We start from the raw sequence: 72,089 nt of genomic DNA, 5'->3' as shown, positions 1-72,089 counted from the left end.
GATTGGAATAGTGAAATTTCTATTCACTTAACCATGAAACGATTCGTATCCAATTAACTAAAAGCTTGGCTTGTTTACGCTTTTCCCTCCGGTTTTTTGTTCTATGTGTGCCATAAATATCGCCATCCACTTTAGAGAAAATTTGTAGTTTGGAATCAGTAGTTCTTTGACTGCTATTTCTAAATTTTCAGTATGTTGGAGAAGCAACTCAATTGCTAATCCCTGTATATTTATAATGATATATATATATATATATATATATATATATATATATATATATATATCCGTATGCGTGTGTCTATATGTATAATATATATAGTATGTGTGCGGTTATTTTAGCATCGTAATTATGGGAGAGAATGCGGATGCTAATTCATTTTGGTGTGCCTTTTTGTTTGCCGATGGGTGCATCGTGGAGATGGGATTGTAGAAGAAAGGGGCCGGTGAATTCATATTGTAAACTTTCTTTGCTTGTCTCTTGTCGTTGCCATAAAAATCATTAAACGGCTGGTCGTAGTTTTATTGTTAATGCTTTGATATAAGATAAACTTAACTGACTTTATTTTGAACTACTCCTATGCCTTTGTATTAACATTAATTGTCTCAAAACTTAGATGAGATATCAAGTGAAAGCTTTTTGAGTTCCCCCGATTTACATATTGTGACACGCTGAAATTAAATGATCCCAAAATATTCACTTCGTAGGCCGGACCTTCAAATCATGACATCTGAGGAAGCGATGGACAATAGGATTATTATTGCATATTTCCATGTATTATGAAATATGGCATGTATTTTATAACACTATGATTTTCATAAAATTGTATGAGAAATGGAATAAAAATATCACCTACTTAAGGAAACAATTGTAATGTCAATTTGACTTCTGTTTCTTCATTTAAATTATTAGTTTTATTAGTCACTCTGTGGGGCTTATTTAAAGCCTTCTGAATGTTGCTTTAGATTTGTATAGTTCTCACTTTTATTTTAATCGAAGTTTTACGGATCTCTTCTTGATTTCAGAACACTACGCTAGCCAGGATTATAATTATCGCCTTTATCTATCTATCTATCTTTTAGTGGGGGAATGCTACTTTGGACACATATGTAGACTACGTGGGCAGAGATAGGAATAGACTGAGATGCAAATGCCTCAGAGACCTGTTCAGACGCTTTCAACTGTCTAACAGGCACCAACTCGACCACCTGAACGCACCAACGTGGACATGGAGCAACCGCATCGGGTCTTGGAGATCGTATCTAGATAGGATACTGTGTAGGACAGTAGATAGAGATAGTATAGAGTGTTCACAGTTCCACATAGTCAGCTACACGGATCCCAAACCTGTGACGTGTACGCTAGACTTAGATAAAACACATGGCAGGGTCCCGGGTATTGGAAACTAAACGTGTCTTTCCCATCGAGACAGGTTTTCAGAGACCGGATTAGCACGCTAGTAAAGAGGGCTTTGACTGGAGCCATCATCAACAACAAATGGTGGTTTGCCCTCAAGAGAGCAATAAAAGCAGAAGCGATTAGGTATAGCAAAGCACTAGCCATAGATAGAAACAGAGTAGAGGGTGACCTAGTTAAGAAGCTAGAAGAGGCGATTAGATATGGCATCGTATCCGACGTTTTGGCGGCGAGTTTGGCCCTCGATCCAACACTTCAACGCCAAACACGAAGGGTGTGTTGTCAGAGCTAGGATGTGTGCTCTAAGGAACGAAGGTGTTGGAGCTGCGCGAGAGGCTCGGGTGGCGGAGGCACAACAAGGCAACAAAGCCACCATTCGGTCTCTGGTAGATGAACAGAGGCGCGAATTACTCGTGCCAAGTAAAATGTGTGAGGCCTTTCAACAGCATTTTGCCCGACTGTTCGGGACAAGTGGCGAGCTAGAACGCAGGGTGGACTTCAGTGCCTACCTGCACAGCCTGCCACGACTCTCGACAAGAGAGGCAGGGTGCTGCGAAGGTGCCATCACGGTGGCAGAAGTGCGGGACGCGATGGCAGAATGTTCGAAGGACAAATCGCCGGGTTTGGATGGTATACCCTACAAGCTTTACAGTATGCCAGACTTGTTTGGAGACGTCTTGGCAGCAAAACGGGAGCATCCCCGGTTTTGTGACGCTGCTGAAGAAAGATCCAAACAAGGGGGACGTAATAGATAACTTTAGGCCCATCACTCTGCTCAGTGCAGACTTGAACATTTTAACCAAGGTGTTAGCCAAGAGGTTGGCGCTTGTCATCGAGAAACTGGTCAACAAGGCGCAAACGTGCGCTGTGCCGGGCCGGAGCATCCATGAGAACCTCCATCTGATGCGCTACATTATAGACAGGGTAGTTAAGGAACCTGGCATGGGAGGGACCCTGATCAACTTGGATCAATCCAAAGCTTTCGATAGGGTAGACCATCGATACTTGGAGGCTGTCCTCATAGAGGCTGGTTTCAGTTCCGTCTTCCGCGCCTGGATAGCTGCTTTATACAGAGCCATCCGTTCGGTAATTCGCGTAAATGGACATCTATCGAGACCTTTCGACATTGCACGTTCGGTCCGTCAGGGATGTCCCCTCTCGTCGCTTCTATACATATTGACTCTCGAGCCACTACTGTGGAAGCGGGCGAGGCTGAGGGGCATCCCGCGAGAATTGGGATGCGGGACGAGCGTGTCTGCATACGCAGACGACATCACCATCATAGTGTTTAGCCAAGGAGCACATCGTGCTGGTCGGCAAGACACTGAAAGACTACGAAGCGGTAACAGAATCGAAAATCAACCGGGAAAAGTCAGTGGGCTTGCGGCTTGGCACCTGGAGAAGCAAGCCCATGCCATCCACCAGCGCCTCCGTCGTGGGACGCTGGACCGACGGTCTGGTCGAGTTGCTCGGGGTCTGCTTTGGTCCGAACCTCCAAACTGAGAAGAACTGGAACGAGACAACGAGTAGGGTGGTCACTCTCGCCTGGCAATAGGCCGAGAGGAAGCTGTCCCTAAAAGGTCGGGCGGAGGTGGCGAACACGTACATCGCGTCCGTCATCTACTACCGCCTGACCGTCGTGCCCTGTCCCGACCCTACCATCACCAAACTAGAACGCATTCTCTTCTGCTTCTTGTGGAAAGGATGCGTTCTGATGGTCAGGCGATCCGTTTGCTGCCAACACCCGTTAAAAGGAGGGCTGGGCATGCCGTGGTTGATGATGTGTAGACACGCGCTGAGACTGCGACATCTCCAGCTCTACGTAGACAACGGTGAACAAGTGTGCTCACCGTTTGTGAGGCGCGCTTTCCCGCAGCTCGTCTCCATGACCGAACTGCAGTCGTGGATCAAAAAGAGGCTGAGGAAGCGCGAATGTCGTGTTGCTCTCAAGCAACTATGCCGTCCCGGGTCGACCTTGAGCGACTTCAACACAACCAAAGCATTCTATAGGGGATTCGTGGAGGGGAAGTATGACGACGATCTCGGGGCGAACCTGGGCGTCGACGAGGAATACCTGTTCAAGACGACTTTCGGGCTGGGACTAAAGATCCATGGCCTGGCAGTGCTATCGAGATAAGCTCTACAGGCATGGCTCGAGAAACACGGGTCCGACCTGCCCGAGATGCGGTCAGAGCGACGAAACCGTTCTGCACGCACTCGTACAGTGTCCAACCATTTCCGACCTGCGGGCATATGTCGAACGACCTCTATCGCATGTGGGACGAGTCAGTTTATCAACCGAGTCTATCGTGACGATTGTCGTGCCTCCTTCCTTGAAACGGGAAGGAAGAGCCATTTTCATCGTACTTATGGCGAAAGAATGTTTATGGTGGACGCGTCTGAAAGGTCTAGAGATAAACACTTTCCTCTCTGGTGAATCTCTCATCAACTTCTTCAAGTATCACTTCAAGAGGAAGGTGAGAGTAGAGAGGGAAGTTTTGTCTAGGGAATGTTTAAAAAAAAGATGGGTGAATGTAGCAAGGATGGCACGTGTGAATGACGGAGCCAGCTTGAGCATAATCCTATGAACCAAAAAAAAAAAAAAGAGAGCCACTTATTGTAATGTGTTTTTTTGCATGACACTATTGCCCAAGGATCCCGTAGTCTTTTGCGTAGGCTTTTCTTTCCAAGGATAAACCTAATCTGTTTTCCTTTCTACATTGATATTTCTGTGATACACAATCCCTATTTATCGGCCCCCGCCCCCTTTTTTTTCCACGATCCTTTTGATTGGAATTCGACCCACTTTTTTTTCTTCTTTCTTCTCTTTTTTCCCCCAAAATAAAAGCTCTACTTTGTATTTTGTCCCCTCTGTGTTCAGCCCTGTGTGGCCAATAAAGAAACATATCTATCTATCTATCTATCTTTATATATATGTGTGTGTGTGTGATAGTAACAGAAGCATTATTAATACAAAAAGTAATCTTGATGGCGTTATTTTGTAATTTTCACATTACCATTTTGCTGAATCATCCACTGATTCAAATGGTAAATTCTATATACTGAGTGTTGGCATTTAGCCAAACAATCCAGCAATGAAGTAGTCACCACTGAGGAGCTTTAATTCGAAGTGAAACGAGACTAGTATGGTGATCTCGCTCGCTGTAGGGCGGTTATCTCCCCTGTCAGTGCATAGACATGTTTCCTGCAGGTAAAAGGGCTTTTTAGTTCTTATTTCTAGCAATGTAGATGCTAACCTGCACCGTCAGTCACAATTAGTGACAACTGAATTTCCATATCATATATAAAGTGCCAACACAGGAAAATCTCTGCTCTTGAGTCACTCTGTTACTTCTGCTAAATATTAATAAAAATATACATATACTCATATTTTGAGTTCTATTTTTCCTGTTTGCATCAACGCGTGTATCTCTACCAATGCTTGACAACTGGTTTAGTGTGTTTACATCCAAATAACTTAGTGGTTCAGCAAAAGAGACCAACAGAATAAGTATCAGGCTTTAAAAAATAAGTCTTGGAGCTGACTCCTCTGACTAACAATTTTTCAAGGCTGTGTCCCAGCATGACCTCTGTCTAATGACTGAAGCAAGGAAAAAAAACCGGAAAGATAAAAGATATTATTTCATCATTGGTACTTGACAAAGATTTTCCCCTCAAAAGACATAACATAGCATCTAAAATTGAGGTTAGCAAACTGTTATATAATGGTAATTGTCCTGGATGAGGCAGAAGCTTGGAGGACAATATGCAGAGCAATGGAAAAGAAGTTAGAAGTCATTGAGATGTGAATCTTTCGTTTATTGGGCAGAATAAACTGGAAAGACAACGTAACAAATGCCACCGTACTAGTAAAGCTGAAAGTCCAAAAACAATTATTGTCAATCTGTTATATTTTGGACGTATAATGCACAAATTATTGGTATTCTTTCATATGAAGCAATTACTGACTTTGCTTACCAGCTCAGACTATTTTAAAATAGTAAAACAGATATATATATATATATCTAATCAATCCCAGTAGCATCATTGATAAACTTTTGGTGTGTACACCATAAGTAGATTACTTGTAGTTCGATGACACCAACTACTGATGGTAAATCAGTAAAGTCATTGTCAATATAATTAACATCAAATTTTTCACTTGCAGTGAGTTCCCACCCCTTTCCCCCAGTTAATATTCCATTTGTTTTATATTCTTATACATCTTAAAAGTCTGTATATATATATATATATATGTACACACATTCTCTCACACACTATATAAATATTTATGTATTTATATATATATATATATATATATGTACACACATTCTCTCACACACTATATAAATATTTATGTATTTATATATATATATATATATATATATATATATATATATGTACACACATTCTCTCACACACTATATAAATATTTATGTATTTATATATATATATATATATATATATATATATATATATATATATATATATATAAATACATAAATATTTATATAGTGTGTGAGAGAATGTGTGTACATATATATATATACAGACTTTTAAGATGTATAAGAATATAAAACAAATGGAATATTAACTGGGGGAAAGGAGTGGGAACTCACTGCAAGTGAAAAATTTGATGTTAATTATATATATATATACACACAAGCACACACAAATATCTATGTGTGACTATAGCTATGTGTAACCTGTTCTCATCCTGGTTAGTATACTTTCTGAACCACCATCACCTTCACTGAATTGTCACTCAGGCAACTTCAAGTTAGCCAGATGGCCATTTAGAAATCTATCCCTGGTGTACACTTAGTGTATATTGCTCCAGTGCATCTGCCACATTCAAAGCTTACTTTCACTGTTAGCCTACGTCATTCCATTACACCTCTTGCAAACACATAGCTTACACAAGGTACAGCGTATGGAGTTCCTACTTGCTTCTTTTTTTTGTATACCAAGCATGGCAATTTCTCTGACAATACTAAGGTCCTGTCTTATTTCATCGTTTTAGGTTTACATCAAGGTCTCTTGCTTCAAGGTTTTACTTCATGCCTGTAACTTCTTTAAATTCAGGTATAGATCCAAATCATCATAATATAGAAGTTCCCATGGATAACTGGTTTTTAACTCCTGTGATGAAAAGGGTCTGAGGACTGAGTCTTGATAGACCCGTACCTTACACTGAACTCATTGGTGACTTTACTTCCTGGCTTGTACAGACCTCACAGGTCATTCATTTACGTTTAGTTTCCACAGGGTTCACCAGATTACAAAGCATGGCAATCGGTCAATCCTGCAGCTGTCTGACTAGGAAGATTGCATCTGTGGTACCTCTTCCAAGCACTAAACCTAACTGCATTTAATCAAGGTTGACACTTATCTCGGGGTGTGTGTATGTGTTCATCCCCCTACCACTGCCTTTGTACAAATCCAGACACTGGTGTTTGCCAGTGTTCACCAATCGTGCTGTCTGTGAAATACATTTCTCACCATGTAAATGACTTGTGGTGCATATGTCCATCAATTGTGTTATGATCCTTTCTGTGACCCTCATAACCTGATCCAATAATTTAATCCTTTAGCATTTAAACTGGTCATATTCGGCCCAAATATTCTACCTGTTTTATGTTCAAATTGTTCATAACATAACATATAGGTGCAGGAGCGGCTGTGTGGCAAGTAGCTTGCTTACCAACCACATGGTTCCGGGTTCAGTCCCACTGTATAGCACCTTGGGCATGTGTCTTTTACTATAGCCTCAGGCCGACCAAAGCCTTGTGAGTGGATTTGGTAGACGGAAACTGAAAGAAGCCCATCATATATATGTATATGTGTGTGTTTGTGTTTGTCCCCCCAACATCACTTGACAACCAATGCTGGTGTGTTTACGTCCCCATAACTTCACAGTTCAGCAAAAGAGACTGATAGAATAAGTACTAGGCTTACAAAGAATAAGTCTTGGGTTCGATTTGCTCGACTAAAGGCAGTGCTCCATCATGGCTGCAGTCAAATGACTGAAACAAGTAAAAGAGAGAAAGAGAGAAACTGCTCTACAATATCATTCTAAAAATATACAACCACATCATTGAAATCTGGAAGCTATGAGGTAATACAGAATTAATTCAAAGCAATGTAAATAAAGATTACATTTACTAAAGTAATTTGAATGCCAAAGGGTTACTATATCTATATTTCCTTCTCTCATGTACATCCACTGGATATGACATCTTCCTGTATTGATTAGCTACTGAGGTGACCACCACCATTTAATGTCCATTTTTCATGCTGGCAAGCTAAAGAACACCTAACTCCTGGTTCTACACCAGAGTGTACTGAGTGCTTTTTACGAGGCATCAGTACCAGCAAGGTCACCAAGTAACATGCTTGTACACACATAAATCACCACCACCAGATGTTTTGGGCATCTCTGCAACTATGTCAGATGGACCTGCAGCATTCTCTACACCCATTTCTTAATCTTGCAATCCATCAAACTGCTGTCAACTTAAATGATTGACTGATTCTGCTGTCAGGTCAACGTCATCTTCATCCCATGTTTCTTTCAAGTCTTCAGCATTTTGGATGCATTTCTCCCTGATTTATATTTTATATGTATATTCATATAAAGACTTTCCTATACAGGTATATGTATAGATTCGTATATAGATGCCTTTTACCAATACTGTGCGTGTATGTATACATACACAAACAGAGTACTGTGCAAAAGTCTTTGGCCACTTTAAACTATTGTAAATTTCTCCTAATTGCCAACTTATAAGTGAACGTTTTGCATTGCGCTTTTTACAGATGAAACATTGGCCCTGCTGGAGTCATTTCCATACCTAATCATTATATTTTGTAGTAGAGGTTCAGAATGAGAGAGGAAGATGCAAGATGAGTACCAAAAATGGCTGTGCAAAAGTTTTCAGGCACCTCACATAAACCAATAAAAATAGTGTTTTAAAACAGAATAATGTCTATAATGAAAATTTATTGCATAATGTTCATTTCAAGAAGTTTCTGTACATTGTTAATATTTTGTGTGGCTTCCCTTATCTTGAATAATTGCTTCAATGCACCTGGGAAGAGATGTGTACAAATCTTTCACCACCTTAACACATATGAGATTGCATTTTTTCTTCTGAAGAAAACTCTTAGTTCTGTCCACATTGCTTGATGATATTTAAATAGGGGCTCTGAGCTGGCCAATCTTTCAATACAGTAACACCTTTATCAGCCAGACTCTGTTGTGTTGCATGCAATCTGTGGCATGGAGTTCCATTATGCTGAAAAATCTCACCTTCATCCAAGTCTGGTGTCAAACTGTCCTTCAGCAACTGGATATATTTGGCACTATTCAAGTTACTGTCAATTTTTAACCAACTTTTTATGTATCTCCAAAACATCAGACACTTCAGTTTTCGTCATGTAACATGGATTGTTTTGCTTTCCTGGAGGCCTTCTGACGAATTCTCACTTACTAGAAAGTCAGGAGAGTAGGAAGCCTGTCAAACAAGTTCTTGACCAGGAAAGCTTGAATTGTGAGGGACATCCAAAAAGTAGTTGATATTATTTTTTTGCCAATACTCTGCATGCACAAATTCTCTGTTAAAATGGAATGCACTGATCCTATGTTTAATCCCATTTCATGAGTAATTTCCTGGATTGTCACATGACGTTCTTATGACTATTCACCAAACCTTCTCAATTGGTTCCTTGTCTCAGTTTGTGGATGGCCTGCCTGACAGAGCTTTGCTCTCCACTGAAGAAGTCGTACCACTCCTTTTTACTCATGGAATCATTGCCAAATACCTGCTTAGACCTTTGGATGATTTGAACTCGAGTAGCATGAAGCTTTTGGGAAAACTTAATGCAATATCTCTGCTTGATGCATTTGGTCACCTTGCATGAAAACAAAAATCCCACAATCGTGCACTACGCCTGTACTCTAGGCATAACATCAAGGAACTGACATGGCCTACCAGTGTGAAAAATTTTCCTGTATGCACAGGAAGGATGGCATCACCTCCCACCCTGCCCATGCACCATTAGTTTTGGCAAGAAAAAATAGTCGGATACTTTTTTAACGCACCTTGTTTACACCTGTGATGACGGCTTCATCTTGACAGATGATAGCTGTCCCATCAACACAGCACAATCCCTCTGGTAATGAAACCTCAGATGACTTTTAAGACCAGCCACTGACAGGGTTTAAAATACAAGTAACAGATATTATTCAAGTTTCTTCTATATCTTTGCCCTTTGGAATCTAATTCTGAAGGACTGTTTTTGTGAACTAGCATATGTCTTTTAAGTCCAGATATTGTCTTACAAGTTTTGTGACATATGACACAAGTCGTAAGAGGCAGTTGGTGTTCAAGATTATTACCTACCTTTGTATATGTACATATGTAATAAATGTGTGATATATATATATATATATATATCTTATTGTAGTGATGATTACGTGCCAATATGTTGGCACCCAAAGTCACAATACAAGAATATTGATTATAAGGTCAAAACAGAACCAGGGCCTTTTGCTCTTCAGCTCAACAGTATCTCAATTTAGTTGTAGAGGCTAACTACAGATGACTTCAGAAATAAATTTAGCGTCATTATGAATTTCATGTGAAGGTACGTGGCCTAGTGGTTAGGCTGTTTCACTCATGATCGCTAGATCATGGGTTCAATTCTCTGATTGGATGGCACAGCATGTTCTTGAGCAAAACACTTCATCTCATGTTGCTCCAGTCACCTTTTTGATCAGGGGAAATGTTGGCTTGCTTGCCTAACCAGTGGGGTGGTGTCATTTGAAGGCTAAAACAATGCAAAACGCATTGTGATCAGCGATGTGTAACATCTGTCAGCCTGGTCGGTCACATGATGAAATACATAAAATGTTTCCTTTGTCTTTTGTTTCAGTCATTGGACTGTGGTCATGCTGGGGCACTACCTTGACAGGTTTAGTTAAACAAAATCAACTGCAATACTTATTCTACTGGCTTCATTTGCTGAACCGCTAAGTTAGAGGGGATGTAAACAAACCAATATCGGTTGTCGGGTGGTGCTGGTGGGACAAACACATCATGTCAACTGTCCTCTTATCACCAGATAACAAATCTGCCCTTTCCTTAAGGGGATGTCAGCTTTGGAGATTATCTCCCCTTCTCAAGTTGAGCTAATCTTAATTGTTATTTGGCAATTATGAGAACGTCTTCTGGAGGAGGAGAGAATTTTGATAAATCAAGTTATGTTGTCTGTGATTCAAATACATGCCACTGAGTTAGTTCTCTCAGTTCATTTTCCTTTGTTATGTGTTGGGTTTTTTTGTATAAGTCCAACTTCTTTGGCTACTGGTGATAAGGTCAGACAATTGTTGCATTGATAAAGACTATTGAGCTGGAAACATGTATCCACTACTGTCCTCTTACTTCCAGACTATAAGCCTGTCCTTTTCCTAATGACATGTTGGTTTTGGAGAATTCTTCATTCTTGCGATTACTCCCCTTCACAAGTGGAGCTGGTTTTATGATACATCCTCGAGAGGTGGAGAGAATTTTAATAAATCACAAATTTATGTTGTATATTTGACAAAACTGTGTTTGTCTTGTTATATACAATGGACATTCACACATTTTCTGTCTACCAAATCTTTGGAGGGAACTTGTGGAAGAGGTAGAGTCAGGAAGACATGGGACGAGGTGGTGACATGATCTTTGAATGTTGATTCTCATGGAAACTGACAAGTGACTGAGACCTTTGGTGATATGCTGTGCTTGAGAAGACCCATCAAGCCAAGTGAAACCGTAGTCATGGCTGATGCTAGTGTCATGCAACAGGCACCTGTGCCAATGGCACATCAAAAGCACCCTTTGAACATTGGGCCTCATGGAGGTGACAAGTGACCAAAACCATTGGCAATATGCCATACTTGAGAAGACTCGGCAAGTCAAGTGAAATAACAGTTGTGGCTGATACCAGTGCCATGTAAAAAGCATCCATTACACTCTTGGAGTGGTAGGCATTAGGAAGGGCACTGAGCTGTAGAAACCATGCCAAATCAGACTGGAACCTGGTGCAGCTCCCCAGCTTACCAGTTTCAATAAAACCATCTAACCCATGCCAGCATGGAAAGCAGACACTAAATGATGATGACAAAATCCATTCACAAGGTATTGAGCTACAATAGAAGACTCTTGTCCATGGTTCCATGCAGTAGGACTGAACCCAAAAGTGTAGTTGGGAAGTAAACTTCTTGACCACACAGCCACCCGTGCTGAGGATTGTGAATAAATTCACATCAATTCAAACTATAAGAGCTTGGACTTGTTTATATACAATTTTACATCTTTGTTTTACATAATAGGTGAGGTTAAGAAGCTTGCTTCCCAACCATCTGGTCTCAGGTTCAGTCCCACTGCACAGCTCATATATATCATAGGCACAGGCATGGCTGTGTGATAAGAATTTTGTTTCACAACAATATGGCTCTGGGTTTGTCCCATTGCATGACACCTTCGTCAAGTGTTCTCTCCTATAGCTCAACAGACAAAAAGCTTTGCAAGTGGATTTAGTAGATGAAAACTGAAAGAAGCTTATTGTATGTGGATGTCTGTCTTTGCATTTGGTCCCCACTATCACTGCTTGACAACCGATGTTAGTTTATATTTTTGTAATTTAATGGATCAGCAAAAGAGATCGATAGAATTAAGTTCCAGACTTACAAATAAAAGTCCCGAGATTGATTTGTTTGACTAAACCCTTTAAGGAGGTGCCCCCAAAACGGCTGCAGTTCAATGATTAAAACAAGATAAAAGACATATTTCATATATACACATTGGCTTTCTTACAGTTTCCGTCTACCAAATCCACTCACAAAGACTCAGATAATCTAGAGCTACAGTGGAAGACACTTACATCTGCCACACACTGGGCTTAAACCAGAGATATGGTTAGGAAGCTCCTTAATCATGTGAGTGTGTGTTATTTCAATGTATTTAGATGCAAATGTTGAAGCATTGAAGAATGTGTAAATAAGTCTATCAATGTCTCACAATGAATCCAACTATACATAGGACATAGGCTCAGCTGTTGGGTAAGAAGCTTGCTTCCCAATCACTTGGTTCTCAGTTCAACCCCACTTCAGCAAGTATCTTCTACTATAAGCCTTGTAAATGGATTTGGTAGACAGAAACTGAAAGAAGCCCCTTGTTTTGGTTCATCTTGGTTATTTTTATACATATAAAGGCATGGCTGGGTGGTAAGATGCTTTTTAACCACATGGTTCTGGATTCAGGCCCACTGCATAGCACCTTGGGCAAGTGTCTTCAGCAGTCGTGCACTGTTCCTCTGCTGCCGCCACTGTTACTTGGTTTCCCAGATAGACCTGCTACCAATTGTACTAAAGCAGACTCCTGTCTTCCAACAAATTGTAAAATCTTAAATTTTACCGGTGAGGAAGTTGGTTTACATCTAGAACAATTCATATAATGGTTTTATTTCTCAAGAGTTAATACTCCTGGCTTCATTTATTTTTGCCTGAACTTCCATAAATATATCGTACTGAAGGCTTATCTCAAAATGCTGAATCTTACAAAGGAGATTGATAGAGGACCGAGATATGTGGTGCATTGCAGTACTCGAGAAGACCTGCTTACCACAACAGTACTGAGATCTTAAAACCAAGGCGCCACTTAAAAAGCACTGGTGATGGGGCCACATGACCAAGCCAAAACAGACAATGGAACCTGGTGTGACCCCTGGCCTTACCAGTTCCTGTCAAGCCATCCAACCCATGCCAGCATGGAAAACGGGTGCTAAATGATGCTATAAATATATAATTCACTTAAATGAACAATTCAAACTATGATCTTTATTGCCATTAGTCTCACATAGCTTCTACCTTCTCAGCCAAAACACTCCTACAATAGCAGTCACCACCTTATGCTTTCTGTCTCCCTCTCCTTTTTACCTTGTTTCAGTCACGGGACTGTGGCCAGGATTGAAGGGTTTTAGTCAAATAGATTGATCCCAGTACTTATTTTGTGAAGTTGTGCTTGTTCTATCAGTCTCTTGCTAAACTGCTAAATTACAAGAATGTAAACAAACCAACACCAGTTGTTGAACAAGGGTGGGAGACACACACATATTTATTGGGCTTCCATAACATTTCTGTCTTCCAAATCTGCTCAGAAAGAATTGGTCAGCTTGGGGTTATAGTAGAAGAGACTTGCCCAAGATTCCACATAGTGAGACTGAACCCCAAATGATGTTGCAAACAAAGCAAGCTCCTTAATCCCACAGCTATGCTCATAATTTATGAAAGGTCCCCTTTCCAAAACATCAGAGCCCTCTCTCCCCCCTCTTCTTTGCAACAAGCTTACATAACCTTGCTTTATGTAAATGTTCATTTATTTTGTATTTGCCAACAGAGACAAGTTTCTTCAAGATCTTGCAACATATAATTGTAAAACATTCAAAATGTCAGTTTAAATTTTCCCTTCTAATGACAACTGCTTTACACAAACAAATGTACCAGATTCATGGCTGTGTAGAGAAAAGTTTCTTTCCCAACCACATGGTTTCGGGTTCAGTCCCACTACAAGGCACCTTGGGCAAGTGTCTTCTACTTAGACCTCCCAGGACAGCCAAAGCCTTACGAGTAGATTTGGTAAATGGAAACTGAAAGAAGCCTATTGAGCATACGTCTTTGTGTTTGTCTCCCACCACTGCTTGACAACCAATGTTTTTTTATGTCATAGTAAACATTAGCAGTTTGGCAAAAAGAGACCCAGAGAATGAGTACCAGGCTTACAGAAAGAAAGAAAAAGGGGACTGAGGCCAATTTGTTGGACTAAAACCCTTCAAGGCATTGGACCCCCAGTAGCACTCTAATAACTCTAATGAGTAAGTGATAAGATGCAATGCACATGTATAGTGTGTATCACAGATTATAAATCTTAAAATTCCCAACCAAAATCTTTTTTGCATATAATTCTTTCATTTTAGTCATTGGATTACAGCCATGCACTGACAGGATCAAATTTCCCGATTCTCTTTTGCATTGATTCCCTTTTGTTACAGGGACATCAATAATTGTGATGAGACACACATACATACAAACAAATGTCTACACACAGCTTGTCTATAAAATTCACTCACAAGGCATTAGTCAGCATGAGGCTATAGTCCAAGGTGCCGCACAGAGGGACTGAACTGAAGACCACATAGTTGGGTAGCAGACTTCTGTATTCATGCCAGCATCTATAAACAAAATTTGTTTTTGGAGCACTTTTATTAATTGCTGTCTGAAAGCACGTCTGTGGTTAGGGCTATTCAGCACATGATCGTAAGGTCGGGAGTTCAACCCCAGGCGGCACATTGTGTCCTAGAGCAAGACGCTTTATTTCACATTGCTCCAGTCCACTCAGCTGACAAAAATGAGTAGTACATGTATTTTCAAAGGGCCAACCTTATCACACTGAATCTCCTTGTGAACTACGTTCAGAGAACACATCTGTGGGGTGCTCAGCCACTTGCACATTAATTTCACAAGCAGACTGTTCCATTGATTGGATTAACTGGAACCTCCATTGCTGTAATTGATGGAGTGCCAGTTATTATAATTGTTACCTAAAATACATTGGGAAAGGGACCATGGATCCTCAAAACAGCAAGCCAAATCTAAAGTGACTTTTGAACTTTACCAGTGTCATTTGTAAAGTCATCAACATGAACAAGTATGAAGGGTAAAAAAAAAAAACAATGCAGAGTAGAACTTCTTCCATGATTGTTGACGAGAGTAAAATCCCATGAATTATCAAAGGATTTCACCTAGAAAGTTCCACTCTGAGTAAGGTTGTATTAGATCAGCAACCATCCATGCATACTATTTTCCCCTCTCCATGCCAGCAATGTTGTCCAAGGGACAGATAAAGGCTGATACACCTTGGCACCAGTGATGCTGCAACTCATTTCTACAGTTGAATGAACTGGAGCAAAGGGAAATAAAGTGTCTTGCTCAAGGACACAATAGACAGCCCAGTCCAGAAATTGAACCCACAACCTTACGATTGTAAGCCTGATGTTCTAACCACTGAACTATGCCCCTTCACTTGATGAGAGTAATTCCACACTAAACACTTACCACAAAATAATGTGACATTAATATGGTGATCTTAATTCCTTGTTCCACATTAGTTAAGCTGGGCAATAGCAACAACTAACTCCTGGGTCAGCCATCCTGAACATGACAGGTGAGAGAGACATTTAGTCCTTGTGTATAATGCAGACTGCTAATATTTAGATTTCACAATTTGGGAGAAAAAACCCCAAAAAAACATATATTATACTTGTATAAATACGGAAAACTTGACTATGCCTTTTAACCCTCATATATAATTACTAATAATTTTGAATAATTATTTAATTGATACTTTGCTCATTTCTATGCAGATTTTCCCAAGCCAGTATGCACTCCCCTCCCCCCACAATATATACATACAGTCAATAGGTGAGAGCTGGAAATGCTCAAATGATTTGAACTTAAATTCTGAAATTTTTATCAAGGACTAGGCCCATGGGGTGAAGAGTGGCTATAAGAAAAATCCAGGTGAGCTGATATGGAGAGAGTGAGGTAGATAAACATGATTAAGCTTGATATATGAAACATAATTATATATACAGATAGGAGCACTCAGTCAGTTACGACGAGGGTCCCAGCTGATACAATCAACGTGAAATTAACATACAAGTGGCTGAGCACTCCACACATGTGTACCCTTGACGTAGTTCTCAGGGAGATTCAACATGACACAGAGTGTGACAAGGCTGGCCCTTTGAATTACAGGAACTACTCATTTTTGCCAACTGAGTGGACTGGAGCAACGTGAAATAAAGTGTCTTGCTCAAGGACACAACGCATCGCCAGGGATTGAACTCATAATTGTGAGCCGAATGCCCTAGCCACGTGCCTTCACGGATACACACACAAGTATATATATATATATATATAATGATTAATAATATAGCCTGTTCAGGCTAAATTATTAACATTATCCTGCGTTTGAGAATTTAAAATCACTTCTTTAACTTTCTAAGACATCTCAACGCTTCTAAAAGCAAACTTCATTTGTTTACGTTTATCATAATTTGAATTTAACACACACACACACACACATATATATATATATATATATATATATATATATATATATAATAAACATATTGGGTCATCCCATAAATAATGCAGTTTTTTCAATTGCATAACCTAAAAGTCGGAGGGGGACAGGATAAACTACCTGCATCAACTTGCTATAAAAGCTGGTAGTAAGTTTACCTTGTCCTTATTCTTGGTACAAGTTTTGAAGAGTGCAGTTCGATTTTAGCAGTTATTTTTTCAAAGTTATAATGGAAGTGAGAAAGGAGCATATTTGGCATATTTCGCTTTATAAGTTCAATAAAGGAAACAATGCAATGGAAGGTGCGAGGAGTATTAATGCAGTATATGGGGACTGGGCAATAAGCATAAGCCAGTGTCAACAGTGGTTCCAGAAATTCCGAGCTGGAAACTACAGCCTAGAAGACAAGCCTTGTCCTGGAAGATCTGTAGAGCTCAACGAGGACATGCTGCAAAGCCTGGTGGAACAAAATTCCATCATAAGTGTTGAGGAACCAGCAGAGAAGCTTGGATTTGGTCATTCAACCATTCAATGACACCTGGTAGCCATTGGAAAAGCCAGAAAATTGTGGCAACAGGTTCCGCACAAACTTTCTGAGTCTAATCATGCACAGAGAGTGAATATGTGCTCTTCTTTGATGTCACGTCTCACGAATGAACCTTTTCTAGACTGAATATTGATGAGAAATGGGTTCTCTATAAAAATGTCAAGTGCTGAAGACAGTGCGTAAGGAAAGGAGAAACACTGGAACCCTACGTAAGGTGTTGCTATCCATTTGGTGGGATATGAAAGGTTTAGTCCACTTAAAACTTTTAAACCCAAACCAAACAATAAAGGAGATCTACTGTGAGCAGCTTATGTCAGCACTAGAAGAAAGACCACCATCTTTGGCTTCAAGACGAAAGGTGTGCTTCCATTAGGATAATGCTTGGTCACATACAGCGAAGATGACATTCGAAAGGCTGGAGCAATTTGAATTGGAAACGATGCCCCACCTACAATATTTGCCAGACATTGCCCCATCTGACTATCATTTATTTCGCAGTCTTAAAAATCATTTGGATGGAAAAAATATGAATTCTGTAGACGAGGTCAGAACAATACTGGAGGAGTATTTTTTATCACAGACAAATGAATTTTGGAAGAGGGGCCTTGCAAGTCTACCAGATAGATGGAAGAGCATTGTAGAAAATGAAGGAGAGTATATTTTAGATAAAAAAAAAGAACTTTATCTTAATATTGAAGAATAAAATATTTAAAAAAAACACGCATTATTTATAAGGATGACCCAATATAATCATATATACAGGTACACATATAAGCATGTAGATTGTGAGATATATGTGTAAATTTACAAAGAGCATAAAAATACATAGAATGCTTGGTTTTTGCATTATCTTCTTAGTATTCTGTATTTTTTATGTGCTATATAACACACACACACAACAGAAGTAAATAGACAACCCATAAAACATTGTTTTATGTTTATTCTAACTTGTAATGGTTTATTTTTTTTATCAATTGACATTTTCATGCTTCAGGTTCTATATATGACTGTTTAATCATGCCATTTACAAAAGAAGCCTTGAAACTGTCTGAATTTCAAAGAGGCTGTATTGTGGGTCATTCTGAAAGTGGACATAGCATAAAATGCTTTCTACCATTAATAGAGTGATTGTGCAATTCACCTGAGGGGGAAAGGAGTCCACACCACCTCAATCAGGGCTCTCTGACAGGACCCTTCTCTTTGCTTAGAGAAGTGTGGAGGATAATCCTCGTTGCAAGACTTCTGACACAGAACAAGTTGATGTCAGTCCCAGAACAGCTGTCAGGTATCTCCACAAACTTGGTTAACATGGCAAAGCAGTAGGAAGGAAGCTACTTCTTTGACCAGCCAACATCAAGCGGAGAAAAGATTGGAACAGTGAGATGCTGGAGAGGCCACTAGCATTTTGGGACGCTGTCATATTCTCTGGTGAGCCCAATGGTCAAGTGTGGGTCTGGAGACTCTGTGATCAAAGAATTTGATGTGAAAAGATTGCAGCCAACAATGAAACAGCTATTCTGTGATGGTCTGAGGAAGAATTGTTGCTCAGAGCTGGTGGAATGTGAGGGAGTCATAAACTCAGATAAATATGTGTCCATATTGCAGAAAGGACTCCTTCCAATCTTCTCCAGTGGTGAAATGATTAAAGAAGACTATTTATGGAAGATGGGGCTCCTTGTCACATGGCTAAAATAACACATGATTTGTTGGACGAGAATGGCATTAAAAAGCTTCCATAACCAAGCCAGTCACCAGATATGAACTCTATTGAACACCTCTGGGACATAATGGACTGAACACTTCATAAAAGGAACAAGAAATCATCTTCAAAGTTAGATCTTTTGAGATTACAGCATGAAGCTTGGTAAGAAATTCTGCAAGAGAATACTAGTCATCTGATCAGTAACATGCCTAATAGGGTCCTTGCATTGAGAAATGCAAAGGGCATGTCTACTAAATATTAAATCTTCACATTATAACAATAATTTGATTGTATAATTTCAGATTTAAATAAATTTCAATGATTATAAGGGTCTATTTACTTCTGTTGTGTGTGTACTTATCTTCTGAATATATTTAGTTGTATGTATCTATATGTACCTATGTTTATATATACTAGTGGGACCTGTGAATATCTCACAGAATTAACGGTAACCTTATTGGGTTATTTCTGAAAACTTTATCCAAAAAACCTGAAAGTGTAGCCTGTGCTGTGTCCATATCAAAAGGCAGTCGCTCACCTGCTAATCTTTGAAAAGTGAAGGAAATTAGAATATGATGATTACTTAATACACTTTATATATTTTATGTGCAGTTTTATAGACTTAATACACAGCCCTTTCTTTTTCTTTTGCTCTTTGCTTTTCCCTTCAACTAATCATGTGAAAGTGTTTCAGACGGGCTAAGTAACAGAGGGGGAAAAAAAAATTACACGTTTCAATCACCACCACCTCTCCCTTCAACTAGTCACACAGAAGTGTTATGAATGGGCTAAGTAACAAATGAACAAGCAAAATTATGATAAGATCAAGCTTAATCATGTTTATCTGCATCACTATCTTTCCTCTCTCTCTCTCTCATATATATATATATATATATATATATATATATATATATACACAACTAAATTTGACTTAAAATAGGTGGATGTGCTATATAAAAACAAGATTTTACATGATATATAAATAAAACTATGAAATTTGATTATATAAAGGCTGAGCATGAAACACTTGGTTTCCAATTAAATGTGACAGTTTCTCCACACTTAACCCAAGCAGTTCAGGGTTGCCCTCCCTTTTCTTTTGTACTTAATACTCACACCTTGAACAGACTTAGCCAAATCAATAGTTTTGCTTAGCTTTTTAACTAAAGATTTTAACAAAATGTAGTTAATCCATATAAAAATTATGAAAATAACTATTGCAGGACATTTTTTTTCTTTTTTTTCTTAACCTGTTGTCCTTTCACCTGCCAAGTTTGATTGAATACAGTTAAGTTGATTACACACAAATATTTTCACATATATTGATGAGACATAAATATCTGGGCTAACAAATAGTATCAAATGATGGTTTCTAATTTAGGGTGAAAGGAACAGTTGGTAGCTTTTACACCACAGTACTTGACTGCTACTGTATTTTACTGCTCCCAAAGAGTTGAAAGGCCAAGTTGACTTCACCCCAGATTTGCACTCAGATTATAAAATGGTGAAAAATATTGCAAAGCATTTTATCCAATGCTACAATGATTTTCCCAGATTGCTGCCTAAATTATGGGTTCAAATTTTGGTAGAGGGTCAGTAGCTTTTGAAGGGAAGCAAAGTTGATTGCATCAACTTCAGTACTTGATTGCTACTTATTTTATCCTGAAAGGATGAAAGACAAAGTCAACTTTGGTGGAATTTGAGCTCAGAACGTGTAGACAGATGAAATGCTGCTGAGCCTTTCACCAAGCGTGTTAATGGTTCTCTCCGTTCATTGCATTTTGCTGCCTCAATAATAATCCTTCAGTTCTGCTTGAGGTAACTGACATCAATCCTTTGCCTGTCCTGTATTACCACATGTGATACACAGGGCATATTTCCCTGGAGCCCATGCACCATATATGATACACATAACCAAAAGCGAAATCGGGATGGCACCTGTGCCCAGCATCACCTTCCTGGCACCTGTGCCCAGCATCACCTTCCTGGCACCTGTGCCCAGCATCACCTTCCTGGCACCTGTGCCCAGCATCACCTTCCTGGCACTTGTGCCCGTGACATGTGTAAGGATTTTCGAGCGAGATCGTTGCAAGTGCCCCTGGCACATAAAATACACCAGTTTGAGCGTGGCCGTTGCCAGTACCGCCTGACTGGCCTTCGTGCGGGTGACACGTAAAAGCACCCACTACACTCTTGGAGTGGTTGGCGTTAGGAAGGGCATCCAGCTGTAGAAACTCTGCCAAATCAGATTGGAGCCTGGTGTAGCCATCTGGTTTCACCAGTCCTCAGTCAAATCGTCCAACCCATGCTAGCATGGAAGGCAAACGTCAAACGATGATGATGAGGATGATGATGATGACCAATTTTTCTCAACCACCAGAATAAATGGGAAGCTGTTATGCAGACCATATGAAAAGGCTTTGAACAGACATAGGGTTAAGCTCAAAAACTGAAGGAAGAAAAACATTAAATGCACACGGGGCAAATATGCAAACAGGAACTTCTTTCTAAAATGAGGTCAAACTTTGTTTCTTGCACAGAGCAGTGCTTAGTTTCAGTTTTTGACACCCACTCCAAGCAATATCATCTTAAATGTGCTTTCAAGCAAGTTTAGGATTTAAACAACCAGAGCAGATATCTATGGCAGTAAAGAACTTTCACAACACTCAATAAATGGGGTTCATATGGTTTTTCATGGTAGTAGTAATAACCATAAACTGCAAAAACCTGTTTTCATATAAAAGAAAAACGTTTTTAGTATAATGAAACCTTAACAATAGCTGATTTAGATGCATGCATGCGCACACACACACAAAAACATCCCTCTCCGTCGCTCACATGAACAAAAGAGCATATAAGGAGTGGAGGGTGTTACTGAGCTGCTAAAAATAGCAAATAGATCAGTAACACTGTGTTGGTTTTAAATTTTGGCACAAGGTCAGCAATTTCAGGGGAGGGTGTTAGTCGATTATATCAACTGGTACTTGTTTTATTAGCCTTGAAAGGATGAGAGGCAAAGCTGACGTTGGCATGCGAATGATTCTGCCAGCTTGCCATGCTTTGGAATGAGAAGGAAAGGACACTTTGGATAAAGGACACCTTGTCCTGAGCTGCTAGAAATAGCAAACAAGTCCCTGTGCCCTCATATCACACTTTACCATATTAAAACCAAAAATTGGAGTGGTGATACCAGTGTCTGTTCTGGCACTGTTATTCCAAATATCACTAGCGGAGATGAATTGCTGCTATCTCTAGTCGTTGAGCATCCATCATTGACAAGACCAAGGAAGGTTGAAATCACGTGACCTGTTGGTTTTGTCACTGGAGGTGGTGGGAATCTAGTGATAAGCAAGAGTGCATTTTACACCAAAAGCCAACATGAGAGTTTGTTCCAACAGAACATCCACATTTAAATGGGGATAAATATCACCTCTCTGTATTAATACTGCCTCCATTGTTAATAAATAATTTTTGACTTTCATCCTGAACTGCTAAAAATAGCAAGCAAATCCCTGCAACTTCATATCACACCTTACGATTAGAAAGAAAAATAGAAGCAAGGAAGAAAGTTTGAATAAGGTACACTTTGTCCTGAACTGCTGGAAATAGCAAGCAAATCCTTGTGCCTTCATATCACACTTTACCATATGATTAAACAAAAATTAGAGTTTAGGAGGAAAGAACATTTTAGATAAGGTACACCTAGTCTCGAAATGCTAGAAATAGCAAGCAAATCCCTGCATCTTCATGTCATACTTTACCATATTAAAAAAAAGTGGTGTCGGAGAACATTTTGGATAAGGTATATGTAGACATAAAACATCTGAAAGAAAAGACAAATTGGGACTGTCAAGTTTGGAACACTTTTGATCACAGCATGTATTGGGTGGGGTCTTGTTTGGGGCTAGAGAACAACAATAATCAGTTATTTTCATCAAAATGGCCAAGATCTGGTACACAGTAAATTCTTTCATATTAAACAGGACAAAAAAGTTTTGTCTTCCAACCTCCCTTGCTTTCTAACTGTGACCTAGAAAACAAAAAAATTAACAAAACAAAGTAAAATAAAAGGAAGATAGAAAAATCATGGGAACGGGGTCTTGGAGATATTACGACATGCTGTTATTACCTGGAATGAGGTACAAGCAAGTCCAAAATCTTGATTTTTTTTTTGTGACGCGACGGTTTTAATAACATTTTTATTTGTTGCTGTTTTACATCCATTTTTTTTGTGAATTTTTTTTCGTTTTCTATGCTTGTATGGGTGGGATGGATTTTTTTTTTTTTTTGTTGGAGCAATTATTTTTCACACCTACAAATGCTTGCCCTTCCTACCACTAACCACTCAAACAGTGAATCAGGTAGTAGAGACCTGTTTAAAATTAAGTCAGGCAAAACACAGGAACAAGCGGAGCTCATTTCATTATTTGCTCTGCTTTGCCTTTGCTCAGGAGCAGCACAACAGTACACTGGCTGCACTAGCAAGGTTTGAACACATGACCATCTGGTCTGTAAATCTAGCACCTTAACCTTGCAGCCATTAATATCTACATACATACATACATACACACTTGGTGCCAAATATACATAACATCACACCTATCTACATACTTACATGCCAGATATATACATAACATCACACATACATATTCAGTATCATTATATATATATACACACACACACATTTATATATACATGCATATATGTGCATATACACACATATACATGCATATGTGTATATACACACATATACATGCATATATGTGTATATACATACATGTGTGTATATATATATATATATATATATATATATATATACACACCCATGTATGTGCACTAATATACATGTGTGATATATATATATATATATACACACACACACACGCAGACATTTAACAGCTTTAAATGAATGCCTTTTGGTGTTTTCATTTCTTTTAATGATATCTTCAAAATGGGTTTTTATCAGGTTTAAAGGTGGGTTTTGGTGCCTGTCTCAACAGGGCTGGTACATGCATGGGTCAGGATTGGGGTTTGGGTGTGGGGCAAGGTGTCATTATTACTTCTCCCTTGTTCCAACTTAAGGTATGATTACAATTTTCGCCAATTAACACTACAGGTGACACATATATTGATGATCGATCACCTGTAATATGCCCAGCCCAAAACAGGATTCTGGGAGGAGAATTGACTTTGGTGGATGCGAGTGCATTCTGTGCACACGCACAAACATGTTTACAGTTGGTGGGTGGATGGGAGGGTAGGATGAAAACCAGGATGTTTGAAGTAAAGAAGCTGGTCCTTAATCAACAAATGTCACAGGAGGAAACTGTTTTAACTTAAGCTTTGTGACACTAGTTATAGACCACATGCCACGGTGAGAGAGAGAGAGATTCAGAACTTTAAACTTCAAATTATATTCCAATGGAAATGAATCACATTAAGAACCATTTCAAGGTTGGTGGTTCCTGCTCAGATTCTTCCTAATCTTATTGAAGCAAACGGCCACTAATTCTTCACAGAAGAATTTGAAAAATAAAACACAGGTTTAAAAAAAAAAAAATTTTTTGTAAGTTCATCAGCCAACCAAGTTTTTTTTTTGTTTTCTTTTCTTATTTTTCTCCATCTTGGTTATAGTATTTGTCTAGACTTTTATTTGGCTACATTATCAACCAATGGTACTATGTACAGCAGGGGGGAAGGGGCTAGGAAAGGGTGTGTTTGTTTGTTTGTTAAAACCCACCCCTCTTCTTCAGAGAGGAGAAGGAGTAGGAGGAGGAGTAGGAGGAGGAGAAGGAGTGATGGAGAGATCACAATACAGACAACAGTTTATCTTCTTCAAGAACAATGTCTTCAAGATCAATGCTGTGAATGAAATTGGCTTTCATTAAGGAATCAAATTCCAGAGTGTCAAGTGCCAGGAAGTCTTTTAGAACAACACGCACATTGAAATTGGCTGGCACCACCGCAGATGGCAGAGTCCTGTTGCTGGCTGCAGCAGCTTTGCTACGACTATGAATCTGAATTGGTTTTTTAGGATGCAATCGCCGAACATGCAGCTGCACAAAGGACTCTTGCATCGACGAGAAGTTGCAGTAGCCACAAAAATGCTCCCTTGGATGCTTCTTGAGGTGATGCTCAAACTTGTACGTATCATGCGTACGGTATGAGCAACTCTGACACTGAAGCTCCTCACAGCTTCTGGAATGTTTAGCAATGTGCTTACGGAAGCGCTCATAGTCATGTGTTCGCATCGAACAATAACAACAGCAGTATCGTGTGATGTAATCATCGTCATCGCTCTCAGAGGAAGGCCGCCAGTCAGACGTCGACTCGGAGTCGTCAGAATCATCGGAGTCGTCAAGGTTGATAACTTTGTTTCTGGTACTGCCACTTGCTCTTCGGTGACGGTACATGTCTGTCATGCCCTTACTACGGAACTTTTCTCTGCTGGCACCCAATGAAGGAAATACCATTTGATATTTCTTGAAGTTTTTATCTACAACAATCTTCAGTGGCGCTTGATGGAATTCATCAATATGATCAGCAATCTTCTTCCTATTCAAAGAGAAAAAAAACAAAGGATTAGTGCAGAGCAAACATTAGTCAAGAAATAGAAACATTTTATACATATATATTGTGAAGTATATTTGCCACCTAAATGTGGCTGACCCATATGGGATGATGCTACTGTAGTGTATAGCCCCAGGAAGACATCTCCTCCAGCTGGCTAATGACACACTGTCTGTGCCCTATCAATATTTGCAAAGGGAAAATATCACTTCTAATCCCTAGCCGGTGATTGTCACATGCTGATTGTCATGGTTATTGCCCAGAAACCTGGGTCTGTGCGTATCACATCAGGCTGGAGATGGGAACAATGATTTCCCTTTGCAAATACTGATCGGGAACAGACAGTGCGTTGTTAGCCAGTTGGAGGAGATATCTTCCTGGGGCTATAAACTACAGTAGCATTGTCCCATATGGGTCAGCCACATTTAGGTGGCAAATATACTTCACAATGCTGTGCTGCTACTGTTTATATCTCACTCAGAAATTTATTATTGCTATATATATATTATAATAATAATAATAATAGTAGGGAATATAAATCCAAAACTTACAGGGAAAAATTCAATTTAGCAATTCTAAATCAAATTTCACAATAAATAATATATGTATATAATTTAGAGAAAAAAACCTCTATTAATTAATTCCATAAAGGAAAACAATATTCACACCATCTAGAAAAATAAATATACTATAAAAACCTTATTCTAAAAATCAATAAAGTACATAAAACAATAAATAGTAACATTTACTGTTTTATGTACTTTATTGATTTTTAGAATATAATTTTTATAGTATATTTATTTTTCTGGATGGTGTGAATAACGTTTTTCATTATTGAATTAATTAATAGTGGGTTTTTTTCCCCTCTAAATTACACACACACACACACAAATAATATTGTTGTTGTCACAAAAATTTCACAAACTTTTGAGAGAAGGTGAAATAATACTTTCTTGAAATAAAGGATCGGAAAGCATACATGAAACTGTACATAATAGATAACAGCAGGTAAAGAGTAGGTTGAAAAACACTTTCAGATAGGAAATGTTGAAAGCTGCCCATGTATATCTTTTATTGTTTTAGTCGTTTGACTGATGCCATGCTGGAGCACCACCTTGAATTTTTGGTTTTAGTCGAATGAGTCAAACCCAGTACTTCTTTAAGCCCAGAACTTATTCTATCAATCTCTTTTGCTGGACTGCTAAGTTGCAGGGACATAAACACACCAACACCGGTTATCAAGTAGTGATGGGGGGAGGGGGACAGACACATTCGGATGACAGGCTTCCTTCATTTTCTGTCTACCAAATCCACACACAAGGCTTCTGTTTACCTAAAGCTACAGTAGATGACACTTGCCCAAGGTGCCACACAGCGGAACTGAATCTAGAACCGTGTGGTTGGGAAGCAAACTTCTTACCACACAAGAACCCCCCCCCCCCCCCCGCCACACACACACGCTAATATTGACTTATTTTGGTGAAACATTAGGCCAAACATTTAGAAGGTTGGGGTTACATAATTCACTAAAATTGATTTGAATTACTTTGAGAGATGAAAGGCAAAATATACACAACATAGAGAAATGAAACCAGACAGTTTTACTCTCCCCTCAACTTAACATCCATACATACAGGACCCAGTCAAATTTAGATCTAGTGAAGCCCCAGGGTCAATAGGTTTTGGGGACCCCTTTGATTTTGTTAATTTAAAACATAATAAAGAAGGCCCCCTTAACCCTTTAGCATGCTTATTTGTACACATTGTTTTGAATTAAAAGCGTCCATGACATGTGCTAGGGGTAAACATAATATTTATTATGTGGTTAAAAAAGTTTGTTGAAGGTCGTGATATAGAGAAGAGTTAGAAATATAATTTTAGCAGAGGGTTGATTTCTGATGGTGAGATTAAAGAAAAGCAGAGAGAGAGAGAGTGAGAAAGAGAGAGAGTGAGAAAGAGAGAGATGATGGTGGTCATAGTGGTGGAGGTGGTGATGGTGAGTGCATAGTGAAAAGTGATTTTTTTTTTTTTACTGAACTTTTTTTTTTTTTTACATCACCTATCACTTAACACATTTGCATCCCAAACTTGTCATTCACTTTAGTAAGAAACCAGTTTCCCGTTTGCCTGTCAAATGCAATGACTATCAATAAATCACAAGGGCAGACATTTGATAAAGTAGGACTGTTCTTGGCTGAACCTGTATTCGGCCATGGTCAGCTATATGTTGCATTCTCAAATTATCTGATGAGAGAGTTAAAGTTATCAACACTGACAAACAAGGGAAAAGATGAGGGAGAGCTTGCATGAAGAACGTTGTCTGCAAAGAAGTATTGGATTGAAAGGTGTACACAAATTGAAAGGTGTATCTATTGCCTTGGCTTATAAATGGGAAAATAAGAGTGAATATTTATTATAAAATTGTGCATAAAGTATATAAAGTGCATTAAGTAATCATCGTATTCCAATTTCTTTCACTTTTCAACGAGTAGCAGATGAGCGACTATCTATCTGTACAGATACAAGAGAGGCTACGCTTTCAGGATTTTTGGATAATGCTTTCAGGAATAACCCAATAGGTTTACCATTAATTCCATGCAATATTCACAGGTCCTGCTCGTTAATACTGTTATAAGAAGGATACAATTAATTATGCAAGCAAAGGCTTAATAAAGTTTTCCATGTTTATGAGAATTTTAAGAATTAAGTTATTTTGTCCAACACAATGGCAAAGAAAAGAATTATACAAATGTAAATTCTATTTTGTCTTTTCAAAGCAGCGTGGTTGTGCGATATGAAGCTTGCTTCCCGACCACATGGTGCCAGGTTCAGTCCCATCCCAAGGAATCTTGAGCAAGTGTCTTCTACTATAGCACTATGAAACGATTTGGTAGACAAACTGAAAGAAGCCTGTCGTATATATATATATATATATATATATATATATACACGTATGTCTTTGCTCCCCACCACTGCTCGACAAACGGTGTTGGTTTGTTTACGTTCACATAACTTAGTTTGACAAAAGAAAGAGAATAAGTACTAGGCTTTAAAAAAAGTACTGGGGTCAATTCTTCAGCATGGGGCACTACCTTGTCTAATGACTGAACCAGATAAAAGATAAAATGTTCTGGTGTTGCCTGTTATTAGTCAGTTGAGTACAAAGAGGCTTGCAGTAACAAACCACAGAGAAAGACCGAGTGCTGGGGAGAAGAGAAAGAGGAAAAGATAATATATACAAACACAATAAAGAGTTGCATCCCTTGTCAAGAGATACATGCTACGTCACTTATAAACGCAAAAGTTTTTTTAATTGGCCGATGTCATTGGTTTTATTTATTTCAATTTTTTTTTATTTTATTGTTTTTTTTGCAGGCAAACCACTTGGGAGTAATGGATTTTGGCTGTAAGGGGCAGTTGAGGATTGGGATCTTTGTGATTTGACGGGCAACATTTTTTTATGTAGTGTTTTTGGTACCGAAACACTTTCAAACTTCGAATACTTGTATATTTTGTGGTATAGAACAGATAAAAAATTTTGTATTCTAAGTTATTTCATGTAAAAAATTGTCGTATTTCGGTAATTTCAACCAATCACTGACGTCTATTGAGTTGAAAACAATTACGCCGTGGAATGTAAACAACGGTGTCTGGGGATATTTTCCCTTGAATAAAATTAGTGCCGTTGTTTGTCAACAAAAACTATCCGTTGTCAACAACAACTATCAGTGGTATATATTTCGTTTGTTACTGTTATTTATGACATCGTTCGTGCGTTTGTACTGGTTTTAGCTTTAGGGTTTTAGGGTTAGGGTTCGGGTTCGGGTTTTAGAGTTAGGGTTAGTTTTAGGATTACGGTTAGGGTTATGATTATTTTTGCCATAACCTTAACTCTAACCCTATAACTCATAACCATAAAACCCGAACCCTAACCCTAACCCCCTAAACCCTTACTAGGGAATAATGATATAATTATACAGGGAATAACACACTTGACACCGAACAGCAGTAACTGTATTCAGCTGAATAGACGTCAGTGATTGGTTGAAATTACAGAAATACGACAACTTTAACATGAAATAACTTGCGATGTACAATTTTTTGTTAAGAAGGTTAAGAGAAGAAGTTGTTTTATATGACACATTCTACCAGTGTCCCAAGTTTGAAAGTGTTTTGTTAAGAAAACAAGTGTTGCCCGTCAAATCACAAAGATCCGAGGATTGCTTCAAAAACACCTGTTTGCTTCAGTTGGGGCGGGAGGGAATAAACATTATTAGTGCAATCACGTTAACCACAAAGCCACTTGCCTTTACAAATAATTATACGAATGTTCTGTGGGAGGCAACATTTAATATGCACACTCCGCCTACGTAACCACAACTGCGTTAATTAATCCTCGTTTCACAAGTTAACTTTACATTCTTCCAATCTAGTTTTAGTAATTCACAAAAGTACATCTTTGGAGGAAGCGAGTGGGAGAAAGGGTCATGAACATATAGGCGCAGGAGTGGCTGTGTGGGTAAGTAGCTCGCTTACCAACCACTTGGTTCCGGGTTCAGTCCCACTGCGTAGCACCTCGGGCAAGTGTCTTCTACTCTAGCCTCGGAGCGACCAAAACCTTGTGAGCGGATTGGGTAGACGTAAACTGAAAGAAGCCCGTCGTATATATATATATGTGTGTGTGTGTGTGTGTGTGTGTGTGTGTGTGTGTGTGTGTCTGTGTTTGTCCCACCAACATCGCTTGAGAACAGATGGTGGTGTGTTTACATCCCCGTAACTTGGCGGTTCGGCCAAAGAACCGATAGAATAAGTACTAGGCTTACAAAGAATAAGTCCTGGGGGTCGATTTGCTCGACTAAAGGCGGTGCTCCAGCATGGCCGCAGTCTAATGACTAAAACAAGTAAAAGAGTATATGTAGTACATACAGTAATAAATCAGAGAGAGGGGGGGTAATCTACAAACCAACCAAGAGTTGCTTCCCTTGTCAAGATATTCGCCCTATTTGATTAATAAATGCTTTTTTAAACTGGCCGATGGCAATTCATTATTGTTATACTACTTGGGGGTAATGGATTTTGGTTGTAAGGGCAGTCGAGGGACGTATCGAGGACGATTGTCTTAAAAACACGTTTGTTTCGGTTGTGGGAATAAACATTGCCGAGTGCAATCAGAAATAATATGAAAGGCAACATTTAATATGCACACTCCGCCTACGTAACCACAACTGCATTAGTTAATTGTCGTTTCACAAGTTAACGCCACATTCTTTCAATATCGCTAGTTTTAGTTATTGACGAAAGCACACTTTTGGAGAAGGCGTCATGAAAAATGACTTCGAAGTATCTCGAATGATCAGAAATACATTTCCTAATTTCGGAGTTGTACTTGTCTGGCAAGTGATTTGACCTGGGACAATGTGTTGAAACTGAAGTAATTACTCCGTGGAAGAACCATACTAGCCATTTAAATAACATCCAAAGCTATCAAATTTAAACTATAGAATGCACCAGAATCCGTCATCACATTTCTAAGCTAATTAAAGTAAGTTAGAAGCTACAGAGTTATCTCCCTGGAACCATCTAACCGACTGTATTTCTACAGATTTCTTTTTCTCCGTTACTTAAAATTATATTTTCTTTCCCATAGGGTGTCTAGACGTAAAAGACTGTTTATTTTTGGCGAATCGAATTATGGAAAATCAAGAGTTCAAAGTCAAAATGCCTTCTTCTCTCTTATCAGATGAATATGTATAGTAGTAAAAAAAAGTCAACAAACAAGGCGCAGGAGTGGCTGTGTGGTAAGTAGCTCGCTTACCAACCACACGGTTCCGGGTTCAGTCCCATTGCATGGCACCTTGGGCAAGTGTCTTCTACTATAGCCTCGGGCCGACCAAAGCCTTGTGAGTGGATTTGGTAGACGGAAACTGAAAGAAGCCCGTCGTATATATGTATATGTTTGTCCCCCCACCATCGCTTGACAACCGATGGTGGTGTGTTTACGTCGCCGTAACTTAGCGGTTCGGCAAAAAGAACCGATAGAATAAATACTAGGCTTCCAAAGAATAAGTCCTGGGGTTGATTTGCTCGACTAAAGGCGGTGCTCCAGCATGGCCGCAGTCAAATGACTGAAACAAGTAAAAGAGTAAAGAGTAAACACTTTGAGATAAATAACTTCGTATGTGTGTGGCCAGCCGTTCTGGAACTCATGTCTTTATTTAATGGATAATTAATTTTCATGAGAGAGTGAGATTAAATGAAATTATTTTGAAAAGAGAACGTAACAAAAAAAAAAAAAAAAATAAAACCTCGTCACAGATAGATACATACATACATAGTGTGTACATATCTGTTTCTTAACCGGTGTAGGTTTGTTTATGTCTTTGTAACTTAGCAGATTGGCTTATGAGCCAATAGAATAAATAATGCACTTAAAATTTTTTTTTTTTAAAGTACTGGGGCCGATTTGATCGACTAAACTCCTAAGTTAGTGCTCCAATATGACAATACTCCAGGGACTGAAACAAGTAAAACGTTATGTTGAAATGGGAGAATAACTTCTATTTATTTATTTATTCTTTTTTTATTACGTAAAATAAATTTTTATCAAATTTTATCTAAGATCTCTTTTATCTTGTGGAATCCTCAAAAACTGTTCAGTTACTGGGAATTACTTCAAGATATAGTCTCCAGAATTGCTGAGCCAACAAATACGAAGGGCTTATCACAATTGATAAAATACTCAGAAGCATTTGCTTATATGCCAATTGTAGAACTCAATTGTGTCTACCTCGGTGTTGGCTTTTATACAGTAGCTATCAAGTGATCAGGAAACCTGTATATACAATGCAATGATAATGTCATGGCCACACAATATACTGCCTGATGAGTTGGTTGTGCTTTTACTGCTACAATTACATGTTATTTCAGCAGATTAACAACTGTGGAGTACAGTAATCCTTCGAATATCACGGGTGTTATGTTTCAATACCCCCTCCCAGAGATAGGTGAAAATCTGTGAAGTAGAAACGGTATTGTACTGCATAATTTTTTTTTATCAGTATTCTATATTTTTATAATTGTATATATTTATTTTATTATAAATGCAAAACAATACCATGGAGGAATCGATATAAGCTAAAATAATAAACCGCAATAGGTGAACTGTGATATGGCAATGGATTTACTGTATACTGTAAAATATGTATGTTGTGGGTGAGATGAAACGTCAGGTGTTTTATTCAAAACTCTCCCACCAAGGGTTTAACTTAAAATGTCACTATTCTCTTCTCCTGTGACACTCCCAAAATTTCAAACTTCACTAAATGGTTATTTGCTGACTCTGCAGATCAACACTAGTTGTCTAAGACTCAGGTTTTTATTATACATCATCATCATGATAATTGTTTAATGTCTGTTTGTGATATTTTGGATTGTATGATGGGATTTAATGAGCTGCAGAGCTGAGTCAGGCCTCAATGTCAGCTTTGGCATGGTTTCTATAGCTTGATACCCTTCTTAAAACCAACTGCTTTACACTGTGTACTGGGTGCATTTTTCACGACACTGGCACTGGTGAGGTATAATAAATTGCAGCACAAAGTAAAGACAAGACAAAGAAAGTCTTCTTGACAGAGTGGGATTTGATTAGAGAGAGATAGAGAGAGTTTTATGCCAGGTGTTGAAGGATAAAGTATGAGGTTGTCAAGAAAGTTCTTGCAGAATTTTTAATTTTGGTTTTAAATGATGTATTTTCAAATTAATTTTCACTAAATTACTTTGACTGTATATATCATTTTAAAGCCGTTTTTCGCTCTACCTAATCGTGTTACTCTTTTTCTTTTTGAGTAATTAGGCCATTTTTTCAGGAACGTTGAATACAACATGGACAAAAAGCAAATTTACACAATTTTTTTATTCCAGTTCAAGCTAGGCCAAAAAGCTGCTGAAACAGCTTGTGATATCAACAATGCATTTGGCCCAGGAACCACTAATGAACGAACAGCACAATGGTGGTTCAAGAAATTCCGTAGCGGTGACAAGAGTCTTGAAAATGATAAGGGTAGTGGTCGGCCATCAGATGTTGACAACAATCAACTACGAGCCTTAGTGGAAGCCAATCCACGCACAACTGTTCAAGAGCTTGCTTCTGAATTAAACGTAATGTACACGATAATTTCGAACCACTTGAAAGAGATTGGATAAACAAAAATACTTGAGAAATGGGTGCCACACGAATTTAATGCCCCCCCCCAAAAAAAAACGCTGTTTTGAAGTGTCGTCTTCCCTTCTTTTACACAACAAGAACAACCCGTTTCTTGACCGGATTGTGACTTGCGATGAAAAGTGGATTCTTTACGACAACTGGCGACACTCAGCTCAGTGGTTGGACACTGATGAAGCCCCACGGCACTTCCCGAAGCCAAAGTTGCTCCAAAAGAAGGTAATGGCAACTGTTTGGTGGTCTGCGGCCGGTCTCATCCATCAAAGCTTTTTGGATCCAGGCGAAACCACTATGGCGAAGTACTGTCAGCAAATGGATGAAATGCATAGGAAAATCCGACAACAGCCAGCATTAGTCAATAGAAAAGGACCAATTCTTCTCCACGACAACGCTCGGTTGCATATCGCACAACTGACCCTGCAGAAGTTGAATGAATTGGGCTACGAAACTCTGCCTCATCCGCCATACTCACCAGACCTCTTGCCTACTGACTACCACTTTTTCAAGCATCTCGACAACTTCCTGCATGAGAAATGCTTCAAAAACTAAGACGATGCCAAACACGCTTTCAATGACTTCATCGCCACCAGAATGCAAGATCTTTATGCGACTGGCGTAAATAAACTTGTTTCGTGTTGGCAAAAGTGGGTTGATCCTGATGGTGTTTATTTCAATTAATAAAGCTTTGTTTGAGCCAAGATATGTGGATCTGAATTTGAAAGTTAAAAACTGCAAGAACTTTCTTGACAACCTAATATAATAGAGGAATAAGCACAGGTGTGTACACACACACACACACACACACATAAATGGTACCATATTCCATGATATCTATACTGAAATATGATTCCATTGTGGAGCACAATCTATTCATGGATCAGGGCTACAAGAGAACCTATACCCAGAACCTAAAACTAATAAAACGGTTGTTTATGTCACTCACAAGCTGTAGAGTTGAATGAATTTACTCTCTGGTATCTACTTACAACCATACAAACTGGGATATTAAGAATGAAATGGATGCAGTACTTGATGTTGACAGGGTACAGAGAAGTCTTTTCTCAGATATTATAAATTACAAACTAGAGACAAAAAAAGAACAGAACCATTGAGAGAATTTGAATTCCATATCCATCACTTGCAAGATGACCATGCTTCTAATTGCACCTCAAAGTAGCCATTATTCCATTTGTGCTATTTCACTTCTACAACCATAACTCACTAGTCACTTAGCATTAACAATTAAGTCTATTGGGTATGGTTTTAAACTGCATCTGGTAGTGGGGCACTGGTGTCAGAAGTTCTAAGGTTTTGAGGTATGTGGGTCTGTTTCTTAGCCACTATTTTTCCCAGGTCTACTCTGATGCAGATTAGTAGCACCTGTCAGGGTCCCATGTCCTTGTGAATGCATCTAGTTGATGGAATCTGGAAGAAGCTCATTATGTATGTGTGTGTGTGTATGATCTTGCCGTGACATCATTTTATGATCGTAAAAGTGTATCACCAACAAACAACTGGTGATGTTTGTTTCCAGTCTTCCACGAGGAAATATTATCAGGTTTGGGAACAGGTGAGGTTAGCAACAGGAAGAGCATCTGGCCATAGAAAAGCTGTCTCAAAGAAGAAGAAAAAAAAGAAACTCTGACCTGTGCAAGCATGGAAGAGTGGATGTCAAATGACAATGATGACAATGTGAAAGAGGAAAATGGATGAATAAAATACAAGATGATTTGTTCCTGGACTGTGAGTTTTAGTTCTACTGTGTGGTCAATCTAACCCTATTTCATGTTTGGTTAAAGAAATTGTTATTTAAGGGTTGTGTAAACACATTGGTCAAGTGACTAGGTGTAAGACAAATCATAATAGATACAAAAACTTAGTTGTGTTTCTGAACATAGCACAAGAATTCTATAGACCTTATAGCCGTCAGGAATTGCTACAAGTTTGTCTGAGGATGTTACTTGCTATAGGCTGGTATCCTATCCAGGAATAGATTCATCTTAGATCAGTTAAACAGTACTGAAGCCATACATCAGTGTCTGGTGGCCCAAGGAAACACATCACTGAAAGAAACTCAGCGCATAAAGGGAGACAACAAGATGTTTAAAAGCCATACAATTAATGTTAGTTATTTCTAAACTGTAAATTGGGTTTACACAAGGAATAGCATAGAAAACCCACTGGTTTTGCTAATGTTAGTAAAGATATTTTTTGGCACTAGTTATCATATTTCTATTGACTTGCACTGGCTTCACTATTACAATTAATTTTGAAAATTCTTGTCATTACTAAGTTGATGTTTGGAACATAAATATGAAACTTTGATGAAAGGTTTGAGATCACATTAAAACAGAAAGTGTTTATCACAGAACTTAGAGGCAGTTTCAAATGGGCTGGTATCAAACAGGCTGATAGAAACCAGACTCAATCAATATCATCAAATTGGCAACATTTCACTCACATGTTTCAACAAATACCCAACAAGATGTGCTGCCGCTTCAACAAGTTTCTTTTACAGCTTCTATATTCCCACCCGACCCACATTTATTTAACCTGAGCCACATCTGGCCCAAATAGGTTTCCTGTTTTATGTTCTAACCAGTCAGATGCAGCTTATCACACTTACCTTTCAATGCTACTCTAAAAATATACAATCACATCATCAAAATTTCAAAGCTATGAGATAAAGCATGATTACTTAAACACAACGTGAATGAAAAAGCATTACATGTGACAGAATACTCCGAATGCTAAAGGGTTAAAGCAGTAGTTCTTAACTATTTTTGGCTTCTTTGATTCCGATTTCACTCAGGAAGTAGAGTGGAATCCCTCATAATTATTCAATGTCTAGAAAATCCCACTATATTTTTATGATTAAATATTATTAGGAATTGCATAAAAGAATTGTGAAAATATTTTGTTTATTGTAGAAGTACAATTAATTTACTACGTATAAATTTTAACAACAAAATCTTATATGGACCCCAGTTGAGCCGTAAAAGTCGATGGCTTAGCTTCTCTTCATCCAAACAAGTTAATAGTAGCTTGCTTATGTGCTGTACAGGACATCATCTGCTAGTAAAAATGAGTACCATCTTGTTTCTCATCACAGTGAAAATTATTTCACTTATATTGCTAATGCCTCTGGGATAGGCATGTGTGCCCACAATTCCCATTTCTCCTTCAACTAAACACAATTGGGACCATTTATCATAAGCCAAGCAATCGATTCATTTATTGCACTAATTTAAGGAGAACATGACAAATGGTCAAGAGAATATAGTAATGGTCATTTCTTTGAACTACCTTTTAGCATTTAAACTGGCCATACCCAGCCCAAATATTCTGCCTCTTATGTTCAAACTGGCCAGATCTGGCTTCTCACACTAACCCAACAATGTCATTCTAAACAGTTACCTCATCAAAATCTCAAAGTTACAAGATAATGCATGATTAATTCAAAACAATGTGAATAAATAAGAATTACTTTTGACAAAATAATACAAATGCCAAAGGGTTAGAGAATTTAAAACCAGCTATATCTAGAATATTCTACCAGTTTTTTTTCTGTTCAAACTGGCCAGATCCTGCCTCTTGCATCAATGCTACATTCAAAAAATAAACAATCACACCATCAAACAGTCAAAGCTACAAGATAATTGCATGATTAATTCAAAACAATGTGAATAAACATATTTGACAAAATAATCTGAATGCTAATGGGTTAAACATATGTGCATAAATGTTTGAAAACAACATATAGCTGTCAAAGGTAAGGTTCAGTAACTAAAGCGTATAACTAGATTGCTGTGCAAAATTAGAGAGAGAAAGTGAGAGATGTATTGATTAAATTAAAACAAGCTAAAACGTTTTACTTACCGGCTGTAGGCTCTGAACAAGCAGTAACCACACTGTAGCTTATGTTTGTAAGTATGGTGACACATTGCCTCCATATTCCAGGACTTATAGCTACAGAAAACACACGTATAAATTTCCAACTGGTTCAAACGGTCTGTGGTGCGTGCAAAAAGTTTTTTGTCATTAACGCGGAAGAAAGATTGAGAAACAGACTTCTCATGCTTCTGTCGGATCCAAGAAAAGTTCTTACTTCCCTTGACAAAAGTTGCCACAGTTGAGGTGGCAGTAAAACTCGAGGTATTCTCAGAGTCATCTAAGCCATCAACACTGTTATCAGCACTCCCATTGGCAGCCCCGCCTTCGGAAAGTGATCGGAATTTCTTTGGACACGGCCTTCCGAACTCTTCAAACGATAGTCTTTTGTGTGGACGCTTTGATTTATTAATGTATAACTTGCAACCATGTTCATCTGCTTTTGAAATCACCCACCGAGATTTGGAGTCCTGTATTGGCCCTGTGGCACCACCATCACCACCGCCGCCACCATCGGAGTTAACATCACAAGAACTGGCTACTACAATCCGACATACATGTTGAGCCAAACGCGTTTCTAGCCAGCAAGTGTACGGACAATATTGGCATTTGCGTTGTTTTACATTCAAATGGCGCTTCCAGATATGAATTTTCATTATCATAATGCGTGTGCATTCATATTTACATATAGTGCATTCGTATTTATTATCAGTCTTTCGCTCCATCAACTCTTTAGCTAGTTGACTCATGTCTTCGTCAGACATTACAGCATTGTCACCATCATTTGATTTACACGAATTTTTGTCATTGGTTTTGGATTCACCATTACCTTCGAGCATATTTTTGTTTTCGTTTTGACTCTTCTGCTGTTGCTGCTGCTGATATTTCGTGCTATTCTGGTCTACCTTTATTTTGTGTCGTGACAGTCGATGCATGTTCATTAAGTACCAATACCAACACTTATAAGAGCAGGACCTACACTGTTTCATTTCAAGGTGCATGTGCGTTCGCCAGAGGTGTGTTCGTACTTTATATGGACTGGGGCTCTTGTAGAAACAGAGCTGACATTCAACGAGACCATCAGTGGTTCCTTGGAGATTCTGAGCCAGCGATTTCATCTCTTGATCAGAGAGGTTGGGATGCGAATGATGATGCTTGCTGATCTTGTGCTTTTCCAGGGTGTAGTTCTTCCAGGACGTGAATGGACAGCAAGGACAACGAACGGGTTTTAGTTTCAGATGAGTCTTCCACAGATGCTGCCGAATGTTTATCATTGTTTTGCCAGTATGTTTACAAATTGAACACTTGTATCCCTCGCTGTCTGTGCAGTCGATAATACCTTCCTTGGCCATCAGGTTCATCTGTTTGTCCCGCATGTATGACATCATTCGAGAACTCTTTTGATTGCGTAGCTCATCACTACTGGCGGCAGTGAAACTCAGTCGCTCAGACGACGAAGACGATGATCCAGAGTTGCTTTCTGGGAAATTGTATATGTCCATATCTGCCTTCACTTCATCTCGGCTTACGAATGACCCTCTTTTCTTCATATATTCTGAGAGGCGTCGCTTTGCAAGGGAACAATGCTTCACGTGTCGCAATGATTGCCACTTGCTCAAGCTCCGGAAGTGGCAGCCAGAACACTTAAAGAATGCATTGTTCATCTTTTTACTTGGTGACCTCTTGAACTTCTTGAATGACTGAACGTTACTCACAGTTAACTTGGTGTCCGTTAACATTGTCACTTTTGGTGTTACATTTGCGAGGTCAACAACCCTTCTATGCAGCCCGTCAGGACCCTCGGATATAGTCATCATTTGCTGGTGATCTAAGAGATCCTTTTCAGAAATACCGTTAAATTCACAAAAATCACATCGGTACTTTGATAAATGGCCATCCTCATCGTCGTCATCATCATCATCTTCTTCTTTGACTATATGCTCTTCGTGGTTGTGTTCATGCTCCATGTGTTCACTCCACTGGAGTTCATCATCAAAGCCAACTTTGCAGTAAGGGCAGATGATAGCTTCGCTCTTGGTTGTTTCGAGCCAAGACGACATTCTAGAGAGGTTTTCATATTCACCATATCCTGAGTCAAGTGCCTTCAGCTCAATCTGCTCAAAATTGGCATTCTTGCCCGGATGCTGGTCAACAGTGTGCTGGAAAAGCATTGTATCAGAGGCTGCTGGGAAACTACACCATTGACAAGAGTAGATCATAGTTAAATTGTTCTCTCTTGGTGAGCTGAATGTTTTCTTAGAAAGAGCGTCTCGGAGGCAGACGCGGGAGTGTTTCCGTAATGTTGCTATGTTACGACAGATCAGGCCACATTTAATACATTCCAGTATTCGTTCTTCGGACAGAGACTGGTTTAGTTTAAGATGCTGATTGTGCAGTATCTCACTAGCATCAGGGGAGACAGTTTGCTTCTTTTTGCATACAACTTGGCAGGTGACCACAATTTGCTTTGGTTTCAGTGGGTGTTCGGTAGATATGTGGTTCAAAACAGTCCTTCGGTTTCGGTCCTTCACAGTGCAGTGAGGACATTGTACAAATTTCAGCAAATTAGACTGGAGATGGTTGAGCAGTTCAGATAGTTCGGGGAACTCCGTATTGCAATAGAAGCAGGTAAACACTAACTCACCGACATGGAAGATGTTGTTGTGTTCGTGAAACTCCTGAAGCATGTTTGTACCAAATCGACACCGAGGGAACCAACATCGAAATAGCAGAAAATCTCGCGCATTTGAATGATTGTACATGTGTTTGATGAGGTCATCTTTTGAATAGTTCAGCTGGCCACAATGGTAGCAAGGAAACACAGTTTCAAAGTTATGACACTGCTGTAGATGCAGACGGAACTGAAGACAATTCATACAGGAGTAAGTACAGTACTGAAAACCGCAGACATAGAAACCCCCTTTCTTGTGGGAAGACGACACTGAAGAGTTTACCACAGATGAGGAGGTGGACGAAGAAGACGACGAGGACGAACTATGGTGGTGGTGGTGGTGATGGTGGTGGTGGTGGTGGTGGTTCGGGCCACTGGAAGAAGACTTTTTAGTCCGTTTTTTGCTGTTACTACCACTGGAGTAGAGAGACCTGAGATACTCAACGTTTGCTGGAGCAAATATACTGTTGTCATCGGTTGCATTGGATTTCTGGTTGTTTGACTGGCTGCTGTCAACTTGTGCTGCGGTCAGTGACAGATCCGCCATCTTGCTGCTACTGTTTTCCCCACCGCCACCACTACCACCGTTGTTCAAGTCGTAGTCTAGATCCACGCTCTCGGTGTCAGTTTCCTCCTCTGCAAATGTTTTTTCACGCTCAACCTGGTCTTTGCCAGACTGCAGCTTTGCCTGACGTATCTTTTTAAGAGTGCGACATATTTTAACCATAACATCCATCACATAAGGGCACTTATTCAGCTGAAGTTTGTGTTGGTTATTAATACTGATGGGTTCTGGAGGAGGCAGACAATGGGTGCACATCCGACTACAAGCATGAAAATGCCACCACACATGTGCCTGGAAAGATTTCTTACTTTTGCACATCTTCCGGCAAATTATGCACACAAGGCAGCTGTCAAAGATAGCAAATGATGGCTTCAGCTGTGGTTTGACTATTTCCACATCTGGCTTTTTAACTGCAGCTAAGGAGCTGGATTTATCATCAGGGGGGGATGACCTCATTTCAGTTCTCTCGTTTATCTCTATGTTCTTATGAGATGCCTTTGGAGATATGGAGAGGGGAGGATAAGGAGTAGGAGGGGGCTCGATGCTGACCGAGACGGACAGGTCAACAGTAACCTGACAACTAGAACCTTTTCTTTGCTCTTCACTGTCCTTCTCTTTCAGAGAAGGATCACAAACAAGCTGCGAGTTAGAAGTGGAGTTTGGAGATTTCAGGCAACTGTTGTTAGTGTTTTCTGCAGAGCCTTTGTCCAAGTCGGTAGCTGTAGGGGTTTTCCCTAATTCAACACTGGAGAGTTTTTCCTCATCTTTGCTAAGTAGAGGCTTCTCAATGTTTGGAGATTCTGTAGATGTTGATGAGCCAGAAACATCTCTTTCAGGAACTTTATCTGAAGGAATGGCAACTGTAGCCTTCTTCGAATGGTCGGTTAAATCTCCACTCACAACCCTATGGGGAGCTGGAGCACTGCTCTTTGAACCGGTAACTCTTTCATCCACACTTTCACTGTTATCTTCACTTTCCACCAGGTTACCATCTGCCTCTCCTTTCAGTAACAAACTGCCACTTTCAGAATCTACTGATTTTGATTTCTTAATGGCTGGTGTGGCATGGCTGGATTTCAGAGTGACTTTGTTGGCCAGAGTTGCTAACGAGAGAATTCTTTGAGCAGCGGCAGGAGCTATCACCATGGAGGTTGACAAATGGGACAAAGTGTCTGATGGAGTTGCTTCAGACTCGACTTTTATCTTGATAGTGGGGACAGTAAGACTCTCCTTTTTAACTGGGGCAGAATTCAAAGAAAATGCAGCCAAAGATTCTGTTGTGTTTGTTGGATTTTGTATCAAGGCACCAGGGTTCTTTTTATAGGAAGGTACTGCACTATCGGAGGAGGTTTCACTATGTATCACAGAAGCCTCATCAGATTTAGACAATGATGGACTGGCCATAGATGATGAAGTAACAGTCCCCATAGCAGACGTCTTGCTGTTACTATTACTACTATCACTACTACAGCTGAGATTTGATGAAGGATCAAGGCTGGAAGTCTTGATACCAGGAGGAGGTTCATTGCCATTGCCTATAGTGTCAGGAATGCCATTTAGGTTTGAGTCATTTAAAGACTCTACAGAACTAACTGCATTTTCTTCACTGACCTTCGTTTCTACGTACGTCTTCTCTGCCACCACACTGGTTACCTCTGCCTTGACACTAGGTTTCCCTTTCTCCTCGTCATTTTTCACATCACATGTATTAGATGAATCATTAAACCTTATAACCAATGGTAGTTTCTGTTCTTGAGAAGGCATATCTGATAGAGCTAAGCTAGGTAATTGTTCATGAGACAGTAGCTCTGATGATGATGTTGATGGCAATGATAATGACAATGCCGATGAGGATGATGATGATGAGGAGGAGGATGAGGATGATGATGATGATGATGGAAGTATTACAGATGATACTGATGATGACGATGATGAAGTTTGATGAGGTGGAAATAATGAAGAGGACTGAGGACTATCATTCACTTCACATGGTTGGCATTGATCCGAAGGCTTTGATGTTTTGATGAACTGCTCTGCTTCATCTCCAGCGACCGGAGACTGATTCTGCTGAAAAGATTTATTCTCTGAAGCAACCACAGGGGAAGATGGCTCACAAGATGCAGAAGGAGGAGTGTTTGTGTTGTCAATAACATCTGACTTCTCGTCAGGACTGCATTTGTCTTGATAAGTAGCAGAATTGACTTTAACAACAGCAGTCATAGTCAACTGAGAGCCACCATCAGCTTTGGAAACTGCTGAATCCATTGGCAAATCCTCTGCTGTAGACAGTGGCATAATGGGATTAGCTGCAGGGTTAGTTACTTCCAACTGCATGTCAAGTTCAACTCTAGAGCAAGCTGAGTCCGACTGCAAATTGGGATCAACTTCGGAATTAGTTGCATTCAACTGCACATCCATAGAACATTCAGAATCTGATTGCATATTAGCATCAACTTGGGAGTTAGTTACATCAAACTGCATATTGAGGTCAATTTCGGGGCATGTTGTATCTGATTGTATATCAGGTACATCTTTAAGACTACCTTCATTTATTAATGTATTGGACTTATCTTTGGGGCTGTCTGTATTTGATATTGCATTGGGCTCATCTTTGGGGCTATTTATATTTGATAATATATCGGACTTATCTTTGGGACTATCTGCATTGATTAATGTATCATGTCCATCTTTGGGGCTACCAACAACTGACAATGTATTGGGCTCATCTGTAGGGCTACCTACACTTATTAATGCATCGGGCTCATCTTTAGGGCTACCAACAATTGATAATGTATTGGGCTCATCTTTGGGACTACTTAGATTTACTAATGTATTGGACTCATCTCTAGGGCTACCAACAACTGATAATTTATCAGGCTCACCTTTGGGGCTACTTACAGTTATTAATGTATTGGGCTCATCTCTAGGGCTACCAACATTTATTAATGCATTGGACTCGTCTCTAGGGCTACCAACATTTATTAATGCATTGGACTCGTCTCTAGGGCTACCAACAATTGATAATGCACTGGGTTCATCTCCAGGGCTTCCAACATTTATTAATGCATTGGACTCATCTCTAGGGCTTCCACCAACTGATAATGTATTGGGCTCACCTTTGGGGCTACCTGCATTTATTACTGTATTGGGCTCATCATTGGGGCTACCTACATTTATCGATGTATTGAGCTCATCATTGGGGTTACCTATATTTGATAATGTATTGTTCTCATTTTGGGGGCTACTGACATTTACTACTATGTCAGGTTCAACTTTGGGGCTATCTACATTCGATAATGTAGTGGGTTCATCATTGGGGCTACTGACATTTATCAACGTGTCATGTTCAACTTTGGGACTACCTACATTGGGTAATGTATCTGGCTCATTTTGGGGGCTACCCACATTTATTAATTTACTAGGTTCAACGTTGTGGCTATCAATATTCATTAATATATTGGGCTCATCTTTGGGGCTACCCATACTTATTAATGTATTAGGCTCTTCTTTGGGGCTATCTTCATTTGATAATGCATTGGGTACATCTTTAGGGCTATCTACATTTGACAATGTATCAGGTCCATCTTTAGGGATACTTAGATCTGATAATGTATTGAGCTCAACTTTGGGGTGACCTACATTTAATAATACACCAGGCTCATATCTAGTACTTTCTATATTTGATAATGCATTGGGTTCATCTTTGGGGCTATCAACATTTGATAATGTGTTGGACTCATTTCGGGGGACATATAAATTTGATAGAGTATCAGGCTCGTCTTTGGAGCCATCTACATTCAGTATTGTATCAGGCTCATCTTTGGGGCTATCTTCATTTGATAGCACATTAGAGTTGACTTGAGGGCTACCCTCATCTGATTGCATATAAGGATCTGTTTTAGGACTAGCTGAATCTGACTGCGTATCAGCATCATCTTTAAGATTAACTGTATCTTTTTGTAAATCAGAATTAACTTTGAAAATGTCATTATCCATAGGCTTGTCTGGATCAAGTTTGACAGAAGCTGTATCCAAGGGTAAACCATGTTCATCTTTAAAGCTAGCAGAGCATGCTGCAGTGTTCAAACTCAAGTCAATTTTAGATGCAACAGTGGCAACAATACTGGAAGGAGAATACAAATTATCTTTACTGGGTAAAGTCTTCATTTGAAATACTTCGTTAGGAAGTACATTCTTAATGATTTGCTCTTTGAACAGTTTAATTGGATCAGACTTGTTGGCATCGTCACTACATTTGATCACAGAAGCTATGTTAGGGTCCAACTCTTTGGCATCAGAAGACATGGCTACAGCATTTGGCTGCCATTGTATTTTTGTATTCAAATTGCTTTCAACAACTTTCTGTTCATCAGATGTGGAATCTAATTCAGTTGCTGGAGGTTGATCATCCTTTTGGTTTACTGACAGTTTAGTTCCAAGTGACAATGATGTTGCTTGTGAAGCAGGTTGTGGCTCACCACCAGAGGAAGGTTGCTCAAGGGGGATAACTTTCAGCATGTTTCTCTGATCAGGCAAATCTTCAACAAATTTCGAATAAGTGTGTGACAATGTGATTTTACTGCATTCCTCACCAGCTCTGGGTAGTGAAGCTGAAGTCTCCGTCTCCGTAGCCTTTACATAATTCATTTTACTTTCAAAGAATGAAGAGCCATGAGAAATTGCTTCTGGTGGTGGTGATGTAATTTTGGTAGGAACAGTTTCAGATGAAGAAATATCCTGCAGTATTTTAGTGGCTGATTTATTTACATCAGAACTACACGTGTCTACATCGGTGCTACATTTCGAGATCTTGCTCAATACAGAAGTGCAGTTAGAGAGTTTGAAGGTGGAAGATGAGGGTGGTGATAACATCTCCATCACCAGTGAAGCTGAAACACTAGCTTCTGGATTTGCTGTTGCTCGGATTACAGACAGAGGCTTTTCGTGAAGCTTGGGTTCAAGTTCAGCAAACGAGGCAAAAATATTTTTGTCTTTGACAGGGAACTGGGGTTGAAATGGTTTCTTGTTATCTTCATGTAAATTATGTATATTAGCTGAGTTAGTTTGCTGCTGGTGTTTAATAATGTCTGTTTTACTTGAAGAAATAATGGAAGGTCTTGAGATGACAGACACCAAGCCAGGCATATTGACACATGCTGACTTTTCCAACACTTCATCAGTCACAGATTCTTTTCTATCTTCTGTAGCAATAGCAAGGTCTTTTTGCACTGGTTCTGCAAGACTTCCAACATCATTGGTGCAGCATTTAGATCTGTAAGCTTCATCCTCAGACTTTGCAGAGGGAACAGATACGGCTGCAACATTTGTTGTTTGAAGATCTTTGCTAACAGTCGATGAAAACACTGGCATAGAACTGGTGGCATCTGAAGCTAATTCAACTGACGGATTTGAAGACACAAGTTTTGCCTGAACAGTAAACCCCGAAGAGTCATCGCAATTTTTCTCCTTCAGTGCTGAAAACGTAGAACAATCTCCATGATTTTCTTCTGCAGAATGTTGCATTTCCAGCAACTGCTCGGAAGCTTTTGCCGTGTGTGAAACTGGACTGCTAATCAAATCTGAGCCATGATCTGTTTGATTGTCTGTAGACAGATCTGGTTCAATTGGTGATGTGTTGGTGGGATCAACAACCTCGACATCATCAACTACGTTTACCTCACTTTCAGCAGGGGAAAGTTCCAAAAGTAAAGGACTCATTTCCACAGAGCTTGCTGGTTTGGTATAAATGTCATCATCCGTTTCAACTTTGGACTGGTTGGGAAATGACTGGCAGCCAGCTTGGTTTTGTTCAGAACTTTCGGAGTTTGGAAGTGAACTCAGTCTACCCGTATTTATCACTTCTTTGGATTGGTTATCAAGTAAACTTGATGGTTCCACACTTGCTGCTGGTGACTTCTGTTCAAGACTACTTAACATCTGATTCGAACACACATTATCTTCCACCTTCAGATTAACTGGGGTTTTCGAAGATTCCACAGTGTTGTATTCTAGACTCTGGGAACTGACAACATGAGTAGCCTTCACATCTGAAGCTACCAGTTCACAACTGCTGGGATCGTCAGCATCAATCGAACAAGGTGTATTAATCCGTTCACTTTCTATTGAGCTTGGCATTGCAGCCTCTGTACTATCTACACTGCAGGAAGTATTCACCTGTTCACTGAGGACACTGCAAGGGGTGTTCACCTGTTCACTGAAGACACTGCAAGGGGTGTTCACCTCCTCACTGTCAACAGAAAGAGGAGGAACGGCGTTTTCACTTTCTTCTGTACAAGGAGTATTGATCCTCTCACTGTCTGCAGTACTCTGAGTATTTACATCTTCACTATCTATGGTATATGGTGTGTTAACCTGATCACTATCAACAGTACCTGGAGTATTGACTGCCTCACTATCAACTGTACAAGGAGTAGTCACTCGATCACTTTCCACGGTGCTCTGTGTATTAACATCTTCACTATCGAGAGTACTTCGCGTAGTGACATCCTCACTGTCTATTGTGCTTTGTGTATTTACATCTTCGCTGTCCGTAACATCAGTCACCGAAGAGTTGAGGAATTTGGTCTTGTTCGGCACCAAGACAGTATTGATTCCTTCACTGTTAGACATGTCAGCCAGTTCTACGACATTGTTGATAGAATCCTCATTAACTCCTTGTTTGAAACAATCAGATATTTCACTTTCATAGACACCCTGAACATTCAATTTATGACTGTCCAGTGTAGTTTTCACCAGTCTTCTAGAACTTTCTGCTCCATTTGTAGGTGTACCTGACTCAAGTGGAGATGTCTTTGAGAAGCGAATATCTTTTGTTTCACATATTCTACTATTATCGGCTGATTCAAACTTATTGGATTGCTGGACCACATTTTCAGCGCCACTAAGTCTGTGCGGAGACAGGTTATCTTTCACTTTCTTATATTTCTTAATTTTTAATTTATCCGATAACGATTTCTTCAGTTTCTGTACTTTACTACTAGTATCAAGTGCAGAAGTCTTTGGGACAGCCTTTTTACTTCCTTTCACAGGACCTGGTTTTTTCTTTATCACCAACTGGCCTTTGTTCTCACTTTCTGGATTGTCATTTTTTTTACTTTTGCACTTCCGTTTCGAGATAATGGCCGGAGTACTTTGGACAATTTTTTTGGCTTTGGTTTTCTTTTTAGAATCTTCACACTCAGCTTGAGGTATTTTGCGTTTCCTACCTGGCTGACTACCAGATTTTTTCATCTTAATCAAAGTTTTTAGCTTAACCTTTTTAAGCCCAGTCCCGCTATTGTCTTTGCTGTGCCCTAGTTTTTTGGATTTTGGCATTTTGCTGCTTTCACTGGTATCAGTTTCAGAGTTTGAAAACAATTTCTTTGTTTTAGAACCTTTGAGAACTTTATGCAAAGTTGAAGATTTTAGTTTACTATTATTTACAGACTGTAGTTCTTTGGCAGCTTTCTTGTTAGCGCCTTTGCTTTCTGTTGGACAAACCTTCTTTACTTTGCTAAGAATTCCCTTTTCTGTGTAAACTTTCCCTATTTTTTTACTTTTTGTTGTGGCCAACAACTTTGTTCCTTTGGGTTTTTTCTTTTGTAACTTCTCCATTGCTGCTTTCGAAGTGTCCACAATTTCAAGGGCACGTTTATTAATACTCTTTTTCCTCCCAGTGGAAACTGCAGATTCGGGATTCTTGGCTTTTCGGCCTCTTTTTTTGGCACCAACAGATGACAGCGGACCAGAGGTAGAAAGAGTGGCAGGGTTCTGTAGGGCTGTGGAAGTCGCTGGTGTACTGCCATCACCGTCCCGATGCTTTCGAGGGCGTCCAGCTTTACGAACAACTTTTCCAGCATTCACAGAGGTCTTTGGGGTTTGATTTCCAATGCTTTCACTAGACTTTGAGGAAGATTTCTCAACTGACTTGGGAGTATCTTCTCCAGACTCTACCACCAACCTTCCTGGTCTGCCATTACCGCTGCTGCTCTTTAGTGCTTGCTCAGCCTTTGAGACACGGCTACTGACACCACGCTTTTTGTTTGCAGACATTTCTGACAAACTTTATGGGTTAATAATTTTATATATATATATATATATATATATATATATGTATATATATATATATATATATATATATATATATGTGTGTGTGTGTGTGTGTGTGTATATATATAATATATATATATATATACTGTTGAGTTTTTTTTTCTCCTTGTATTTTTATGATTTTAAGGCCCTTTCATTAGATGGGTAGACAAAAGACATGGCTTTTAGGTTTCTCATAGCAGCTTTGTACTGTATCAGCAGTGAACCTAAAGGCTTAAAATATTTTTGCAGCAACAAAAATGGATTGCATGGACAAATCTACTCAGTATTTTCTCCATGTAGACACAGATATCTATATACATCCATGAGATAGATTTGGTAACGTTACTGTACATGAGCCATGGTTGACACAAATAGCATTTACAGAGAGAATGTTTGTAGTTACAGTGACAAAGATTAATCCTTTGTGCAAACGAGGACTGTTTATATATATATATATATATATATATATATATATATATATATATATACACACACACACACACACAATACTGTTTTTTTTTTTATATTTCACAGGAAGGATTTTTATGTAATCATGTTAAAGGGATGAAAGAAAATGTGGTGAGAAACATTCTTCATCTGATTGTAATATAACACCAAGTAAGTTACATTCACAGAGCTTGGCTTTGCTTTGGTAGAATTCTCCACCTGTGTTTGGTATCTACAGTTAAGTGTTAAAACATCATCTGACACTGGATCGTTCAATTCACACCAATCGTATAACAGCTGAGGACAAGAACTATAATGGCCAGGCTATGGTTCTTGTTATTGGCTGGGCATATAAGAAGCTCATATTAATGGGGTGGGGGAAACACATTTCAATGCAGACATGATGTTACGGCCAGAGCTGCACACACTGTATTCATCTGTTTATCTTGAAGTTTGTGACCTGCAATGAAAATAAAAGGAAGCGATATAAGAGTCACAGCAATAGACAATATATAATATTCAAGGCAGAACAATCAAATACTCATTAGTAAAGAGTAATCATAATCCAATTCATTAACTCTTCTCAAATATATTCATTACCACTTATGCAACAGAGTAGTTTCCCTGTTGTCTTAACAGTTTTAAATATGAAGGTTAGGGTTTTGGGGAGCAACCCATGTTTCTACAAGACATTCAGTAAGGTCTTTCTACAAATAGCCTTTTGAACTCCACTCATACCTATGTACCTTAATATTTGTTTTATTCACTTGATTTTTCATCCTTTCAGGGTTGATAAAATAAGTACCAGTTGTGCATTGGAGTTGATATAACTGAATATCCTCCTACCCTGATATTGCTGGCCTTGTGCCAAAAGATTCGAAACCAATATTTGCTTTGTTCACTTTCTGGCCTTTTGAAGAGAGTTTATTCATTCAGGTATATAAACTTTTGAGAGATTTTGCAATGAGTCTCAAGTCATTGGTATACAGATGGTCCACAAGGGCTTTCAAATCCTAAACATCTTTGTTGCAATTAAGAACATTTGCTTTTAATTTACCACAGATTTTACTGTTTATTCTGATCCTATTATTTTTCATTCATTCACCCACACAAAGACTGAACATATTTCACATATTAATCATAAGTATCTAGCTTACTTTATCAATAAATTTTTGAGTTGAACAACTCTGACAAGAGCCTCATCAAGTCAATGAATATAAACTAGAATTTTGTTCTTTATCAAGCAATTTTCTGGCAGCTGTCTCACCAGAAATGTACCTCCTCATTGAAAACTGTTTCCAAACAACTCCCTTGCATTATGGTAGAAGCAATATTTTAGTGGTTTCCAACAACAGGTCATAGGTCTATATCCATACAGTACTTTTGCATGTCTTAGCTCATCTATCTGTTGAGGACAGGGACACCATCTGCGAATTGTTTATGATAGACTTCTGTACAGATGCAGCAGCATAATACCATTTGCTTAGTACCACAGTCGTAGAAATAAGTACTTGATAATTGTACTTATGGACTAAATATAACATGAGTCCTTCTGATAGTAACGTGTTTGGTTCTGATACAAAACTGCTCACATTTAAACTGCCCATGATAATTTTATGTAAAACCTTTTTATGCATTAAACTCCAACTTAAAATTCTTTTGTTACTATATTACTGTTGAAATACACTGCTTTTGTTTCAATTATTTTTTAGACTGATGGGTTTAAAAAAATAACTGCTATTATAAAGATGATCATAAATTAACATGAAAATTTGAAAGAAGGTTTTAATTTAAATCACTTTAAAATAGGGCATTTTTTTAGGAGCTTTTTCAACTAAATTGGTATCAAAAGGGTTAATATTGGAGAAATCAGTTATTTTACTAAATCCTACTAAACTCTTGATTTTTAAGAATAGAAACTTGAAGACAGTTTGGTAACATTTGCATTCCCTGAGGTTCTTAATTGCTTTATTTACTAGCTCCCATAAATGGTGTGTTACAGCTGGCCCTTATTCTAAACTTCATTTAGAATAGATTCTCCTTATTTCATACATTTTTTTTTTGTAATCGCTCATAATGGCACTTGTAGCTGAACAGATAGCCTTCAACATTCATATGTTCAATTTTTGTCTCTACTTATTCTCTGTATGTAGAAAAATAACTTTTACTCTTTATACAGGCTATCTTCAAAATTCACCCATTCAAATTTCATACTCTGGTTTGAGGACTACAAAAAACTGAACATACAAAGTTCAGGATTACCAGCACCTTTTGGACGGCAATTCTGGCAGATATCACCCTTGATGAAACCAGACAACATCTGTCTTTTTCGCTTCTTCAGAAACATTTTTCTCAGTAATTCATTTAATTATTCCAAGTATAAGGAGATAGATTTGATCATTTCTGATATCTTCAACATCAGCAATATCCATAGCTAATGGTAATTACACAAATATATGTATATATATATATATATATATATATATATATATATTTACTCAAGTACCCAAAATAACAAGGAGTTTCTACCTCATAAACAGGAGTTACACCACAGTCATTTTGTCCGAGTTAATTATTAACTTAGAGAAAATAAATACATATAATAATATATATATATATATATATATATATATATATATATATATATATATATATATTAATAGCACCTTTTTCCAATTAAAGTATCAATTAATCTCATTTCTTGAGATCATTCAATTTTTTTCTTTTCCTTTACAAGCAGTTCTGTATAATAAACTAGGTTACTACAGGGCCAACAATAGCTCCTCTGATAAAAGCAAAGAAACCGAAAACGTCTAGAGTTGTCTCCCTTACTAGCTCAACTTGAGAATTAATGTTTGCTAGCGAACTTTAGTAATTGACTATGTTGGTTATTTCTGATGTTGAAAACATTGGAAATAATCAAGAGCACCATTTTATTTCTTGAATATGTGTCTTTTGCCAATTAAAATCATCGATTATTCAAAGTATAATTTTCCCCAAATGTTTTCTTCCCTATTATATACTATTTCTATGAATATATTACCTAACAAACCAACACAATAAGTGACCCTTAGACACCATCAACACAAGACCAGTATTCTTTATAAGAATGAACATCAGTGGTCATAGAAAGATATATTCAGAGAGTGGAAAGGGATTTAAATGCACAAAACCAGGGTTACTGTAGATATTATCAGTCACAGAAGGGATTTAGACATGCAAGGATATGGTTATTACAGACCTTGTCAAACACAGAAAGAAAGGGATTAAATATATGAAGTCAGGGTTACTAAAGACATAAACTACACTATATGAAAAAAAATCATTTAAAAAAGTACTTAAAAAAATATTTTAAAGGTCCACAGATTCAAAACCTCTCCTAAATGTACTTGTAGAGGCTTGAGCATATAGCTTTTACAATCCACATTTTTTTTACAATTCTTCAAACTTCAGTGCTTTCACTGAAATTGAAATTACAGGAAATCAGTCTGTTGAAGAAGGGTTGGTCACATCTCTGCAATTAGACTAAGGGTTCTCAACCATTTTTTTTTTTTAATCTATGGACCCCTTTGATTATTATTTTATTCTGGTGGACCCCCATAGTCATGCGATATTTAAAAACTAGTTTTATAGAAACTTCTTTCAAAATTATTTTTTTGTTTTCCACATAGGTCGAACTATGTAAAATGTTACAGTGAAAAAAAAACTTCGCTGTTTCTTGCAATACTTACATCTAATGTAACATTTCTTTTAGGGGGCTCTTAAAATACTATTTGAATCCTGAATTTACTATTTTATTGTGTGGACTCCTAAAAATCTTATATGACCCCTAAGGGGCTATATGGACCCTGGTTGAGAACCACTGAATTAGACAGTGTTGACTGTTTGTCTATTTTCCCAATCAGAACAAAGGATTGTATTTGCAAGTATTTCTACTTACAAAATACTCTTACAGACAAACCAAAAAAGAACTCAATATCTGGAACAGAGTAAACTTTTTGCATATATCATCTCAAGCTGCTTCATATTTCATTATCAAAAAATTTCATGCCTGGAGGTAATCCACAGACATAGATAGCTGTGTGGAGAGGGATGGCTCATCACATTGGGTTCTTTAACCCTTTAGCATTTAAACCAGCCAAAACTGACCCTAATATTCTATGTATTTTATGCTAAAACTTACCAGATCCAACCTCCCCTACAATGTCCTTCTAAAAATATAAAAACACATCAGTAATATCTTGAAGCTACAAGGTAATGCATGATTAATTCAAAATAATGTGAATAATAAGCGTTATATTTGACAAAGAAATCTGAATGCTAAAGGTTTTAAATTATTTGCTTCAATTTTTAGTTACAGTTTGCTAAATTCCCCAACTATCAAAGATATATTTATCAATTCTGCTACTTATCTAAATAATAGCAACAATGTGTGCCCCGTGGTCATTTAATAAGTCAGAAAGGCTTCTTTTTTAGCTATCTTCTCTTGTCTCGCACACATAACAAGGTTGCTTTATGTTGCTATGGTGGATTCACCAGAAACATTTTTGAGCAAACACTTTATCTTTACCATATTATAATTATCATTTTAATGTCCACTTTTCTGTGCTTAAACAGGTCAGACAGAATTTGGCAAGGTGGATTTTTATGTAATTGGTTGCTCCTTTTGTCGTCAACCCTTACCTGCTTCCAAGTGAAATAATATTTCCAATTGACCAGACAGATTTCCACGAAAGATTGGAATGGTGACACATGTTTACAACTATTATGCAAAGACATGTATATATGATAGGCTTCTTTCAGTTTCATATTTCTTCACTGCCCACAAGGGGCTACATACAGAGGGGCTAAACAAGGACAGACAAACGGATTAAGTCGATTATATTGACCCCAGTGTGTAACTGCTACTTATTTAATCGACCCCGAAAGGATGAAATGCAAAGTCCACCTTGGCGGAATTTGAACTCAGAACGTAGCGGCAGATGAAATACCGCTAAGCATTTTGCCCGCTGTGCTAACATTTCTGTCTATCAAATCCACTCACAAGGCTTTGGTCAGCCTGGTGCTATAGAAGAAGACATGCCCAAAGTGCCACATAGTGGGACTGAACTTAAAACTATGTGGTTGGGAAGCAAACCTCTTACCACACAGTCATTTTGTATGTAAAGTGAAACATTTGTGTGCAGAAGTTCAGAGTTCAAGTGTTGAACGACAAATTGAAATACCTTGTACTGAAATAAGGTGCATTTCTGAACTTAACTACACAGCTACTTAGCTGAAAAGTAACTCCTTCAACCTCCCACAGGCAAGTAGTTAAGAAAACCCACAGGTTGAAATATCTCCAAAATTATAGATCAATGTCTTTATATGATCATTGAGTTTAAACAGGATATCACAGTTTCCATAAATAAGAGTGGTTGCAACAGATGTTTCTGCAATTCTATAGTCTTCCTATCTAAAAGACATTGCAGGAACTAGAGTTAAACACAACTAATCATCTGGCTTCATAAGCTTGCTTGTGTGGTTCAGACATTTGCTATATCTAAACTATTACAATTTCAAAGAAATGCTTTTTTTTCTTCTTCTTCCTAATATCACACGCACGTACAGATGCGCACACACACAATATCTTTGTATTAACTTAGTACTAGAAGTAACAATCTGTGTGCTTCCTAATCAATGTAGCTTCATACTCAAGTGAAATTCAGACACTGAAATGATTAACGATACATGTTAATATTGTACATTCTGAAGCGCTCCAGTAACCAAAATAAAGTGCATACATTATCACACTGAACTGGTGGTGTATTGAGTTAAGGTATATTATTAACATTTTGAAAATTAAAAAGATGCAAACAATGATGATCATCTGAACTTGATATGGACTAAGTGCAGCCACTAATTTGTTATTGGGTTGTGCTTTTGGCTAGTCTTTGCACTGCAGACCAACAGTTTTGTTTTTACAGCTGAATATTCTACCATTACCCATCTGTTAGTCAAAACCATTTAAACAGATATTTCCAACTGGAGTACCTGGGACACTTGTTCCTGTCCCTCTGTCATACTTTAACCTCTCCTCATTTGACAAAAAGCCACCCCACTCAATACTACACCCTGCTCTCAGTTGAGGGATTTTGTTTTGGAAGTTACTTTGTGACCTCACTTGTGTTGCTTCTGTGTAAAAAAACACCCAGTACAATCTGCATTAGGAAGGGGATCCAGCCCTAGAAACCATACCAAAGCAAACATAGGAGCTATGTGCAGTCCTCCAGTTTGTCAACAGCTATCAAATCATCCAACCCATACCAGCATTAAAAAAAACAGATGTTAAACAATGATGACGATGATGCAACTTGTCTAGACGCATGATACAACGATTATAGCAAGGTTCCAACTTGTGCCACCATTGGAGTCCAACACCTCAAACTGAAAGCTCATTGGTCTTTAATTCTCATATTCATTGCAACATACAACAATCCACTGAACTGTTAGGATATTGGCACCAGATTGTCTTAATTTACCTGAGATAACAAGCATCATTATCACCAATAAGATGAGTATCATACAGCATCAATAGAACAGCATAAACTTAAACTAAACACTAACTCTTATAACAATCCCCTTAGGTTATCAGATGCATTCACACATTTTCTTTTTATTACATTTCACAGGCATCAAGGTTGAAAATCACCATCACCATCTAGATTGAAGCACGACCATCACAAAATAGTGAATTAAAAAAAATTTGGTTCTTCAAGGAAATATTTAAAGATATGGTGATTAACAATAACAGGAGCACGAGGAAGATAAATATACAATGATGATTATACAGCAAGCCTGTAACAATACTAAACGGCCTTTCTTTATATTGTTTGCTTTTGTTAAACATAAATACATAACATACAAAATTAGTAGAATACCTCTTGAGGTGAATGAGTGTGTCTTTATTAGAAATTATATTTCAAAGAAGTAAACTTGTTATATATATATATATATATATATATATATATATATATATATATATATATATATATATATATATATATATATATATATATATATATATATATGTATATATATATATATATATTTGTAGAGTAAGTCAGTTTCTTTCAAGAGGAGAATACTAATCAAGGTATGACTCATTGCCTTAAATCCTCCAGCTGTTCATTAGGTTTCAGCAGAACTGAATGTTTCCAAATCTGGATGAGTTAAAGACATATTTTAAAACAAGACACCCTTGTTTTAGTTTACATTACATTTTGGTTGTGTTTAACTTCTGTTTGTAGAAATTGACAAGACCAATAACTGAGCCTGATATGGAAACAACTGCTAGATAGGAAGAGGGGAGATTACAGAGTGGGTAAAACTACACTAAAATAAGATTGACATTTGTTCACAATGATGATGATGTAAAGTAGTAGTAGTAGTAGTAGTAGTAGTAGTAACAGCAACAATTTATAAATAAAAACAAAACTCGAGGAGCATCATATCACTCAGAAGCAAAAATATGTAATATGTAGGCTTGAGTGCTGGGTTTTCAATAATAAATATAACAATGACATGCTTGGCCATGTGGTTAAGAAGCTGGCTTCCCAATGATGTGGTCTTAAGTTCAGTCCCACTGTGTGGCATCTTGGGTCTTCTATTAAAGCTATGGGATGAGCAAAGCTTTGAGTAGATGTGGTATACAGATACTAAAAGAAGCCCACTGTTGTGTGTTTGTGTATGTATGTGCTTGTATGTATATATATGTATGAATGTGAGTGTGTGTGTACCCTTGCCTAGACATCACCTGATGGTTGTAAATGAACGTTATTGTTTCGAGTCATCTGCAGAAAACATGTCTAGCAATGGGAAAATATTACATTGTTTATAAACAGGTGAGCGTTGGTAACAAGAAGGGCATCCAGATGTAGAAAATCTGCCTCAATAAACTCCATCAAACTCATGCAAGCAAGGCAAAGTAAACTAAATGATGATGAACTAAGACAATAATAATTGAATACTCGCTTGGACATGTCATTAAGAAGTTAGGCCCAGACTCAATACTAATGGTGGACAGTCTGGCCAACTATATTTTACCATGGCCTTAGCTAGAAATTGTGCAGTGGCAGACTGCAAGCCAAAACTGAGATACTAATTTAAAAAATAGTCTTCTGACCTGTTGGAACCTTCTGGGCCATCTATCCCATGCCAGCATAGAAAGCAGATGCAAAATTATAATTTTAATGGTTTCAACCGAACATCAACAGAACTTAAAAATAACTAGAAAAATTCAAATATATATGACAGCAATTCAAGTGCACTGTTTAAAAGAAAAAGACATTTACAATTTTATTTAGCCAGAAAACTTAAGAGCTTGACTTCACTTTAACTTAACCAAATCCCCCCATACACTAATATGGAGACCTTTTATACTTTGAAAATATATGACCATGTATTGCCATACAATGAACACTCACTATATTAGGGAAATAAAGGGTAAGATACTGTTATTTTGACCAACATTCAAACCTGAGCAACAACAATTCTTTCTACTTATGACACAGTGCCAGCAATTTTGAAGATGAAAGACATAGTTGACCCATCATGGTAGCTGAACCTAGAATGTAAAGAGCAGGAAGAATTACTGCTAAACATTTTGTCTGAGCCGCTGCCGCCACCACCGCCACCACCACCACCACCACAATAGCAACAATAATAATCCTTTCTACTGTAGGCACAAAGCCTGAAATTTGGGGAGAGGGGAGTAGTTGATTACACTGACCCCCAGTGCTCAGCTGCTTCTTATTTTATCGACTCCAAGAGGATGAAAGACAAAGTTGACTTTGGTGGAATTTGAACTCTGAACACGAAGACAGAAGAAATGCTGTTAAGTGTTTTGACCAGAGTGCTAATGATTCTGCTGGCTCACTGCCTTAATAACTGTTTCAAATTTTGGCACAAGGCCAGCAATTCTAGAAGGAATGGAGAGTCAATGACATTGACCGCAGTACTTAAGGCAAAGTTGATCTTGATGATAATTGAATTCAGGACATAAGAAGTAGGAAGCAATGCTGGTAAGCCTTTTATCTGACTTGCTAACAATCCTGCCAGTCTGCAATCTTTATAATTGAAAGGATCGAGAGAAATCATCAACCCTCATCTCATCTCACTGCTAAGGAAATAAAATGCAAAAGATGATTAGAAAACAAAGCTTGAAGATTCCTACAATATACACATCTGCCACAAAATATCAACAACCACCAAATACAACTTATACAATCCTATCCCGATTCATATGTTCAAGATAAGTTGTTAACAAATCATCTATTTTTTTTTCTTTTAATTTGAGCTACAAACATTAACTTGCTAATTAATAAAAGGCATATTCATGTAAGAACAGTTAATGTTCTGGATATTCACAATAACTTAATTACCATTATCACAAGTTCTTTATGAAGAATCTGTGACTTTCTCTCAGAGTTTAAGAAACTTCAATATTTCCTAGAAAAAGTATTCAATTTTTTTTTATATTAGTACAAATGCTGGAACAAGATTATTTTAAATTCATATGAAACTACTAAAACGGTTTTTGTTTAGACACCCAAAATCCCCCCCCCCCCCCTATATTTGTACATTAATACATATATCTATTGCTGAACACATGAATACACATAAAAAGACAATTTACTTTCGTTGGCAGGCTTACAACATACACTACCATTTCAATACAATTTCTAATTTCTAATCTATATTACTTTAACTTCCACCAAGGATGCATAAAGATCAGAATCTTTTGATTACATCAGCAGCTCTTGTATTGAAAATTATAATTCACACGATGGCAGACCAATATTACGCTCTTCCTATTTCCAAATTGCACTTACCTACAGCAGCCTTCCTTACAATAACAATCTGTGAAACCATTGCCCTTAATCTCAGCTCAGATATCACAACAGTTCTCATTTCAGTGGAAAACATTCATTCCTTATCTTTCACAGAATAGATCAATATTAGATCAGTGATTCCATTAAAATCCCTGACGCAATGCTCTCAACCAATCAAACCAAGCAAGACTGCACACTATTTCTATGGTTAATGCTTTATCTAAGAAACTACATTCTCTATTGAAAACTCAGTGCTATTTCCACATCTTGCAACTTCTTCAGTTTTGAAAGGAGACATAAGATACCTACATTATTTATCAACATAAACTGAAGCTCAAGTCTATTCTTTTTTTTTTTTTTTTGTCCCCTTCTTTTTCTATACAGGGTATATTTCACAATTTTATAATCTAAGGCAGGGCTTCCAACCACGAAATTCTGTGACACCCTGTATTGTTATTGATAATCAAATTAATTGGAGTGGTGGAGTAAAATTTTAAGAGTTACAACTCACAGGACAACCAAGTGGTTGTTAAGGTTAGGTGTGTGCAGTCTGAAAGACTGCTATTCTCTCTCTCTCTCTCTCTCTCTCTCTACACACACGCATAGAAACAGCTTAATTATTAATGGATTTTTACAAAACAATTTCTCTGTAGAGGAAAGTAATATTTGGAAGTTTGTATATTAATTGTATTTAGAAAGATTAGTTTAAAAAATCATGAAGATATATAGCTCAAGGTGGGTGGAGAAAGGGGGCCTATACTATATTTGTATTTACATAAAAAGACATCCAAGAAAAATTATTGAGAGAGAGAAAGAGAGAGAGAAAGAGAGAGAGAGAGAGAGAGAGAGAGAGGGAGAGAGAGAGAGAAAGAATCTTTACTACTAACTATACATGAGCATAACCAACAATTTCTTCACATAACCTATCTTTAGTGTTTAAAACTGGAATGTTTACAATAAATAGATTTTATAAATTATTACTGTAAATATTTTGAATTCAAAAACAAGTTGCTAGAGGAATAGTTAAGCATGAAGCATCTGTTAACATTTGGAATACATTAGTAGTGTGTGCATGTGTGGTATATCCTACTTCCAAATAAATTGGAAGTCTATTGCAGTCCACATTTCAATGTATAGCCAGTTTTCTCTCTATTTTTGAACTCAGCCCTTCTGCACTTCCACAGTTCAAACAAAGGTTGGATCAACAAGCTGAGACCAGTCAGGTCACTTGGATAAAGAATTGCTTTTTTCTACCTTCACAGCTTTTACAAAAATATGGAAAGGAGATAGACAGGCAGATGGGCAGACAGGTGAGGGGTGGAACAACAAAAAAAAAGAAACCTAGCCCTTTACAGACTATTATTATTATTTTCATATAATTAACAGTATTATAATCACCTTAATTTATTTAAGTGTAGTATCTAGGGTTTTATCGAGTGAGACTAATCATTGCAGTAGGTATGTGAGTGTAAATTAATACTTCACTCACTATGTCACTACACTGGTGACTGAATCCCTCCACCACACAAAGGAGATTGCGTGTAGAGTGAGAGAGAACAGTTCTGATATGATGGAGCTAGAAAACAAGCACGCACGCGTGCACACACGTCTATACACACACACACACACACACACAAATGCTATTAATCCACCTATTAATCTGCTTTAATAACAGACAGCTTTTTCCCTTTTAAATCTACATTTAGGAACTAAGCAGTCATTCAGAAATGACCGCAAAAGTTATAGCTATGTACATATTATAATAGCCATCATTATTACATCTTTATGTTTTATATACTTTGAAATTAAATTAAATAAATTAAAACATAAAATTACATCAAGATGGCAAAAATATATTTAAAAAAAGTAAATGCAAAAATATAATGCAAAAAAAATCACAAAAATGAAAAACAAAAACATAGACTGCTTGCTACTACTAGTTCTGGAGCAAACTAGAACAATGTTTTTAATTAGTTTACTTTCTGCTACTAAGCAACTGCAATGTTATTACTATTACTACTACTACTTAGTGAAAAGTTTGTGAGCACACCTGAGGATTGTAAGACAGAATCAAAGAAGAGGAGAGACGTGAATGAACAGAACAAAATCAATACATTGAGGCCAATCAGTTTGGCTGCTTCTAAACAGAGCTAACGTGCACACACGCACACTTTGTCAACCAAAGGTTCTTTCTAACTCTTGTTGTTATTGCATTGTTATTAAATATTTCACTGTTTTAATTCACTAACTGAAGTTAGGGTGTCGGAAGGAAAAACCCCATTTAGCCGTAATTTAAATTCTATTTGGGGGCAGGCAATTTTTAAGACAGATTTAAGTAAACATCTGGTGAAATTAATTTAACTTCAGTTAAACTCGGTCCTCTATAGCTAGGAAAAAAATGTATAAAAAAAGCACTTGCCATATAGAATTGTCACAACAGTTTTTTTTAAATCACAGTTCAGCATTACCCATGAAATAACAGCTTTGTCATTCCCAATTCTAGCCAAACAAGAACAACATTATTGAACACGTTTTTAAGATTTCTATTACATAAGAGGAATAATGTTTTCGAGAGGAATTCGAATCGATATTTATTCAACATAAATAAATGCATGACTTTTTTTGCCACACACACAGATTATGTGTGTGCATGAGCGTCTGAATAAGATATAATCTAACAATTTAATTCATATTTGTTAAAATGGTTTGCATTTCTGGAGCTGAAATTTAAGGGTTGATCAGACTCAAATATATCCCTTTTTATTTCAACATATTTTCCTACTGAAAGCTTGATTCTGTGCTACTATATTATTGAGTATGCACATAGTAGCAGAAACTGTATTGAGAGATAGAAGTGAGCTTGCGTGAAAGCAGAGACTTGGTTGTTTTTGTTTACCAGCCTAGGAAGAAGAAAACTAGATTGAGTCAACAAGGTTTATTTAGATAGGGGGGTGGGGAATTATGACATGGTCCAGGAAATTAAAAAGTTACCTTCAAATATATCTAATTCGTTACAAAAGCAAATTTAAATTGCCAATGCTAGCTAGGACTTAGACATTTCATTTTACATTCTAATGATTTTGTCGTTCACCACACACAAGTAGTAGATGTAATAAAAACAATAATAATAATAATAATTATTATTATTATTATTATTATTATTAATAATTCAAAATTTTGCCACAAAGGCAGCTTGGGGGAGGTGGGGTAAGTCGATTACATCAACCCCAGTGTTCAGCTGGTACTTATTTTATCGACCTGAAAGGATGAAAGGCAAAGTCGCCTTCGGTGGAATTTGAACTCAGAATGTAGTAACAGGCAAAATACCGCTAAGCATTTTGTCCAGTGTGCTAACGATTCTGCCAGCTCACTGCCTTATAATAATAAATAATAATAATGATAAAAATGAATAACAATAATAATAATTAAAAAAATAACAATAAATAAATGGTGACGATGATGATTTTTTTCAAATTTTGACACAAGGTCAGCAATTTTGAGGAGAAGGGGCTAGTTACTTACATCAACCCCAGTACTTGACTGGTATTTTATTTCATTGACCCTGAAAGGATTAAAAGGCGAAACTGACCCCGAGAAAGATGTAAAAGAACTAAGAATTGTCTGATGGACTAACAATTTTGCTAGTTCACTGCATTTTAATAGTAATAATTTTTTCTAATTTTGGGACAAGGAAAACAACTTTAGTGGAGGAGGGGGATAGTCGATTACATCAACCTCCACCCTTCAACTGGTACTTATTTTCTTCACCTCAAAAGGATGTATATAGCTGAGTATGTACATAAACTGACCTCTGAGGGATTTGAACTCAAAACAAGCAGAACAAGAAGAAATGCTGTTTAGCACTTTATCCAACATGCTAATGATTCAGCCAGCTCACTACATTAATAACAATGATTTTATTTGCCACCAGGGTGAAGGTTGAGGGGAACAATACAAAGACAGACATAAAGTTTTGGGGCATATAATGAAATAGTTTTTAAAAAGAAGTATAATAATAATAATAATAATAATAATAATAATAATAATAATAATAATAATAATAATAATAATAATATTAAACTATAGGCACAAGATCAGAAATTGTTTTGGAGGGAGGTGGGGCTTGAACTCAGATTGTAAAGAGCCAGGACAAATATTGCAAAGCATTTTATCTTACACTTTAACAATTCTGTCAATCCATGACTCCTCATAATTCTTTTTACTATAGGTACAAAGCCTGAAATTTCTTGGTTGGGTGCGGGGGGGGGGGGGGTAATTACTTTGACCACAGGTACTCAACGGGTACTTATTTCACTGACCTCAAAAGAGCAAAAACCAAATCGACCTTGGCGGAATTTGAACTCAGAATGTAGCGAAGGGTGAAATACTGCTAAGCATTTCGTCCAGCACATTAAAGATTCTGCTAGCTTGCCACCTTAAATAATAATAATAATCCTTTCAACAGTAGGCACAGGGCCTGAAATTTTAGGGGAGGAGGCTAGTTGATAACATTGACCCCAGTGCTCAACTGGAACTTATTTTACTGACCCCAAAAGGATTAAAGGCAGAATTGACCTTGGCAAAATTTGAACTCAGGTTGTAAAGATAGACAAAATGCCACTAAACATTTTGCCTGGCTTGTTAATGATTCTGCTAGCTTGCCACTGCCATCGCCACCACCACCACCACAATAATAATAATAATAATAATAATAATAATAATAATAATAATAATAATAATAATAATAATAATAATAATAATGGATTCAAATTTTGGCACAAGGTCGGCAACTTCGTGGGTGGGGTGGTCATTGACCTCAGTGCTTATTTTACTGACCCCGATAGGATGAAAGGCAAAGTCAACCTCGGCAGAACTTTAACTCAGAACACAGAAATGGGTGAAATACCACTAAGCATTTTGTCCAGTATAATAATAATAATAATAATAATAATAATAATAATTTCTACCTTGGGTACGAGGTACAAAGGGTCAATCGAATGAATTGCCTTTATGAGTTAATTTTATCAACCCTGAAAAGAACAAAAAGGCCAAATATAGGGAACAGAGCTAAAATTTATAAAGCATTTTAGGGGAGAGAATTAAAATTTGTAAAGTATTTAACAGCCCCAACACAAACAATTCGCTTTCCTTGGGCACAAATTATATGATTGATCAAGAGTAGTGGGTGTGGATACAGTTGATTAAAGTTATTCTAGTATATATTTGTATTTTAATGATTGGGGAGGGGAGGAACAAAAATAAAATAGTAAAGCCAATTGTTGCAGTGTTTTAAATTCAGAGCGAAGAATAAAATAAACAGCAAAATATATTTCAATTGGCACCCTACAATTAATTATTTATTTTAATACTTATTTTTATCAATTTCAATAAGGGTAGCTGCAAGAAAAACAAAATTGAAATATTTGGTTCCTAGATTATATATATATATATATATATATATATATATATATATATATATATATATAAGTAATATCCCTTGTGTGTGTGTGTGTGTCTAAGATAATCCACCCATCTAAGCTTAGTATCAGTATACTAAACAGAGTGTAGTGTATTAATGAGTCAATCTTGACAGTGAGAAAGAACTATAGAGTAACTAATTAGTAAAACAAGCAAGCCAAGCCAGCCAGCCAGCCAGCCAGCCAGCCTCTGGAGTGTAGCTAGTACATAAATTACAAAAGTGGAAGTTGGCAGAGAAATAACAGGGCAATACTCCTTCCCAGCTATTAGAAAGAAGACTGCTGTCAGCCTAAACTAAAACTATATGTTGTCATAAACCTACTCTGGTACTATTTTGGTTGGCTACAAGCAATATCAGCAAATTCCACTTGATGTATTAACTAATACTACTAGAATGCTGGTCTTACTCTAGCATTCAGTAAGAAACAACAACACAGTTCTGTTACTCAACTAGAACCATTCTATATTATTATCATTATTATTATTATTGTGTCTTAGCAGGCCTGAGTTGCTAGAGGTGTATGTGTGTGCGTATTTCTAACAGAGCCAACTCCACATATCCAGAGCAGTGAACAGCTCTGTTATTGAATAAACAGTGAAAGACAAGCAAGTTGGCTAAAAAGAAACCAGTTTATCTCACTTCAACCTCGCTTGTCATTCTAATAATAATAATAATAATAATAATAATAAACATCATTATTTACTACTAATACACACATTGTGCATGTGTGTGTATGTGTGTAATATGTATACACACATCTATAGTCATAACATACATGCACACACACACACACACACACACACACACACAGAGTTTGCCCCACTTCAGTTGTATGAGAATAATATTTTCCCAAAATACTTGATTTTGTGCCAAATTACTACTATTATGAGAATGACCAGTCAGAAATACTGTATGGGGGTCAAAATAAGAATATACAGACCAAACTAAATAACAAAACAATCACACATAACGATCTTCTTTAGACATATGGCACTTTATCATATCAAATTATTACTACTACTACTACTGAAGGCAGTGAACTGGCAGAACCATTAGCATGCAGGACAAAATGCTTAGCAGCATTTCATCTGTCTTAATGTTCTGAGCTCAAATTCTGTCAAGGTCGATTCTGTGTTTCATCCTTTCGAGGTTGATAAAATAAAAGTACCAGTCATGTAATGGATTTCATGTAATCGACTTCCTTCTCCCTTCAAAAACAGCTGAACCTGTGCCAAAATTTGAAACCATTATTATACTACTACTGCTGCTGCTGCAAGTGGATGGGGAGCTGACAGAATTGTGAGCGCATCGGAGAAAATGCTTAGTGACATTTCTTCCGGCTGAGTTCAAATCTTGTCACAGTTGATTTTTGTCTTGCATTTTTCAGGGATCAATAAAATAAGTACCAGTCAAGATGTCCCTTTCCTCTCAAAATTACTAGACTTGAGCCAAATTTAGAAAGAGTTATTATTATTATTATTATTAGCAGTGAGCTGGCAGAATTGTTAGCATATTGGCCAACATGCTTACTGTCATTTCTTCTGGCTCTTTATGTTCTGAGGTCAAATACTGATGAGGACACCTTTATCTTTCATCCTTTTGGAGCTAATAAAACAAAATACCAGTCAAGTACTGAGATCAATGTAATCTACTTGCCTCTTCCCTTTAAAATTGCTGGCCTTGTGCCAAAATCTGAAAATTATTTTTTAAAAAAATTGTTATAGCAAACCAGAGAATTGTTAGTGTGTTGGACAAAATGATTGGCAGCATTTCTTCTAACTCTCCATGCTTGGAGTTCAAATACTACAGTCAACTTTGCCTGTCATCCCTTCATGGTTGATAAATTAAGGAATAGTCAAGTACTGGGGTCAATGTAATCAACTAGACTCTTCCCCAAAATTTCAGGCCTTGTGTCTACAGTAGAAAGAATAATAATCATTATTATTATTATTATTATTATTATTATTTAGGTGGCAAGTTGGTGGAACCATCAGCACACCAGGCAGAATGCTAAGTAGCATTTCGTCTGTCTGAGCTCAAGTTCCACCAAGGTTGACTTTGCCTTTCATCCTTTCAGGGTCAATAAATTAAGTACCAGTCATGCACTGGGGACGATGTGATCGGCTTATCCACCCACCCACAAATTTCAGGCCTTGTGCCTATTGTAGAAAGAATTATTATTATTATTATTTATTAAACTTTAGAATATTCCAACAGGCTAGGAGGAGGAGAAGGAGAAGAAGGAGAAGAAGGAGAAGAAGAAGAAGAAGAAGAAGAAGAAGAAGAAGAAACTTTCTTTTTATTTCAATGATTTATTACAGCAACCCAAGCATGTGCACAGACAGACAGACACTTTGGTAAGTTAATGCAGAGAGATTCTGCAAAACCAAGGATGAACTTAAACTGGGGATGGAGGAGGTAAATGAAGTTGTTCTTGCTATTAAAGCCTCAGGTCAGTTGTGATTTGAGCAGACCTGAGGCTTTCCAAATGTGAACATCATCTCTCAGGAAATTAGAACTAACATTACCCACTGTGCTTTCTTTTTTTTTTTTTTTTTTTTTTTTTTTCAACTTTTATATAAAGACCAGTAAGATTTTATTGAGATTTAGTTGCTATTTCTAGCAGGTCAAGCAACCATGTAGAGGTAAAGTGTCAGTCTGAGGTGATCCTTTAATCTAGATATCAAATGGGCTGCTTGAGAGAGAGAGAGAGAGAGAGAGAGAGAGAGAGAGAGAGAGAGAGAGAGAGAAAGAGAGAGAAAGAGAGAGAGAGAGAGAGAGAGAGAGAGAGAGAGAGAGCACAAGTTGCAAGTGGTGGAAGAAGAAGAAAAAAGATCAGATATGGTAGGTGAGATGTAGAGGGTGAAAAGAGACGCAGATATAAGGGGTGATGGAGGAACCGATAACATTTAGGATATGAAACAGTGAGAAGTACATGCAGATGTGATTGCAAAGACAGAGGTATGTGTATGTATCTGTATGGATAACTCAATTTGAAGAGTGTGGTATAGCAGTAAACATCAACAGTGTACCAAGGAAATCGTATCTTTAGTCATGCCAACTAAATATGGTGTAAAGTATGATGTACTGCAATAAAAGCACTGATGTGTACACGATGTAATTATAATACAGTGGAGTGTATATAATAACAGTAGTGTGCGCACACAGTGTATAATGAAAGCAACGATGTGTAGATGAGGTATGCTAATAGTGTTGTATACACAGCATAAAGCTGCAAACATGGCAGTATGTATATAATATAGAATGAGATGACTAGTGTGTATGTAGGTGCATGAGTTTGTTTCTATGGTGTGCAGAAGTAATGATGGACATCTGCATGTGTACGTGTGAATCTGTACATGTACACGTTTACTTGAACAAGTGTGTGTGTGTGTGTGTGTGCATATGTTTATATGCATTTGTGTCTGTACAATGAACTAGCCTGCATCTGCTTGCATGGGAGAAGAAGAAGAAGAAGAAAGCTAGAAAGCTACAACGACATTGTTACGTAGGAAAGCAGTGCAATATTCAGTGAAAGCTTGGAAATATATAGCCTCAAGTCCTTAATTGAGTAAGCAATGCAAGATGTGCTGCTGTCTGTGAAACCTCACACAATTACTATATGGACAGCACTATTGATCTTGTCAGATGGTTAGACAACTTAGAGGCAGGTACCTGCTCCAGACTACTAATCTATCTTCCGTTAAACATGCAAGGCAAAATGTGTGATGAATGTGTCTGGCTCTTACCATGTAGCTTGAAACATAGAACTGTGATGAAGGTAAGAAAGTTTGAGGAAGAAAGCCCACAACTAGTGACTACTGGTTCATATGTAGCATCAATGTAAACTGGATAGCAGCGACTAGTTTTGTGTTTGATAACTGTTTAAGGCTATACATCTATATTTGTGTATGCATGTGTGTATATATGTAAATAATATACACCTGTATATATATATATATATATATATATATATATATATATATATATACATGCAATACAGTACATGTATGCTTTTTTTTTAAATATTTACAGATATTCTTACATATGTAATTATAAAAAAAAAAATTTGCGCATTAAATTGCACATACATGCCTACATTCTTTTACTCTGTCATCTATTATATCAGTCACTTTTTTTTTGCAATCCACTAAGTTACAGGAATGAACATCAAAGTGTCAGTGCTGGGTACACAAAAGATGTGTGCATGTGCACACAAACACACAGGACAGCCTTCAGCACAAATTCTATCTACCATGCTCACTCGGAAAGCATTAGTCACGCTGGAGCTCAAAACACATGCCTAAGGTATCATTCTGTGGTGCTAAACACAAAACCCCATGATTTCAAGGTGAGCTTCTTAACTACCAGTAATATTGTGTGTGTGAGCTCACGTGCACGTGTATATGCATGTATGTATATATATATCATCATTTAACATCCATCTTCCATGCTGGCATGGGTTGGTCAGCTTGACAGGAGCTAGCAAGCCAGAGGATTGCATGAAGCTCTACTGCCTCTTAGAGCTAAATGTCCATCCTAATGTCAACCACATTACAGAATGGGCTGGGTGTTTTTTATGTGGGTATTAGGAAGGGCATCCAGCCACAAAAACCATGTCAAAACAGACACAGAAGCCTGGTGCAGTCCTCTGCCTGGCCAGCTACAGTCAAATCCATGCCAGCAAGGAAGACAAACGTTAAATGATGATGACAACTCTGTGTGTGTGTGTGTGTGTGTGTGTGTGTGTGTGTGTGTGTGTGTGTGTGTGTGTGTGTGTGTGTGTGTGTGTGCACATCTAATGAATTAACCACTTCAAGGATGAGGATATATCCTTTCTGGGGTTGAATGTCCAACCAAAGTCAGTTTTCAAATGGGGGAATTAAAACAAAAAACAAGTGAAAATGAAGCTCAGGATTGATTCCAACCAACATTGCTCTGTCACCAATAGAACTAACCTTTCTGAAACCAAAAGGGAATGAAATGAAAATTTGAAGAAAAATGTAAAGAATGCAAGATGTAACAACAATCATGACCTTGACCAATTCCACTTGACCATCTTTGTTTACTGGCTGTTTTGTGTGAAGATCAACTTCCTTAGTCGTCAAAACCATTGACAAGGAGGAACCACTTAATTTCATGGTTATTCTAGGAATTTAGAAATAATACATTTCTAAATCTCACAGAGAGATTTATGCAGTAGTGATACGATGAAGTAGTTGTATGCTGTCAACTTAATGTGACACTCCCCTGAAGGGAATAATACTACTGTTGGTTAGACCTAGGAAGCCGCACCGCTTCCTATCAGCCTTGACACGTTTCCTGTGTCCTTATGTTTACAAGGAAGCGATGCAGCTTCCTAGGTCTAACCAACAGTAGTATTATTCCCTTCAGGGGACTGTCACATTAAGTCGACAGCATACAACTATTCTAGTAATGATGATGTTAAATATTTACCGAAAAATATAACAATAAATAAATAAAAATCAATATTTTCTGCAAGTCACACTTCCTCAATAAACTTGATATAACTCAACAAAAAATAGTTCCAAACACGACATTCCTCAACAAAAGATGGATTGGAATATAAAGCTGCATTCTCTTGCAGCTAAGAGTAATCAAATTTTGGGTGGATACATCTAATTTCTGCAGTAAAAAGGTTAACTAGGAGAAAATCAAAATGCTTGGACACAAAAAACACTCTGAATATATCCATATACGCATCCTATATTTCATACATATATGCACATGCACACATATACAATCTACAAAAGTGGACATCAGATGATGCTAATGAGTGTATATATGTATATAAATACATTTCCAAGGTCATAGAGCCCAAATGCAAAAAACAACACACATACATACAAGGCAATTCAAAAAACTTTCAAGCATTAATATAAACTAGCTAACAGCAAAGCACAGTTGAGTGTCTCAATGCATGTCACATCTTCCTCTCTCTATCCCTTCCATTAAACTACCTTGATCCCAGGCACCCATTGTCTGCCAGGGCCCAGAGATTCCAGGATAGCTCGAGTACCATCTTGCTATTCCTGCTACTAGCCACACAAACCAGACTCACCAGTTGAGCTAGACCATGAGAAGGGCCAGCTATACAAGATGACAGCAATATGCCTAAGTGATTAAGAACACGAAGGCAGTTGGTCCATGAGGGATAGTGGCAGAGATGATTACAATGTCTAGCAGAGCAGAACAAGAACTAGACATGCGCAAAGTCAATCAAAGTAGTACAGGAAAGTGTCGTCATACCTGATGACTGGTTTGGCAATATCCTTGTCAACTGCTAAAAAGGTGAAGGAAATGCATTAAAAAGAGGACGTTACAGAGATATCAAGTTTGTGGCACAGTTTAATGGAAGTTACTGAAAAAGCCATGGTACAACTGATAAGGGAGTGAATTAATCTGCAGATTAAAACAATAGACAAATTGATATCAAAGTTGTTCTTCAGCCAACAACATCCTTTCCTAACATACAAGAGGATTTATGAAATAAAAAAAATGCTTGTGTCAACAGCACTAACAAACATCTGTTGCAGACATAAAAGTCACAACTACAAATCATTAGAATATAGTGGACCATGAAGAAATATTTCACTGTCCAGCAGAATTTAGAAGTCTATTGGTAACTTTAGTACTATTGCCACACCAGATCTGGCTTTAAAAAATGAAATAAGATCCCCAATAACTCTGCTGTGTAATTTAGATCAGCTGTGGCTATGAAATGACACGAGACAAATGGTCAAGAAAGTTTATATCATATGTCATTGAGACTACAAATCTCACTGGGTACACCAAAGGAGAAGATGTCTGTCCGTCCGTCATCGTCCTCATCATCATCGTTTAACGTCTGCTTTCCATGCTGGCTTGGGTTGGACGATTTGACTGAGAACTGGCAAACCAGGCTCTAATCTGATCTGGCAGAGTTTCTAGAGCTGAATGCCCTCCTTAATGCCAACCGCTCCGTGGATGTAGTGGCTGCTTTTACATGCCACCAGTACGAGGGCCAGTCAGGCGGTACTGGCAACGGCTACACTCAAATGGTGTTCTTTACGTGCTACCTGCACAGGGACTAGTCAAGCAGCACTGGCAACGACCTTACTCAAATATTTTTTCATGTGCCAACGGCACAAGTGCCAGTAAAGTGGTGCTGGTAACGATCATGCTCGAATGGTGCTTTTTATGTGCCACTGGCATGGAAGCCAGTCAGCTGTTCTGGCAACGATCACACTTAGGTGGTGCTCTTAGCGCTCCACTAGCACGGATGCCAGTCATGCAGTGCTGTCATCAAAATTGATTTCGATTTCACTTGTCTCAACAGGTCTTCGCAAGCAGAGTTTAGTGTCCAATGAAGGAAAGGTACACATAAGTGGGCTGGTTACACCCCTGGCATAGGCCATGGGTTAT

The 72,089-nt window shown here is 37.9% G+C and overlaps 1 protein-coding gene and 1 pseudogene across 1 annotated transcript; one reads left to right on the top strand and one right to left on the bottom strand.

Moving 5' to 3' along the window:
* Nucleotides 1–23,014: 23,014 nt before the first annotated feature.
* On the bottom strand, nucleotides 23,015–49,773 carry LOC106878355 (uncharacterized). Its single transcript, XM_014927547.3, has 2 exons — nucleotides 37,528–49,773; nucleotides 23,015–25,412 (listed from the first exon to the last, which is right to left on the bottom strand). Exons 1-2 carry the CDS (start codon nucleotides 48,825–48,827, stop codon nucleotides 24,665–24,667), a joined length of 12,048 nt encoding a protein of 4,015 aa, XP_014783033.1. The 5' UTR covers nucleotides 48,828–49,773; the 3' UTR covers nucleotides 23,015–24,664.
* On the top strand, nucleotides 33,094–34,478 carry LOC149131199 (histone-lysine N-methyltransferase SETMAR pseudogene; annotated as a pseudogene).
* Nucleotides 49,774–72,089: the final 22,316 nt, after the last annotated feature.

The sequence above is a fragment of the Octopus bimaculoides genome, chromosome 24, assembly GCF_046866305.1.
Source record: "Octopus bimaculoides isolate indiv1 chromosome 24, ASM4686630v1, whole genome shotgun sequence".
Taxonomy (NCBI): Eukaryota; Metazoa; Mollusca; class Cephalopoda; order Octopoda; family Octopodidae; genus Octopus; species Octopus bimaculoides.
Note: the sequence above shows the minus strand (reverse complement) of the source record. Positions and strands in the feature narration are given on the sequence as shown.

Coding starts and splice junctions, on each gene's coding strand:
- LOC106878355 (XM_014927547.3), bottom strand. CDS start 48,827: ATGTCTGCAAACAAAAAGCGTGGTGTCAGTAGCCGTGTCTCAAAGGCT. Junction 25,413..37,527: donor TTGTTCAGAGCCTACAGCCG/GTAAGTAAAACG, acceptor CTCTTTGAATAG/GAAGAAGATTGCTGATCATA.